We start from the raw sequence: 69,855 nt of genomic DNA, 5'->3' as shown, positions 1-69,855 counted from the left end.
TCTCGAGTTGCGGCAGGTGCTCTCGACTTACGATGGGAACTCAGGGACCCGCTCTGGTGGCCTCAGGAAAGGCCAGTCCCCATGCGAGTTCCTCGGGGGCCTCTCGGGATTCCTCTCCCGTCGATGCCGGGGCCTAAGCCCTTGTGTGGAGTCCGGGCCGGAACCTGAGGATTCCTCTCCAGTGCTGACATGGATCTTGGGGTACTTCTGGAGTCTCCCCAAGGAAGTCAGTCCTCGTCTCGAATGCGGGCATGCACATGCGCTTTCCTCCAGAGCGTTAGCAGCAGTGTCACGCAGTCCGCCGCGTGGATCAAAGGATCTATGGTTTTCCCTCGAGTCTTTCCCACGAGGCTTTCCCCCGAGGCTTTCCCACAGGGCTGTCCCACGTGCACACGTGGTGGGGGTCGATCCTCGGCTTGAACGTCAAGGCAGTGCAGGGAAAACAGGTTCCTCTGGAATGGGCTGATACATCTGGGGGACTCTCGGAATGGTGTCACGACCCTGGAGTTCCTCTCGCCTTTCCTGTGGAGAGCGCCTCCTCTTGAGATGCGACGGGAACGCCGGGAATTCTTTCCCTACGAAACAGGGAAAGGATCCCTCATCTCGAGCTAGGAGGCGGAAACGGGGCTCCCCTGGATGTGTGCGGGACACCACGTGCTTCCTCTCGAGTGGAGACGGGTATGTCGGGGAACTTCTTGAGTTGCAGCAAGGGTGTGAAGGACCCTTTGGAAGTTCCAGTGGTTAGATGTGATTGGACTCGAGAAGCCTCAGCGGAAATGGGCCTCATCACGCCTGGAGGGCAAAACCTCCTGGATTTTCTCGAGTTGCGGCAGGTGCTCTCGACTTACGACGGGGACCTCAGGGACCCGCTCTGGTGGCCTCAGGAAAGGCCAGTCCCCATGCGAGTTCCTCGGGGGCCTCTCGGGATTCTTCTCCCGATGATGCCGGGGCCTAAGACCTTGTGTGGAGTCGGGGCCGGAACCTGAGGATTCCTCTCCAGTGCTGACATGGATCTTGGGGTACTTCTGGAGTCTCCCCAGGGGAGTCAGTCCTCGTCTCGAATGCGGGCATGCACTTGCGCTTTCCTCCAGCGCGGTAGCAGCAGTGTCACGCAGTCCGCCCCGTGGATCAAAGGATCTATGGTTTTCCCTCTAGTCTTTCCCACGTGGCTTTCCCACGAGGCTTTCCCACAGGGCTGTCCCACGTGCACACGTGGTGGGAGTCGATCCTCGGCTTGAACGTCAAGGCAGTGAAGGGAAAACAGGTTCCTCTGGAATGGACTGACACATCTGGGGGACTCTTGGAATGGTGTCTCGACCCTGGAGTTCCTCTCGCCTTTCCTGTGGAGAGCGCCTCCTCTTGAGATGCGACGGGAACGCCGGGAATTCTTTCCCTACGAAACAGGGAAAGGATCCCTCATCTCGAGCTAGGAGGCGGAAACGGGGCTCCCCTGGATGTGTGCGGGACACCACGTGCTTCCTCTCGAGTGGAGACGGGTATGTCGGGGAACTTCTTGAGTTGCAGCAAGGGTGTGAAAGACCCTTTGGAAGTTCCAGTGGTTAGATGTGATTGGCCTCGAGAAGCCTCAGCGGAAATGGGCCTCATCTCGCCTGGAGGGCAAAACCTCCTGGATTTTCTCGAGTTGCGGCAGGTGCTCTCGACTTACGACGGGGACCTCAGGGACCCGCTCTGGTGGGCTCAGGAAAGGCCAGTCCCCATGCGAGTTCCTCGGGGGCGTCTCGGGATTCCTCTCCCGTCGATGCCGGGGCCTAAGACCTTGTGTGGAGTCGGGGCCGGAACCTGAGGATTCCTCTCCAGTGCTGACATGGATCTTGGGGTACTTCTGGAGTCTCCCCAGGGGAGTCAGTCCTCGTCTCGAATGCGGGCATGCACTTGCGCTTTCCTCCAGAGCGGTAGCAGCAGTGTCACGCAGTCCGCCGCGTGGATCAAAGGATCTATGGTTTTCCCTCGAGTCTTTCCCACGAGGCTTTCCCCCGAGGCTTTCCCACAGGGCTGTCCCACGTGCACACGTGGTGGGAGTCGATCCTCGGCTTGAACGTCAAGGCAGTGCAGGGAAAACAGGTTCCTCTGGAATGGACTGACACATCTGGGTGACTCTTGGAATGGTGGCACGACCCTGGAGTTCCTCTCGCCTTTCCTGTGGAGAGCGCCTCCTCTTGAGATGCGACTGAAACGCCGGGAATTCTTTCCCTACGAAACAGGGAAGGATCCCTCATCTCGAGCAAGGAGGCGGAAACGGGGCTCCCCTGGATGTGTGCGGGACCCCACGTGCTTCCTCTCGAGTGGAGACGGGTATGTCGGGGAACTTCTTGAGTTGCAGCAATGGTGTGAAGGACCCTTTGGAAGTTCCAGTGGTTAGATGTGATTGGCCTCGAGAAGCCTCAGCGGAAATGGGCCTCATCTCGCCTGGAGGGCAAAACCTCCTGGATTTTCTCGAGTTGCGGCAGGTGCTCTCGACTTACGACGGGGACCTCAGGGACCCGCTCTGGTGGCCTCAGGAAAGGCCAGTCCCCATGCGAGTTCCTCGGGGGCCTCTCGGGATTCCTCTCCCGTCGATGCCGGGGCCTAAGACCTTGTGTGGATTCCGGGCCGGAACATGAGGATTCCTCTCCAGTGCTGACATGGATCTTGGGGTACTTCTGGAGTCTCCCCAGGGGAGTCAGTCCTCGTCTCGAATGCGGGCATGCACTTGCGCTTTCCTCCAGAGCGGTAGCAGCAGTGTCACGCAGTCCGCCGCGTGGATCAAAGGATCTATGGTTTTCCCTCGAGTCTTTCCCACGAGGCTTTCCCACGAGGCTTTCCCACAGGGCTGTCCCTCGTGCACACGTTGTGTGAGTCGATCCTCGGCTTGAACGTCAAGGCAGTGCAGGGAAAACAGGTTCCTCTGGAATGGACTGACACATCTGGGGGACTCTTGGAATGGTGTCTCGACCCTGGAGTTCCTCTCGCCTTTCCTGAGGAGAGCGCCTCCTCTTGAGATGCGACGGGAACGCCGGGAATTCTTTCCCTACCAAACAGGGAAAGGATCCCTCATCTCGAGCTAGGAGGCGGAAACGGGGCTCCCCTGGATGTGTGCGGGACACCACGTGCTTCCTCTCGAGTGGAGACGGGTATGTCGGGGAACTTCTTGAGTTGCAGCAAGGGTGTGAAAGACCCTTTGGAAGTTCCAGTGGTTAGATGTGATTGGCCTCGAGAAGCCTCAGCGGAAATGGGCCTCATCTCGCCTGGAGGGCAAAACCTCCTGGATTTTCTCGAGTTGCGGCAGGTGCTCTCGACTTACGACGGGGACCTCAGGGACCCGCTCTGGTGGGCTCAGGAAAGGCCAGTCCCCATGCGAGTTCCTCGGGGGCGTCTCGGGATTCCTCTCCCGTCGATGCCGGGGCCTAAGACCTTGTGTGGAGTCGGGGCCGGAACCTGAGGATTCCTCTCCAGTGCTGACATGGATCTTGGAGTACTTCTGGAGTCTCCCCAGGGGAGTCAGTCCTCGTCTCGAATGCGGGCATGCACTTGCGCTTTCCCCCAGAGCGGTAGCAGCAGTGTCACGCAGTCCGCCGCGTGGATCAAAGGATCTATGGTTTTCCCTCGAGTCTTTCCCACGAGGCTTTCCCACGAGGCTTTCCCACAGGGCTGTCCCACGTGCACACGTGGTGGGAGTCGATCCTCGGCTTGAACGTCAAGGCAGTGCAGGGAAAACAGGTTCCTCTGGAATGGACTGACACATCTGGGGGACTCTTGGAATGGTGTCACGACCCTGGAGTTCCTCTCGCCTTTCCTGTGGAGAGCGCCTCCTCTTGAGATGCGACTGAAACGCCGGGAATTCTTTCCCTACGAAACAGGGAAGGATCCCTCATCTCGAGCTAGGAGGCGGAAACGGGGCTCCCCTGGATTTGTGAGGGACCCCACTTGCTTCCTCTCGAGTGGAGACGGGTATGTCGGGGAACTTCTTGAGTTGCAGCAATGGTGTGAAGGACCCTTTGGAAGTTCCAGTGGTTAGATGTGATTGGCCTCGAGAAGCCTCAGCGGAAATGGGCCTCATCTCGCCTGGAGGGCAAAACCTCCTGGATTTTCTCGAGTTGCGGCAGGTGCTCTCGACTTACGACGGGGACCTCAGGGACCCGCTCTGGTGGCCTCAGGAAAGGCCAGTCCCCATGCGAGTTCCTCGGGGGCCTCTCGGGATTCCTCTCCCGTCGATGCCGGGGCCTAAGACCTTGTGTGGAGTCGGGGCCGGAACCTGAGGATTCCTCTCCAGTGCTGACATGGATCTTGGGGTACTTCTGGAGTCTCCCCAGGGGAGTCAGTCCTCGTCTCGAATGTGGGCATGCACTTGCGCTCTCCTCCAGAGCGGTAGCAGCAGTGTCACGCAGTCCGCCGCGTGGATCAAAGGATCTATGGTTTTCCCTCGAGTCTTTCCCACGAGGCTTTCCCACGAGGCTTTCCCACAGGGCTGTCCCACGTGCACACCTGGTGGCAGTCTTTCCTCGGCTTGAACGTCAAGGCAGTGCAGGGAAAACAGGTTCCTCTGGAATGGGCTGACACATCTGGGGGACTCTTGGAATGGTGGCACGACCCTGGAGTTCCTCTCGCCTTTCTGTGGAGAGCGCCTCCTCTTGAGATGCGACGGGAACGCCGGGAATTCTTTCCCTACGAAACAGGGAAAGGATCCCTCATCTCGAGCTAGGAGGCGAAACGGGGCTCCCCTGGATGTGTGCGGGACACCACGTGCTTCCTCTCTAGTGGAGACGGGTATGTCGGGGAACTTCTTGAGTTGCAGCAAGGGTGTGAAGGACCCTTTGGAAGTTCCAGTGGTTAGATGTGATTGGTCTCGAGAAGCCTCAGCGAAAATGGGCCTCATCTCGCCTGGAGGGCAAAACCTCCTGGATTTTCTCGAGTTGCGGCAGGTGCTCTCGATTTTCGACGGGGACCTCAGGGACCCGCTCTGGTGGCCACAGGAAAGGCCAGTCCCCATGCGAGTTCCTCGGGGGCGTCTCGGGATTCCTCTCCCGTCGATGCCGGGGCCTAAGACCTTGTGTGGATTCCGGGCCGGAACCTGAGGATTCCTCTCCAGTGCTGACATGGATCTTGGCGTACTTCTGGAGTCTCCCCAGGGGAGTCAGTCCTCGTCTTTGAATGCGGGCATGCACTTGCGCTTTCCTCCAGAGCGGTAGCAGCAGTGTCACGCAGTCCGCCGCGTGGATCAAAGGATCTATGGTTTTCCCTCGAGTCTTTCCCACGAGGCTTTCCCACGTGGTTTTCCCACAGGGCTGTCCCTCGTGCACACGTTGTGCGAGTCGATCCTCGGCTTGAACGTCAAGGCAGTGCAGGGAAAACAGGTTCCTCTGGAATGGACTGACACATCTGGGGGACTCTTGGAATGGTGGCACGACCCTGGAGTTCCTCTCGCCTTTCCTGTGGAGAGAGCCTCCTCTTGAGATGCGACGGGAACGCCGGGAATTCTTTCCCTACGAAACAGGGAAAGGATCCCTCATCTCGAGCTAGGAGGCGGAAACGGGGCTCCCCTGGATGTGTGCGGGACCCACGTGCTTCCTCTCGAATGGAGACGGGTATGTCGGGGAACTTCTTGAGTTGCAGCAAGGGTGTGAAGGACCCTTTGGAAGTTCCAGTGGTTAGATGTGATTGGCCTCGAGAAGCCTCAGCGGAAATGGGCCTCATCTCGCCTGGAGGGCAAAACCTCCTGGATTTTCTCGAGTTGCGGCAGGTGCTCTCGACTTACGACGGGGACCTCAGGGACCCGCTCTGGTGGCCTCAGGAAAGGCCAGTCCCCATGCGAGTTCCTCGGGGGCCTCTCGGGATTCCTCTCCCGTCGATGCCGGGGCCTAAGAACTTGTGTGGAGTCGGGGCCGGAACCTGAGGATTCCTCTCCAGTGCTGACATGGATCTTGGGGTACTTCTGGAGTCTCCCCAGGGGAGTCAGTCCTCGTCTCGAATGCGGGCATGCACTTGCGCTTTCCTCCAGAGCGGTAGCAGCAGTGTCACGCAGTCCGCCGCGTGGATCAAAGGATCTATGGTTTTCCCTCGAGTCTTTCCCACGAGGCTTTCCCACGAGGCTTTCCCACAGGGCTGTCCCACGTGCACACGTGGTGGGAGTCGATCCTCGGCTTGAACGTCAAGGCAGTGCAGGGAAAACAGGTTCCTCTGGAATGGACTGACACATCTGGGGGACTCTTGGAATGGTGTCACGACCCTGGAGTTCCTCTCGCCTTTCCTGTGGAGAGCGCCTCCTCTTGAGATGCGACTGGAACGCCGGGAATTCTTTCCCTACGAAACAGGGAAAGGATCCCTCATCTCGAGCTAGGAGGCGGAAACGGGGCTCCCCTGGATGTGTGAGGGACCCCACGTGCTTCCTCTCGAGTGGAGACGGGTATGTCGGGGAACTTCTTGAGTTGCAGCAATGGTGTGAAGGACCCTTTGGAAGTTCCAGTGGTTAGATGTGATTGGCCTCGAGAAGCCTCAGCGGAAATGGGCCTCATCTCGCCTGGAGGGCAAAACCTCCTGGATTTTCTCGAGTTGCGGCAGGTGCTCTCGACTTACGACGGGGACCTCAGGGACCCGCTCTGGTGGCCTCAGGAAAGGCCAGTCCCTATGCGAGTTCCTCGGGGGCCTCTCGGGATTCTTCTCCCATCGATGCCGGGGCCTAAGACCTTGTGTGGAGTCGGGGCCAGAACCTGAGGATTCCTCTCCAGTGCTGACATGGATCTTGGGGTACTTCTGGAGTCTCCCCAGGGGAGTCAGTCCTCCTCTCGAATGTGGGCATGCACTTGCGCTTTCCTCCAGAGCGGTAGCAGCAGTGTCACGCAGTCCGCCGCGTGGATCAAAGGATCTATGGTTTTCCCTCGAGTCTTTCCCACGAGGCTTTCCCACGAGGCTTTCCCACAGGGCTGTCCCACGTGCACACGTGGTGGGAGTCGATCCACGGCTTGAACGTCAAGGCAGTGCAGGGAAAACAGGTTCCTTTGGAATGGGCTGACACATCTGGGGGACTCTTGGAATGGTGGCACGACCCTGGAGTTCCTCTCGCCTTTCCTGTGGAGAGCGCCTCCTCTTGAGATGCGACGGGCACGCCGGGAATTCTTTCCCTACGAAACAGGGAAAGGATCCCTCATCTCGAGCTAGGAGGCGAAACGGGGCTCCCCTGGATGTGTGCGGGACACCACGTGCTTCCTCTCGAGTGGAGACGGGTATGTCGGGGAACTTCTTGAGTTGCAGCAAGGGTGTGAAGGACCCTTTGGAAGTTCCAGTGGTTAGATGTGATTGGACTCGAGAAGCCTCAGCGGAAATGGGCCTCATCTCGCCTGGAGGGCAAAACCTCCTGGATTTTCTCGAGTTGCGGCAGGTGCTCTCGACTTACGACGGGGACCTCAGGGACCCGCTCTGGTGGCCTCAGGAAAGGCCAGTCCCCATGCGAGTTCCTCGGGGGCCTCTCTGGATTCCTCTCCCGTCGATGCCGGGGCCTAAGACCTTGTGTGGAGTCGGGGCCGGAACCTGAGTATTCCTCTCCAGTGCTGACATGGATCTTGGGGTACTTCTGGAGTCTCCCCAGGGGAGTCAGTCCTCGTCTCGAATGCGAGCATGCACTTGCGCTTTCCTCCAGAGCGGTAGCAGCAGTGTCACGCAGTCCGCCGCGTGGATCAAAGGATCTATGGTTTTCCCTCGAGTCTTTCCCACGAGGCTTTCCCACGAGGCTTTCCCACAGGGCTGTCCCAAGTGCACACGTGGTGGGAGTCGATCCTCGGCTTGAACGTCAAGGCAGTGCAGGGAAACAGGTTCCTCTGGAATGGACTGACACATCTGGGGGACTCTTGGAATGGTGTCTCGACCCTGGAGTTCCTCTCGCCTTTCCTGTGGAGAGCGCCTCCTCTTGAGATGCGACGGGAACGCCGGGAATTCTTTGCCTACGAAACAGGGAAAGGATCCCTCATCTCGACTAGGAGGCGGAAACGGGGCTCCCCTGATGTGTGCTGGACCCCACGTGCTTCCTCTCGAGTGGAGACGGGTATGTCGGGGAACTTCTTGAGTTGCAGCAATGGTGTGAAGGACCCTTTGGAAGTTCCAGTGGTTAGATGTGATTGGTCTCGAGAAGCCTCAGCGGAAATGGGCCTCATCTCGCCTGCAGGGCAAAACCTCCTGGATTTTCTCGAGTTGCGGCAGGTGCTCTCGATTTTCGACGGGGACCTCAGGGACCCGCTCTGGTGGCCTCAGGAAAGGCCAGTCCCCATGCGAGTTCCTCGGGGGCCTCTCGGGATTCCTCTCCCGTCGATGCCGGGGCCTAAGCCCTTGTGTGGAGTCCGGGCCGGAACCTGAGGATTCCTCTCCAGTGCTGACATGGATCTTGGGGTACTTCTGGAGTCTCCCCAAGGAAGTCAGTCCTCGTCTCGAATGCGGGCATGCACATGCGCTTTCCTCCAGAGCGTTAGCAGCAGTGTCACGCAGTCCGCCGCGTGGATCAAAGGATCTATGGTTTTCCCTCGAGTCTTTCCCACGAGGCTTTCCCCCGAGGCTTTCCCACAGGGCTGTCCCACGTGCACACGTGGTGGGGGTCGATCCTCGGCTTGAACGTCAAGGCAGTGCAGGGAAAACAGGTTCCTCTGGAATGGGCTGATACATCTGGGGGACTCTCGGAATGGTGTCACGACCCTGGAGTTCCTCTCGCCTTTCCTGTGGAGAGCGCCTCCTCTTGAGATGCGACGGGAACGCCGGGAATTCTTTCCCTACGAAACAGGGAAAGGATCCCTCATCTCGAGCTAGGAGGCGGAAACGGGGCTCCCCTGGATGTGTGCGGGACACCACGTGCTTCCTCTCGAGTGGAGACGGGTATGTCGGGGAACTTCTTGAGTTGCAGCAAGGGTGTGAAGGACCCTTTGGAAGTTCCAGTGGTTAGATGTGATTGGACTCGAGAAGCCTCAGCGGAAATGGGCCTCATCACGCCTGGAGGGCAAAACCTCCTGGATTTTCTCGAGTTGCGGCAGGTGCTCTCGACTTACGACGGGGACCTCAGGGACCCGCTCTGGTGGCCTCAGGAAAGGCCAGTCCCCATGCGAGTTCCTCGGGGGCCTCTCGGGATTCTTCTCCCGTTGATGCCGGGGCCTAAGACCTTGTGTGGAGTCGGGGCCGGAACCTGAGGATTCCTCTCCAGTGCTGACATGGATCTTGGGGTACTTCTGGAGTCTCCCCAGGGGAGTCAGTCCTCGTCTCGAATGCGGGCATGCACTTGCGCTTTCCTCCAGCGCGGTAGCAGCAGTGTCACGCAGTCCGCCCCGTGGATCAAAGGATCTATGGTTTTCCCTCTAGTCTTTCCCACGTGGCTTTCCCACGAGGCTTTCCCACAGGGCTGTCCCACGTGCACACGTGGTGGGAGTCGATCCTCGGCTTGAACGTCAAGGCAGTGAAGGGAAAACAGGTTCCTCTGGAATGGACTGACACATCTGGGGGACTCTTGGAATGGTGTCTCGACCCTGGAGTTCCTCTCGCCTTTCCTGTGGAGAGCGCCTCCTCTTGAGATGCGACGGGAACGCCGGGAATTCTTTCCCTACGAAACAGGGAAAGGATCCCTCATCTCGAGCTAGGAGGCGGAAACGGGGCTCCCCTGGATGTGTGCGGGACACCACGTGCTTCCTCTCGAGTGGAGACGGGTATGTCGGGGAACTTCTTGAGTTGCAGCAAGGGTGTGAAAGACCCTTTGGAAGTTCCAGTGGTTAGATGTGATTGGCCTCGAGAAGCCTCAGCGGAAATGGGCCTCATCTCGCCTGGAGGGCAAAACCTCCTGGATTTTCTCGAGTTGCGGCAGGTGCTCTCGACTTACGACGGGGACCTCAGGGACCCGCTCTGGTGGGCTCAGGAAAGGCCAGTCCCCATGCGAGTTCCTCGGGGGCGTCTCGGGATTCCTCTCCCGTCGATGCCGGGGCCTAAGACCTTGTGTGGAGTCGGGGCCGGAACCTGAGGATTCCTCTCCAGTGCTGACATGGATCTTGGGGTACTTCTGGAGTCTCCCCAGGGGAGTCAGTCCTCGTCTCGAATGCGGGCATGCACTTGCGCTTTCCTCCAGAGCGGTAGCAGCAGTGTCACGCAGTCCGCCGCGTGGATCAAAGGATCTATGGTTTTCCCTCGAGTCTTTCCCACGAGGCTTTCCCCCGAGGCTTTCCCACAGGGCTGTCCCACGTGCACACGTGGTGGGAGTCGATCCTCGGCTTGAACGTCAAGGCAGTGCAGGGAAAACAGGTTCCTCTGGAATGGACTGACACATCTGGGTGACTCTTGGAATGGTGGCACGACCCTGGAGTTCCTCTCGCCTTTCCTGTGGAGAGCGCCTCCTCTTGAGATGCGACTGAAACGCCGGGAATTCTTTCCCTACGAAACAGGGAAGGATCCCTCATCTCGAGCAAGGAGGCGGAAACGGGGCTCCCCTGGATGTGTGCGGGACCCCACGTGCTTCCTCTCGAGTGGAGACGGGTATGTCGGGGAACTTCTTGAGTTGCAGCAATGGTGTGAAGGACCCTTTGGAAGTTCCAGTGGTTAGATGTGATTGGCCTCGAGAAGCCTCAGCGGAAATGGGCCTCATCTCGCCTGGAGGGCAAAACCTCCTGGATTTTCTCGAGTTGCGGCAGGTGCTCTCGACTTACGACGGGGACCTCAGGGACCCGCTCTGGTGGCCTCAGGAAAGGCCAGTCCCCATGCGAGTTCCTCGGGGGCCTCTCGGGATTCCTCTCCCGTCGATGCCGGGGCCTAAGACCTTGTGTGGATTCCGGGCCGGAACATGAGGATTCCTCTCCAGTGCTGACATGGATCTTGGGGTACTTCTGGAGTCTCCCCAGGGGAGTCAGTCCTCGTCTCGAATGCGGGCATGCACTTGCGCTTTCCTCCAGAGCGGTAGCAGCAGTGTCACGCAGTCCGCCGCGTGGATCAAAGGATCTATGGTTTTCCCTCGAGTCTTTCCCACGAGGCTTTCCCACGAGGCTTTCCCACAGGGCTGTCCCTCGTGCACACGTTGTGTGAGTCGATCCTCGGCTTGAACGTCAAGGCAGTGCAGGGAAAACAGGTTCCTCTGGAATGGACTGACACATCTGGGGGACTCTTGGAATGGTGTCTCGACCCTGGAGTTCCTCTCGCCTTTCCTGAGGAGAGCGCCTCCTCTTGAGATGCGACGGGAACGCCGGGAATTCTTTCCCTACCAAACAGGGAAAGGATCCCTCATCTCGAGCTAGGAGGCGGAAACGGGGCTCCCCTGGATGTGTGCGGGACACCACGTGCTTCCTCTCGAGTGGAGACGGGTATGTCGGGGAACTTCTTGAGTTGCAGCAAGGGTGTGAAAGACCCTTTGGAAGTTCCAGTGGTTAGATGTGATTGGCCTCGAGAAGCCTCAGCGGAAATGGGCCTCATCTCGCCTGGAGGGCAAAACCTCCTGGATTTTCTCGAGTTGCGGCAGGTGCTCTCGACTTACGACGGGGACCTCAGGGACCCGCTCTGGTGGGCTCAGGAAAGGCCAGTCCCCATGCGAGTTCCTCGGGGGCGTCTCGGGATTCCTCTCCCGTCGATGCCGGGGCCTAAGACCTTGTGTGGAGTCGGGGCCGGAACCTGAGGATTCCTCTCCAGTGCTGACATGGATCTTGGAGTACTTCTGGAGTCTCCCCAGGGGAGTCAGTCCTCGTCTCGAATGCGGGCATGCACTTGCGCTTTCCTCCAGAGCGGTAGCAGCAGTGTCACGCAGTCCGCCGCGTGGATCAAAGGATCTATGGTTTTCCCTCGAGTCTTTCCCACGAGGCTTTCCCACGAGGCTTTCCCACAGGGCTGTCCCACGTGCACACGTGGTGGGAGTCGATCCTCGGCTTGAACGTCAAGGCAGTGCAGGGAAAACAGGTTCCTCTGGAATGGACTGACACATCTGGGGGACTCTTGGAATGGTGTCACGACCCTGGAGTTCCTCTCGCCTTTCCTGTGGAGAGCGCCTCCTCTTGAGATGCGACTGAAACGCCGGGAATTCTTTCCCTACGAAACAGGGAAGGATCCCTCATCTCGAGCTAGGAGGCGGAAACGGGGCTCCCCTGGATTTGTGAGGGACCCCACTTGCTTCCTCTCGAGTGGAGACGGGTATGTCGGGGAACTTCTTGAGTTGCAGCAATGGTGTGAAGGACCCTTTGGAAGTTCCAGTGGTTAGATGTGATTGGCCTCGAGAAGCCTCAGCGGAAATGGGCCTCATCTCGCCTGGAGGGCAAAACCTCCTGGATTTTCTCGAGTTGCGGCAGGTGCTCTCGACTTACGACGGGGACCTCAGGGACCCGCTCTGGTGGCCTCAGGAAAGGCCAGTCCCCATGCGAGTTCCTCGGGGGCCTCTCGGGATTCCTCTCCCGTCGATGCCGGGGCCTAAGACCTTGTGTGGAGTCGGGGCCGGAACCTGAGGATTCCTCTCCAGTGCTGACATGGATCTTGGGGTACTTCTGGAGTCTCCCCAGGGGAGTCAGTCCTCGTCTCGAATGTGGGCATGCACTTGCGCTCTCCTCCAGAGCGGTAGCAGCAGTGTCACGCAGTCCGCCGCGTGGATCAAAGGATCTATGGTTTTCCCTCGAGTCTTTCCCACGAGGCTTTCCCACGAGGCTTTCCCACAGGGCTGTCCCACGTGCACACCTGGTGGCAGTCTTTCCTCGGCTTGAACGTCAAGGCAGTGCAGGGAAAACAGGTTCCTCTGGAATGGGCTGACACATCTGGGGGACTCTTGGAATGGTGGCACGACCCTGGAGTTCCTCTCGCCTTTCTGTGGAGAGCGCCTCCTCTTGAGATGCGACGGGAACGCCGGGAATTCTTTCCCTACGAAACAGGGAAAGGATCCCTCATCTCGAGCTAGGAGGCGAAACGGGGCTCCCCTGGATGTGTGCGGGACACCACGTGCTTCCTCTCTAGTGGAGACGGGTATGTCGGGGAACTTCTTGAGTTGCAGCAAGGGTGTGAAGGACCCTTTGGAAGTTCCAGTGGTTAGATGTGATTGGCCTCGAGAAGCCTCAGCGGAAATGGGCCTCATCTCGCCTGGAGGGCAAAACCTCCTGGATTTTCTCGAGTTGCGGCAGGTGCTCTCGACTTACGACGGGGACCTCAGGGACCCGCTCTGGTGGCCTCAGGAAAGGCCAGTCCCCATGCGAGTTCCTCGGGGGCCTCTCGGGATTCCTCTCCCGTCGATGCCGGGGCCTAAGAACTTGTGTGGAGTCGGGGCCGGAACCTGAGGATTCCTCTCCAGTGCTGACATGGATCTTGGGGTACTTCTGGAGTCTCCCCAGGGGAGTCAGTCCTCGTCTCGAATGCGGGCATGCACTTGCGCTTTCCTCCAGAGCGGTAGCAGCAGTGTCACGCAGTCCGCCGCGTGGATCAAAGGATCTATGGTTTTCCCTCGAGTCTTTCCCACGAGGCTTTCCCACGAGGCTTTCCCACAGGGCTGTCCCACGTGCACACGTGGTGGGAGTCGATCCTCGGCTTGAACGTCAAGGCAGTGCAGGGAAAACAGGTTCCTCTGGAATGGACTGACACATCTGGGGGACTCTTGGAATGGTGTCACGACCCTGGAGTTCCTCTCGCCTTTCCTGTGGAGAGCGCCTCCTCTTGAGATGCGACGGGAACGCCGGGAATTCTTTCCCTACGAAACAGGGAAAGGATCCCTCATCTCGAGCTAGGAGGCGGAAACGGGGCTCCCCTGGATGTGTGAGGGACCCCACTTGCTTCCTCTCGAGTGGAGACGGGTATGTCGGGGAACTTCTTGAGTTGCAGCAATGGTGTGAAGGACCCTTTGGAAATTCCAGTGGTTAGATGTGATTGGCCTCGAGAAGCCTCAGCGGAAATGGGCCTCATCTCGCCTGGAGGGCAAAACCTCCTGGATTTTCTCGAGTTGCGGCAGGTGCTCTCGACTTACGACGGGGACCTCAGGGACCCGCTCTGGTGGCCTCAGGAAAGGCCAGTCCCTATGCGAGTTCCTCGGGGGCCTCTCGGGATTCCTCTCCCATCGATGCCGGGGCCTAAGACCTTGTGTGGAGTCGGGGCCGGAACCTGAGGATTCCTCTCCAGTGCTGACATGGATCTTGGGGTACTTCTGGAGTCTCCCCAGGGGAGTCAGTCCTCGTCTCGAATGTGGGCATGCACTTGCGCTTTCCTCCAGAGCGGTAGCAGCAGTGTCACGCAGTCCGCCGCGTGGATCAAAGGATCTATGGTTTTCCCTCGAGTCTTTCCCACGAGGCTTTCCCACGAGGCTTTCCCACAGGGCTGTCCCACGTGCACACGTGGTGGGAGTCGATCCTCGGCTTGAACGTCAAGGCAGTGCAGGGAAAACAGGTTCCTCTGGAATGGGCTGACACATCTGGGGGACTCTTGGAATGGTGGCACGACCCTGCAGTTCCTCTCGCCTTTCCTGTGGAGAGCGCCTCCTCTTGAGATGCGACGGGAACGCCGGGAATTCTTTCCCTACGAAACAGGGAAAGGATCCCTCATCTCGAGCTAGGAGGCGAAACGGGGCTCCCCTGGATGTGTGCGGGACACCACGTGCTTCCTCTCGAGTGGAGACGGGTATGTCGGGGAACTTCTTGTGTTGCAGCAAGGGTGTGAAGGACCCTTTGGAAGTTCCAGTGGTTAGATGTGATTGGACTCGAGAAGCCTCAGCGGAAATGGGCCTCATCTCGCCTGGAGGGCAAAACCTCCTGGATTTTCTCGAGTTGCGGCAGGTGCTCTCGACTTACGACGGGGACTTCAGGGACCCGCTCTGGTGGCCACAGGAAAGGCCAGTCCACATGCGAGTTCCTCGGGGGCGTCTCTGGATTCCTCTCCCGTCGATGCCGGGGCCTAAGACCTTGTGTGGAGTCGGGGCCGGAACCTGAGTATTCCTCTCCAGTGCTGACATGGATCTTGGGGTACTTCTGGAGTCTCCCCTGGGGAGTCAGTCCTCGTCTCGAATGCGAGCATGCACTTGCGCTTTCCTCCAGAGCGGTAGCAGCAGTGTCACGCAGTCCGCCGCGTGGATCAAAGGATCTATGGTTTTCCCTCGAGTCTTTCCCACGAGGCTTTCCCACGAGGCTTTCCCACAGGGCTGTCCCAAGTGCACACGTGGTGGGAGTCGATCCTCGGCTTGAACGTCAAGGCAGTGCAGGGAAAACAGGTTCCTCTGGAATGGACTGACACATCTGGGGGACTCTTGGAATGGTGTCTCGACCCTGGAGTTCCTCTCGCCTTTCCTGTGGAGAGCGCCTCCTCTTGAGATGCGACTGGAACGCCGGGAATTCTTTCCCTACGAAACAGGGAAAGGATCCCTCATCTCGAGCTAGGAGGCGGAAACGGGGCTCCCCTGGATGTGTGCGGGACCCCACGTGCTTCTTCTCGAGTGGAGACGGGTATGTCGGGGAACTTCTTGAGTTGCAGCAATGGTGTGAAGGACCCTTTGGAAGTTCCAGTGGTTAGATGTGATTGGCCTCGAGAAGCCTCAGCGGAAATGGGCCTCATCTCGCCTGGAGGGCAAAACCTCCTGGATTTTCTCGAGTTGCGGCAGGTGCTCTCGACTTACGACGGGGACCTCAGGGACCCGCTCTGGTGGCCTCAGGAAAGGCCAGTCCCCATGCGAGTTCCTCGGGGGCCTCTCGGGATTCCTCTCCCGTCGATGCCGGGGCCTAAGACCTTGTGTGGATTCCGGGCCGGAACCTGAGGATTCCTCTCCAGTGCTGACATGGATCTTGGGGTACTTCTGGAGTCTCCCCAGGGGAGTCAGTCCTCGTCTCGAATGCGGGCATGCACTTGCGCTTTCCTCCAGAGCGGTAGCAGCAGTGTCACGCAGTCCGCCGCGTGGATCAAAGGATCTATGGTTTTCCCTCGAGTCTTTCCCACGAGGCTTTCCCACGAGGCTTTCCCACAGGGCTGTCCCTCGTGCACACGTTGTGCGAGTCGATCCTCGGCTTGAACGTCAAGGCAGTGCAGGGAAAACAGGTTCCTCTGGAATGGACTGACACATCTGGGGGACTCTTGGAATGGTGTCTCGACCCTGGAGTTCCTCTCGCCTTTCCTGAGGAGAGCGCCTCCTCTTGAGATGCGACGGGAACGCCGGGAATTCTTTCCCTACGAAACAGGGAAAGGATCCCTCATCTCGAGCTAGGAGGCGGAAACGGGGCTCCCCTGGATGTGTGCGGGACACCACGTGCTTCCTCTCGAGTGGAGACGGGTATGTCGGGGAACTTCTTGAGTTGCAGCAAGGGTGTGAAAGACCCTTTGGAAGTTCCAGTGGTTAGATGTGATTGGCCTCGAGAAGCCTCAGCGGAAATGGGCCTCATCTCGCCTGGAGGGCAAAACCTCCTGGATTTTCTCGAGTTGCGGCAGGTGCTCTCGACTTACGACGGGGACCTCAGGGACCCGCTCTGGTGGCCTCAGGAAAGGCCAGTCCCCATGCGAGTTCCTCGGGGGCCTCTCGGGATTCCTCTCCCGTCGATGCCGTGGCCTAAGACCTTGTGTGGATTCCGGGCCGGAACCTGAGGATTCCTCTCCAGTGCTGACATGGATCTTGGGGTACTTCTGGAGTCTCCCCAGGGGAGTCAGTCCTCGTCTCGAATGCGGGCATGCACTTGCGCTTTCCTCCAGAGCGGTAGCAGCAGTGTCACGCAGTCCGCCGCGTGGATCAAAGGATCTATGGTTTTCCCTCGAGTCTTTCCCACGAGGCTTTCCCACGAGGCTTTCCCACAGGGCTGTCCCTCGTGCAGACGTTGTGCGAGTCGATCCTCGGCTTGAACGTCAAGGCAGTGCAGGGAAAACAGGTTCCTCTGGAATGGACTGACACATCTGGGGGACTCTTGGAATGGTGTCTCGACCCTGGAGTTCCTCTCGCCTTTCCTGAGGAGACCGCCTCCTCTTGAGATGCGACGGGAACGCCGGGAATTCTTTCCCTACGAAACAGGGAAGGATCCCTCATCTCGAGCTAGGAGGCGGAAACGGGGCTCCCCTGGATTTGTGAGGGACCCCACTTGCTTCCTCTCGAGTGGAGACGGGTATGTCGGGGAACTTCTTGAGTTGCAGCAAGGGTGTGAAGGACCCTTTGGAAGTTCCAGTGGTTAGATGTGATTGGCCTCGAGAAGCCTCAGCGGAAATGGGCCTCATCTCGCCTGGAGGGCAAAACCTCCTGGATTTTCTCGAGTTGCGGCAGGTGCTCTCGACTTACGACGGGGACCTCAGGGACCCGCTCTGGTGGCCTCAGGAAAGGCCAGTCCCCATGCGAGTTCTTCGGGGGCCTCTCGGGATTCCTCTCCCGTCGATGCCGGGGCCTAAGACCTTGTGTGGAGTCGGGGCTGGAACCTGAGTATTCCTCTCCAGTGCTGACATGGATCTTGGGGTACTTCTGGAGTCTCCCCAGGGGAGTCAGTCCTCGTCTCGAATGTGGGCATGCACTTGCGCTTTCCTCCAGAGCGGTAGCAGCAGTGTCATGCAGTCCGCCGCGTGGATCAAAGGATCTATGGTTTTCCCTCGAGTCTTTCCCACGAGGCTTTCCCACGAGGCTTTCCCACAGGGCTGTCCCAAGTGCACACGTGGTGGGAGTCGATCCTCGGCTTGAACGTCAAGGCAGTGCAGGGAAACAGGTTCCTCTGGAATGGACTGACACATCTGGGGGACTCTTGGAATGGTGTCTCGACCCTGGAGTTCCTCTCGCCTTTCCTGTGGAGAGCGCCTCCTCTTGAGATGCGACGGGAACGCCGGGAATTCTTTGCCTACGAAACAGGGAAAGGATCCCTCATCTCGACTAGGAGGCGGAAACGGGGCTCCCCTGATGTGTGCTGGACCCCACGTGCTTCCTCTCGAGTGGAGACGGGTATGTCGGGGAACTTCTTGAGTTGCAGCAATGGTGTGAAGGACCCTTTGGAAGTTCCAGTGGTTAGATGTGATTGGTCTCGAGAAGCCTCAGCGAAAATGGGCCTCATCTCGCCTGGAGGGCAAAACCTCCTGGATTTTCTCGAGTTGCGGCAGGTGCTCTCGATTTTCGACGGGGACCTCAGGGACCCGCTCTGGTGGCCACAGGAAAGGCCAGTCCCCATGCGAGTTCCTCGGGGGCCTCTCGGGATTCCTCTCCCGTCGATGCCGGGGCCTAAGACCTTGTGTGGATTCCGGGCCGGAACCTGAGGATTCCTCTCCAGTGCTGACATGGATCTTGGCGTACTTCTGGAGTCTCCCCAGGGGAGTCAGTCCTCGTCTTTGAATGCGGGCATGCACTTGCGCTTTCCTCCAGAGCGGTAGCAGCAGTGTCACGCAGTCCGCCGCGTGGATCAAAGGATCTATGGTTTTCCCTCGAGTCTTTCCCACGAGGCTTTCCCACGTGGTTTTCCCACAGGGCTGTCCCTCGTGCACACGTTGTGCGAGTCGATCCTCGGCTTGAACGTCAAGGCAGTGCAGGGAAAACAGGTTCCTCTGGAATGGACTGACACATCTGGGGGACTCTTGGAATGGTGGCACGACCCTGGAGTTCCTCTCGCCTTTCCTGTGGAGAGAGCCTCCTCTTGAGATGCGACGGGAACGCCGGGAATTCTTTCCCTACGAAACAGGGAAAGGATCCCTCATCTCGAGCTAGGAGGCGGAAACGGGGCTCCCCTGGATGTGTGCGGGACCCACGTGCTTCCTCTCGAATGGAGACGGGTATGTCGGGGAACTTCTTGAGTTGCAGCAAGGGTGTGAAGGACCCTTTGGAAGTTCCAGTGGTTAGATGTGATTGGCCTCGAGAAGCCTCAGCGGAAATGGGCCTCATCTCGCCTGGAGGGCAAAACCTCCTGGATTTTCTCGAGTTGCGGCAGGTGCTCTCGACTTACGACGGGGACCTCAGGGACCCGCTCTGGTGGCCTCAGGAAAGGCCAGTCCCCATGCGAGTTCCTCGGGGGCCTCTCGGGATTCCTCTCCCGTCGATGCCGGGGCCTAAGAACTTGTGTGGAGTCGGGGCCGGAACCTGAGGATTCCTCTCCAGTGCTGACATGGATCTTGGGGTACTTCTGGAGTCTCCCCAGGGGAGTCAGTCCTCGTCTCGAATGCGGGCATGCACTTGCGCTTTCCTCCAGAGCGGTAGCAGCAGTGTCACGCAGTCCGCCGCGTGGATCAAAGGATCTATGGTTTTCCCTCGAGTCTTTCCCACGAGGCTTTCCCACGAGGCTTTCCCACAGGGCTGTCCCACGTGCACACGTGGTGGGAGTCGATCCTCGGCTTGAACGTCAAGGCAGTGCAGGGAAAACAGGTTCCTCTGGAATGGACTGACACATCTGGGGGACTCTTGGAATGGTGTCACGACCCTGGAGTTCCTCTCGCCTTTCCTGTGGAGAGCGCCTCCTCTTGAGATGCGACTGGAACGCCGGGAATTCTTTCCCTACGAAACAGGGAAAGGATCCCTCATCTCGAGCTAGGAGGCGGAAACGGGGCTCCCCTGGATGTGTGAGGGACCCCACGTGCTTCCTCTCGAGTGGAGACGGGTATGTCGGGGAACTTCTTGAGTTGCAGCAATGGTGTGAAGGACCCTTTGGAAGTTCCAGTGGTTAGATGTGATTGGCCTCGAGAAGCCTCAGCGGAAATGGGCCTCATCTCGCCTGGAGGGCAAAACCTCCTGGATTTTCTCGAGTTGCGGCAGGTGCTCTCGACTTACGACGGGGACCTCAGGGACCCGCTCTGGTGGCCTCAGGAAAGGCCAGTCCCTATGCGAGTTCCTCGGGGGCCTCTCGGGATTCTTCTCCCATCGATGCCGGGGCCTAAGACCTTGTGTGGAGTCGGGGCCAGAACCTGAGGATTCCTCTCCAGTGCTGACATGGATCTTGGGGTACTTCTGGAGTCTCCCCAGGGGAGTCAGTCCTCCTCTCGAATGTGGGCATGCACTTGCGCTTTCCTCCAGAGCGGTAGCAGCAGTGTCACGCAGTCCGCCGCGTGGATCAAAGGATCTATGGTTTTCCCTCGAGTCTTTCCCACGAGGCTTTCCCACGAGGCTTTCCCACAGGGCTGTCCCACGTGCACACGTGGTGGGAGTCGATCCACGGCTTGAACGTCAAGGCAGTGCAGGGAAAACAGGTTCCTTTGGAATGGGCTGACACATCTGGGGGACTCTTGGAATGGTGGCACGACCCTGGAGTTCCTCTCGCCTTTCCTGTGGAGAGCGCCTCCTCTTGAGATGCGACGGGCACGCCGGGAATTCTTTCCCTACGAAACAGGGAAAGGATCCCTCATCTCGAGCTAGGAGGCGAAACGGGGCTCCCCTGGATGTGTGCGGGACACCACGTGCTTCCTCTCGAGTGGAGACGGGTATGTCGGGGAACTTCTTGAGTTGCAGCAAGGGTGTGAAGGACCCTTTGGAAGTTCCAGTGGTTAGATGTGATTGGACTCGAGAAGCCTCAGCGGAAATGGGCCTCATCTCGCCTGGAGGGCAAAACCTCCTGGATTTTCTCGAGTTGCGGCAGGTGCTCTCGACTTACGACGGGGACCTCAGGGACCCGCTCTGGTGGCCTCAGGAAAGGCCAGTCCCCATGCGAGTTCCTCGGGGGCCTCTCTGGATTCCTCTCCCGTCGATGCCGGGGCCTAAGACCTTGTGTGGAGTCGGGGCCGGAACCTGAGTATTCCTCTCCAGTGCTGACATGGATCTTGGGGTACTTCTGGAGTCTCCCCAGGGGAGTCAGTCCTCGTCTCGAATGCGAGCATGCACTTGCGCTTTCCTCCAGAGCGGTAGCAGCAGTGTCACGCAGTCCGCCGCGTGGATCAAAGGATCTATGGTTTTCCCTCGAGTCTTTCCCACGAGGCTTTCCCACGAGGCTTTCCCACAGGGCTGTCCCAAGTGCACACGTGGTGGGAGTCGATCCTCGGCTTGAACGTCAAGGCAGTGCAGGGAAACAGGTTCCTCTGGAATGGACTGACACATCTGGGGGACTCTTGGAATGGTGTCTCGACCCTGGAGTTCCTCTCGCCTTTCCTGTGGAGAGCGCCTCCTCTTGAGATGCGACGGGAACGCCGGGAATTCTTTGCCTACGAAACAGGGAAAGGATCCCTCATCTCGACTAGGAGGCGGAAACGGGGCTCCCCTGATGTGTGCTGGACCCCACGTGCTTCCTCTCGAGTGGAGACGGGTATGTCGGGGAACTTCTTGAGTTGCAGCAATGGTGTGAAGGACCCTTTGGAAGTTCCAGTGGTTAGATGTGATTGGTCTCGAGAAGCCTCAGCGGAAATGGGCCTCATCTCGCCTGGAGGGCAAAACCTCCTGGATTTTCTCGAGTTGCGGCAGGTGCTCTCGATTTTCGACGGGGACCTCAGGGACCCGCTCTGGTGGCCTCAGGAAAGGCCAGTCCCCATGCGAGTTCCTCGGGGGCCTCTCGGGATTCCTCTCCCGTCGATGCCGGGGCCTAAGACCTTGTGTGGAGTCGGGGCCGGAACCTGAGGATTCCTCTCCAGTGCTGACATGGATCTTGGCGTACTTCTGGAGTCTCCCCAGGGGAGTCAGTCCTCGTCTCGAATGCGGGCATGCACTTGCGCTTTCCTCCAGAGCGGTAGCAGCAGTGTCACGCAGTCCGCCGCGTGGATCAAAGGATCTATGGTTTTCCCTCGAGTCTTTCCCACGAGGCTTTCCCACGTGGCTTTCCCACAGGGCTGTCCCTCGTGCACACGTTGTGCGAGTCGATCCTCGGCTTGAACGTCAAGGCAGTGCAGGGAAAACAGGTTCCTCTGGAATGGACTGACACATCTGGGGGACTCTTGGAATGGTGTCTCGACCCTGGAGTTCCTCTCGCCTTTCCTGAGGAGAGCGCCTCCTCTTGAGATGCGACGGGAACGCCGGGAATTCTTTCCCTACGAAACAGGGAAAGGATCCCTCATCTCGAGCTAGGAGGCGGAAACGGGGCTCCCCTGGATGTGTGAGGGACCCCACTTGCTTCCTCTCGAGTGGAGACGGGTATGTCGGGGAACTTCTTGAGTTGCAGCAATGGTGTGAAGGACCCTTTGGAAGTTCCAGTTGTTAGATGTGATTGGCCTCGAGAAGCCTCAGCGGAAATGGGCCTCATCTCGCCTGGAGGGCAAAACCTCCTGGATTTTCTCGAGTTGCGGCAGGTGCTCTCGACTTACGACGGGGACCTCAGGGACCCGCTCTGGTGGCCTCAGGAAAGGCCAGTCCCTATGCGAGTTCCTCGGGGGCCTCTCGGGATTCTTCTCCCATCGATGCCGGGGCCTAAGACCTTGTGTGGAGTCGGGGCCGGAACCTGAGGATTCCTCTCCAGTGCTGACATGGATCTTGGGGTACTTCTGGAGTCTCCCCAGGGGAGTCAGTCCTCGTCTCGAATGTGGGCATGCACTTGCGCTTTCCTCCAGAGCGTTAGCAGCAGTGTCACGCAGTCCGCCGCGTGGATCAAAGGATCTATGGTTTTCCCTCGAGTCTTTCCCACGAGGCTTTCCCACGAGGCTTTCCCACAGGGCTGTCCCACGTGCACACGTGGTGGGAGTCGATCCACGGCTTGAACGTCAAGGCAGTGCAGGGAAAACAGGTTCCTTTGGAATGGGCTGACACATCTGGGGGACTCTTGGAATGGTGGCACGACCCTGGAGTTCCTCTCGCCTTTCCTGTGGAGAGCGCCTCCTCTTGAGATGCGACGGGAACGCCGGGAATTCTTTCCCTACGAAACAGGGAAAGGATCCCTCATCTCGAGCTAGGAGGCGAAACGGGGCTCCCCTGGATGTGTGCGGGACACCACGTGCTTCCTCTCGAGTGGAGACGGGTATGTCGGGGAACTTCTTGAGTTGCAGCAAGGGTGTGAAGGACCCTTTGGAAGTTCCAGTGGTTAGATGTGATTGGACTCGAGAAGCCTCAGCGGAAATGGGCCTCATCTCGCCTGGAGGGCAAAACCTCCTGGATTTTCTCGAGTTGCGGCAGGTGCTCTCGACTTACGACGGGGACCTCAGGGACCCGCTCTGGTGGCCTCAGGAAAGGCCAGTCCCCATGCGAGTTCCTCGGGGGCCTCTCTGGATTCCTCTCCCGTCGATGCCGGGGCCTAAGACCTTGTGTGGAGTCGGGGCCGGAACCTGAGTATTCCTCTCCAGTGCTGACATGGATCTTGGGGTACTTCTGGAGTCTCCCCAGGGGAGTCAGTCCTCGTCTCGAATGCGAGCATGCACTTGCGCTTTCCTCCAGAGCGGTAGCAGCAGTGTCACGCAGTCCGCCGCGTGGATCAAAGGATCTATGGTTTTCCCTCGAGTCTTTCCCACGAGGCTTTCCCACGAGGCTTTCCCACAGGGCTGTCCCAAGTGCACACGTGGTGGGAGTCGATCCTCGGCTTGAACGTCAAGGCAGTGCAGGGAAAACAGGTTCCTCTGGAATGGACTGACACATCTGGGGGACTCTTGGAATGGTGTCTCGACCCTGGAGTTCCTCTCGCCTTTCCTGTGGAGAGCGCCTCCTCTTGAGATGCGACGGGAACGCCGGGAATTCTTTCCCTACGAAACAGGGAAAGGATCCCTCATCTCGAGCTAGGAGGCGGAAACGGGGCTCCCCTGGATGTGTGCGGGACCCCACGTGCTTCCTCTCGAGTGGAGACGGGTATGTCGGGGAACTTCTTGAGTTGCAGCAATGGTGTGAAGGACCCTTTGGAAGTTCCAGTGGTTAGATGTGATTGGCCTCGAGAAACCTCAGCGGAAATGGGCCTCATCTGGCCTGGAGGGCAAAACCTCCTGGATTTTCTCGAGTTGCGGCAGGTGCTCTCGACTTACGACGGGGACCTCAGGGACCCGCTCTGGTGGCCTCAGGAAAGGCCAGTCCCCATGCGAGTTCCTCGCGGGCCTCTCGGGATTCCTCTCCCGTCGATGCCGGGGCCTAAGACCTTGTGTGGAGTCGGGGCCGGAACCTGAGGATTCCTCTCCAGTGCTGACATGGATCTTGGGGTACTTCTGGAGTCTCCCCAGGGGAGTCAGTCCTCGTCTCGAATGCGGGCATGCACTTGCGCTTTCCTCCAGAGCGGTAGCAGCAGTGTCACGCAGTCCGCCGCGTGGATCAAAGGATCTATGGTTTTCCCTCGAGTCTTTCCCACGAGGCTTTCCCACGAGGCTTTCCCACAGGGCTGTCCCACGTGCACACGTGGTGGGAGTCGATCCTCGGCTTGAACGTCAAGGCAGTGCAGGGAAAACAGGTTCCTCTGGAATGGACAGACACATCTGGGGGACTCTTGGAATAGTGGCACGACCCTGGAGTTCCTCTCGCCTTTCCTGTGGAGAGAGCCTCCTCTTGAGATGCGACGGGAATGCCGGGAATTCTTTCCCTACGAAACAGGGAAAGGATCCCTCATCTCGAGCTAGGAGGCGGAAACGGGGCTCCCCTGGATGTGTGCGGGACACCACGTGCATCCTCTCGAGTGGAGACGGGTATGTCGGGGAACTTCTTGAGTTGCAGCAAGGGTGTGAAGGACCCTTTGGAAGTTCCAGTGGTTAGACGCGATTGGCCTCGAGAAGCCTCAGCGGAAATGGGCCTCATCTCGCCTGGAGGGCAAAACCTCCTGGATTTTCTCGAGTTGCGGCAGGTGCTCTCGACTTACGACGGGAACCTCAGGGACCCGCTCTGGTGGCCTCAGGAAAGGCCAGTCCCCATGCGAGTTCCTCGGGGGCCTCTCGGGATTCCTCTCCCGGCGATCCCGGGGCCTAAGACCTTGTGAGGAGTCGGGGCCGGAACCTGAGGATTCCTCTCCAGTGCTGACATGGATCTTGGGGTACTTCTGGAGTCTCCCCAGGGGAGTCAGTCCTCGTCTCGAATGCGGGCATGCACTTGCGCTTTCCTCCAGAGCGGTAGCAGTAGTGTCACGCAGTCCGCCGCGTGGATCAAAGGATCTATGGTTTTCCCTCGAGTCTTTCCCACGAGGCTTTCCCACGAGGCTTTCCCACAGGGCTGTCCCACGTGCACACGTGGTGGGAGTCGATCCTCGACTTGAACGTCAAGGCAGTGCAGGGAAAACAGGTTCCTCTGGAATGGACTGACACATCTGGGGGACTCTTGGAATGGTGGCACGACCCTGGAGTTCCTCTTGCCTTTCCTGTGGAGAGCGCCTCCTCTTGAGATGCGACGGGAACGCCGTGAATTCTTTCCCTACGAAACAGGGAAAGGATCCCTCATCTCGAGCTAGGAGGCGGAAACGGGGCTCCCCTGGATGTGTGCGAGACCCCACGTGCTTCCTCTCGAGTGGAGACGGGTATGTCGGGGAACTTCTTGAGTTGCAGCAATGGTGTGAAGGACCCTTTGGAAGTTCCAGTGGTTAGTTGTGATTGGCCTCGAGAAGCCTCAGGGGAAATGGGCCTCATCTCGCCTGGAGGGCAAAACCTCCTGGATTTTCTCGAGTTGCGGCAGGTGCTCTCGACTTACGACGGGGACCTCAGGGACCCGCCCTGGTGGCCTCAGGAAAGGCCAGTCCCCATGCGAGTTCCTCGGGGGCCTCTCGGGATTCCTCTCCCGTCGATGCCGGGGCCTAAGACCTTGTGTGGAGTCGGGGCCGTAACCTGAGGATTCCTCTCCAGTGCTGACATGGATCTTGGGGTACTTCTGGAGTCTCCCCAGGGGAGTCAGTCCTCGTCTCGAGTGCGGGCATGCACTTGCGCTTTCCTCCAGAGCGGTAGCAGCAGTGTCACGCAGTCCGCCGCGTGGATCAAAGGATCTATGGTTTTCCCTCGAGTCTTTCCCACGAGGCTTTCCCACGAGGCTTTCACACAGGGCTGTCCCACAGGGCTGTCCCACGTGCACACGTGGTGGGAGTCGATCCTCGGCTTGAACGTCAAGGCAGTGCAGGGAAAACAGGTTCCTCTGGAATGGACTGACACATCTGGGGGACACTTGGAATGGTGGCATGACCCTGGAGTTCCTCTCGCCTTTCCTGTGGAGAGAGCCTCCTCTTGAAATGCGACGGGAACGCCGGGAATTCTTTCCCTACGAAACAGGGAAAGGATCCCTCATCTCGAGCTAGGAGGCGGAAACGGGGCTCCCCTGGATGTGTGCGGGACCCCACGTGCTTCCTCTCGAGTGCAGACGGGTATGTCTGGGAAGTTCTTGAGTTGCAGCAAGAGTGTGAAGGACCCTTTGGAAGTTCCAGTGGTTAGATGTGATTGGCCTCGAGAAGCCTCAGCGGAAATGGGCCTCATCTCGCCTGGAGGGCAAAACCTCCAGGATTTTCTCGAGTTGCGGCAGGTGCTCTCGATTTACGACGGTGACCTCAGGGACCCGCTCTGGTGGCCTCAGGAAAGGCCAGTCCAAATGCGAGTTCCTCGGGGGCCTCTCGGGATTCCTCTCCCGTCGATGCCGGGGCCTAAGACCTTGTGTGGAGTCGGGGCCGGAACCTGAGGATTCCTCTCCAGGGCTGACATGGATCTTGGGGTACTTCTGGAGTCTCCCCAGGGGAGTCAGTCCTCGTCTCGAATGCGGGCATGCACTTGCGCTTTCCTCCAGAGCGGTAGCAGCAGTGTCACCCAGTCCGCCGCGTGGATCAAAGGATCTATGGTTTTCCCTCGAGTCTTTCCCACGAGGCTTTCCCACAGGGCTGTCCCACGTGCACACGTGGTGGGAGTCGATCCTCGGCTTGAACGTCAAGGCAGTTCAGGGAAAACAGGTTCCTCTGGAATGGACTGACACATCTGGGGGACTCTTGGAATGGTGTCACGACCCTGGAGTTCCTCTCGCCTTTCCTGTGGAGAGCGCCTCCTCTTGAGATGTGACTGGAACGCCGGGAATTCTTTCCCTACGAAAAAGGGAAGGATCCCTCATCTCGAGCTAGGAGGCGGAAACGGGGCTCCCCTGGATGTGTGAGGGACCCCACGTGCTTCCTCTCGAGTGGAGACGGGTATGTCGGGGAACTTCTTGAGTTGCAGCAATGGTGTGAAGGACCCTTTGGAAGTTCCAGTGGTTAGATGTGATTGGCCTCGAGAAGCCTCAGCGGAAATGGGCCTCATCTCGCCTGGAGGGCAAAACCTCCTGGATTTTCTCGAGTTGCGGCAGGTGCTCTCGACTTACGACGGGGACCTCATGGAACCGCTCTGGTGGCCTCAGGAAAGGCCAGTCCCCATGCGAGTTCCTCAGGGGCCTCTCGGGATTCCTCTCCCGTCGATGCCGGGGCCTAAGACCTTGTGTGGAGTCGGGGCCGGAACCTGAGGATTCCTCTCCAGTGCTGACATGGATCTTGGGGTACTTCTGGAGTCTCCCCAGGGGAGTCAGTCCTCGTCTCGAATGCGGGCATGCACTTGCGCTTTCCTCCAGAGCGGTAGCACCAGTGTCACGCAGTCCGCCGCGTGGATCAAAGGATCATTGGTTTTCCCTCGAGTCTTTCCCACGAGTCTTTCCCAGGAGGCTTTCCCACAGGGCTGTCCCACGTGCACACGTGGTGGGACTCGATCCTCGGCTTGAACGTCAAGGCAGTGCAGGGAAAACAGGTTCCTCTGGAATGGACTGACACATCTGGGGGACTCTTTGAATGGTGGCACGACCCTGGAGTTCCTCTCGCCTTTCCTGTGGAGAGCGCCTCCTCTTGAGATGCGACGGAACGCCGGGAATTCTTTCCCTACGAAACAGGGAAAGGATCCCTCATCTCGAGCTAGGAGTCGGAAACGGGGCTCCCCTGGATGTGTGCGGGACACCACGTGCTTCCTCTCGAGTGGAGACGGGTATGTCGGGGAATTTCTTGAGTTGCAGCAAGGGTGTGAAGGACCCTTTGGAAGTTCCAGTGGTTAGATGTGCTTGGCCTCGAGAAGCCTCAGCGGAAATGGGCCTCATCTCGCCTGGAAGGCAAAACCTCCTGGATTTTCTCGAGTTGCGGCAGGTGCTCTCGACAGGGACCCGCTCTGGTGGCCTTAGGAAAGGCCAGTCCCCATGCGAGTTCCTCGGGGGCCTCTCGGGATTCCTGTCCCGTCGATGCCGGGGCCTAAGACCTTGTGTGGAGTCGGGGCCGGAACCTGAGGATTCCTCTCCAGTGCTGACATGGATCTTGGGGTACTTCTGGAGTCTCCCCAGGGGAGTCAGTCCTCGTCTCGAATGCGGGCATGCATTTGCGCTTTCCTCCAGAGCGGTAGCAGCAGTGTCACGCAGTCCGCCGCGTGGATCAAAGGATCTATGGTTTTCCCTCGAGTCTTTCCCACGAGGCTTTCCCATGAGGCTTTCTCACAGGGCTGTCCCACGTGCACACGTGGTGGGAGTCGATATTCGGCTTGAACGTCAAGGCAGTGCAGTTAAAACAGGTTGCTCTGGAATGGACTGACACATCTGGGGGACTCTTGGAATGGTGGCATGACCCTGGAGTTCCTCTCGCCTTTCCTGTGGAGAGCGCCTCCTCTTGAGATGCGACGGGAACGCCGGGAATTCTTTCCCTACGAAACAGGGAAAGGATCCCTCATCTCGAGCTAGGAGGCGGAAACGGGGCTCCCCTGGATGTGTGCGGGACACCACGTGCTTCCTCTCGAGTGCAGACGGGTATGTCGGGGAACTTCTTGAGTTGCAGCAAGGGTGTGAAGGACCCTTTGGAAGTTCCAGTGGTTAGATGTGATTGGCCTCAAGAAGCCTCAGCGGAAATGGGCCTCATCTCGCCTGGAGGGCAAAACCTCCTGGATTTTCTCGAGTTGCGGCAGGTGCTCTCGACTTACGACGGGGACCTCAGGGACCCGCTCTGGTGGCCTCAGGACAGGCCAGTCCCCATGCGAGTTCCTCAGGGGCCTCTCGGGATTCCTCTCCCGTCGATGCCGGGGCCTAAGACCTTGTGTGGAGTCGGGGCCGGAACCTGAGGATTCCTCTCCAGTGCTGACATGGATCTTGGGGTACTTCTGGAGTCTCCCCAGGGGAGTCAGTCCTCGTCTCAAATGCGGGCATGCACTTGCGCTTTCCTCCAGAGCGGTAGCAGCAGTGTCTCGCAGTCCGCCGCGTGGATCAAAGGATCTATGGTTTTCCCTCGAGTCTTTCCCACGAGGCTTTCCCACGAGGCTTTCCCACAGGGCTGTCCCACGTGCACACGTGGTGGGAGTCGATCCTCGGCTTGAACGTCAAGGCAGTGCAGGGAAAACAGGTTCCTCTGGAATGGACTGACACAACTGGGGGACTCTTGGAATGGTGGCACGACCCTGGAGTTCCTCTCGCCTTTCCTGTGGAGAGCGCCTCCTCTTGAGATGCGACGGGAACGCCTGGAATTCTTTCCCTACGAAACAGGGAAAGGATCCCTCATCTCGAGCTAGGAGGTGGAAACGGGGCTCCCCTGGATGTGTGCGGGACACCACGTGCTTCCTATCGAGTGGAGACGGGTATGTCGGGGAACTTCTTGAGTTGCAGTAATGGTGTGAAGGACCCTTTGGAAGTTCCAGTGGTTAGATGTGATTGGCCTCGAGAAGCCTCAGCGGAAATGGGCCTCATCTCGCCTGGAGGGCAAAACCTCCTGGATTTTCTCCAGTTGCGGCAGGTGCTCTCGACTTACGACGGGGACCTCAGGGACTCGCTCTGGTGGCCTCAGGAAAGGCCAGTCCTCATGCGAGTTCCTCGGGGGCGTCTCGGGATTCCTCTCCCGTCGATGCCGGGGCCTAAGACCTTGTGTGGAGTCGGGGTCGGAACCTGAGGATTCCTCTCCAGTGCTGACATGGATCTTGGGGTACTTCTGGAGTCTCCCCAGGGGAGTCAGTCCTCGTCTCGAATGCGGGCATGCATTTGCGCTTTCCTCCAGAGCGGTAGCAGCAGTGTCACGCAGTCCGCCGCGTGGATCAAAGGATCTATGGTTTTCCCTCGAGTCTTTCCCACGAGGCTTTCCCACGAGGCTTTCCCACAGGGCTGTCCCACGTGCACACGTGGTGGGAGTCGATCCTCGGCTTGAACGTCAAGGCAGTGCAGGGAAAACAGGTTCCTCTGGAATGGACTGACACATCTGGGGGACTCTTGGAATGGTGGCATGACCCTGGAGTTCCTCTCGCCTTTCCTGTGGAGAGCGCCTCCTCTTGAGTTGCGACGGGAACGCCGGGAATTCTTTCCCTACGAAACAGGGAAAGGATCCCTCATCTCGAGCTGGAAGGCGGAATCGGGGCTCCCCTGGATGTGTGCGGGACACCACGTGCTTCCTCTCGAGTGGAGACGGGTATCTCGGGGAACTTCTAGAGTTGCAGCAAGGGTGTGAAGGACCCTTTGGAAGTTCCAGTGGTTAGATGTGATTGGCCTCGAGAAGCCTCAGCGGAAATCTGCCTCATCTCGCCTGGAGGGCAAAACCTCCTGGATTTTCTCGAGTTGCGGCAGGTGCTCTCGACTTACGACGGGGACCTCAGGGACCCGCTCTGGTGGCCTCAGGAAAGGCCAGTCCCCATGCGAGTTCCTCGGGGGCCTCTCGGGATTCCTCTCCCGTCGATGCCGGGGCCTAAGACCTTGTGTGGAGTCGGGGCCGGAACCTGAGGATTCCTCTCCAGTGCTGACATGGACCTTGGGGTACTTCTGGAGTCTCCCCAGGGGAGTCAGTCCTCGTCTCGAATGCGGGCGTGCACTTGCGCTTTCCTCCAGAGCGGTAGCAGCAGTGTCACGCAGTCCGCCGCGTGGATCAAAGGATCTATGGTTTTCCCTCGAGTCTTTCCCACGAGGCTTTCCCACGAGGCTTTGCCACAGGGCTGTCCCACGTGCACACGTGGTGGGACTCGATCCTCGGCTTGAACGTCAAGGCAGTGCAGGGAAAACAGGTTCCTCTGGAATGGACTGACACATCTGGGGGACTCTTGGAATGGTGGCACGACCCTGGAGTTCCTCTCGCCTTTCCTGTGGAGAGCGCCTCCTCTTGAGATGCGACGGGAACGCCGGGAATTCTTTCCCTACGAAACAGGGAAAGGATCCCTCATCTCGAGATAGGAGGCGGAAACGGGGCTCCCCTGGATGTGTGCGGGACACCACTTGCTTCCTCTCGAGTGCAGACGGGTATGTCGGGGAACTTCTTGAGTTGCAGCAAGGGTGTGAAGGACCCTTTGGAAGTTCCAGTGGTTAGAAGTGATTGGCCTCGAGAAGCCTCAGCGGAAATGGGCCTCATCTCGCCTGGAGGGCAAAACCTCCTGGATTTTCTCGAGTTGCGGCAGGTGCTCTCGACTTACGACGGGGACCTCAGGGACCCGCTCTGGTGGCCTCAGGAAAGGCCAGTCCCCATGCGAGTTCCTCGGGGGCCTCTCGGGATTCCTCTCCCGTCGATGCCGGGGCCTAAGACCTTGTGTGGAGTCGGGGCCGGAACCTGAGGATTCCTCTCCAGTGCTGACATGGATCTTGGGGTACTTCTGGAGTCTCCACAGGGGAGTCAGTCCTCGTCTCGAATACGGGCATGCACTTGCGCTTTCCTCCAGAGCGGTAGCAGCAGTGTCACGCAGTCCGCCGCGTGGATCAAAGGACCTATGGTTTTCCCTCGAGTCTTTCCCACGAGGCTTTCCCACGAGGCTTTCCAACAGGGCTGTCCCACGTGCACACGTGGTGGGAGTCGATCCTCGGCTTGAACGTCAAGGCAGTGCAGGGAAAACAGGTTCCTCTGGAATGGACTGACACATCTGGGGGACACTTGGAATGGTGTCACGACCCTGGAGTTCCTCTCGCCTTTCCCGTGGAGAGTGCCTCCTCTTGAGATGCGACGGGAACGCCGGGAATTCTTTCCCTACGAAACAGGGAAAGGATCCCTCATCTCGAGCTAGGAGGCGGAAACGGGGCTCCCCTGGATGTGTGCGGGAACCCACGTGCTTCCTCTCGAGTGGAGACGGGTATGTCGGGGAACTTCTTGAGTTGCAGCAAGGGTGTGAAGGACCCTTTGGAAATTCCAGTGGTTAGACGTGATTGGCCTCGAGAAGCCTCAGCGGAAATGGGCCTCATCTCGCCTGGAGGGCAAAACCTCCTGGATTTTCTCGAGTTGCGGCAGGTGCTCTCGACTTATGACGGGGACCTCAGGGACCCGCTCTGGTGGCCTCAGGAAAGGCCAGTCCCCATGCGAGTTCCTCGGGGGCCTCTCGGGATTCCTCTCCCGTCGATGCCGGGGCCTAAGACCTTGTGTGGAGTCGGGGCCGGAACCTGAGGATTCCTCTCCAGTGCTGACATGGATCTTGGGGTACTTCTGGAGTCTCCCCAGGGGAGTCAGTCCTCGTCTCCAATGCGGGCATGCACTTGCGCTTTCCTCCAGAGCGGTAGCAGCAGTGTCACGCAGTCCGCCGCGTGGATCAAAGGACCTATGGTTTTCCCTCGAGTCTTTCCCACGAGGCTTTCCCACGAGGCTTTCCAACAGGGCTGTCCCACGTGCACACGTGGTGGGAGTCGATCCTCGGCTTGAACGTCAAGGCAGTGCAGGGAAAACAGGTTCCTCTGGAATGGACTGACACATCTGGGGGACTCTTGGAATGGTGGCATGACCCTGGAGTTCCTCTCGCCTTTCCTGTGGAGAGCGCCTCCTCTTGAGTTGCGACGGGAACGCCGGGAATTCTTTCCCTACGAAACAGGGAAAGGATCCCTCATCTCGAGCTGGAAGGCGGAATCGGGGCTCCCCTGGATGTGTGCGGGACACCACGTGCTTCCTCTCGAGTGGAGACGGGTATCTCGGGGAACTTCTAGAGTTGCAGCAAGGGTGTGAAGGACCCTTTGGAAGTTCCAGTGGTTAGATGTGATTGGCCTCGAGAAGCCTCAGCGGAAATCTGCCTCATCTCGCCTGGAGGGCAAAACCTCCTGGATTTTCTCGAGTTGCGGCAGGTGCTCTCGACTTACGACGGGGACCTCAGGGACCCGCTCTGGTGGCCTCAGGAAAGGCCAGTCCCCATGCGAGTTCCTCGGGGGCCTCTCGGGATTCCTCTCCCGTCGATGCCGGGGCCTAAGACCTTGTGTGGAGTCGGGGCCGGAACCTGAGGATTCCTCTCCAGTGCTGACATGGATCTTGGGGTACTTCTGGAGTCTCCCCAGGGGAGTCAGTCCTCGTCTCGAATGCGGGCATGCACTTGCGCTTTCCTCCAGAGCGGTAGCACCAGTGTCACGCAGTCCGCCGCGTGGATCAAAGGATCATTGGTTTTCCCTCGAGTCTTTCCCACGAGTCTTTCCCAGGAGGCTTTCCCACAGGGCTGTCCCACGTGCACACGTGGTGGGACTCGATCCTCGGCTTGAACGTCAAGGCAGTGCAGGGAAAACAGGTTCCTCTGGAATGGACTGACACATCTGGGGGACTCTTTGAATGGTGGCACGACCCTGGAGTTCCTCTCGCCTTTCCTGTGGAGAGCGCCTCCTCTTGAGATGCGACGGAACGCCGGGAATTCTTTCCCTACGAAACAGGGAAAGGATCCCTCATCTCGAGCTAGGAGTCGGAAACGGGGCTCCCCTGGATGTGTGCGGGACACCACGTGCTTCCTCTCGAGTGGAGACGGGTATGTCGGGGAATTTCTTGAGTTGCAGCAAGGGTGTGAAGGACCCTTTGGAAGTTCCAGTGGTTAGATGTGCTTGGCCTCGAGAAGCCTCAGCGGAAATGGGCCTCATCTCGCCTGGAAGGCAAAACCTCCTGGATTTTCTCGAGTTGCGGCAGGTGCTCTCGACAGGGACCCGCTCTGGTGGCCTTAGGAAAGGCCAGTCCCCATGCGAGTTCCTCGGGGGCCTCTCGGGATTCCTGTCCCGTCGATGCCGGGGCCTAAGACCTTGTGTGGAGTCGGGGCCGGAACCTGAGGATTCCTCTCCAGTGCTGACATGGATCTTGGGGTACTTCTGGAGTCTCCCCAGGGGAGTCAGTCCTCGTCTCGAATGCGGGCATGCATTTGCGCTTTCCTCCAGAGCGGTAGCAGCAGTGTCACGCAGTCCGCCGCGTGGATCAAAGGATCTATGGTTTTCCCTCGAGTCTTTCCCACGAGGCTTTCCCATGAGGCTTTCCCACAGGGCTGTCCCACGTGCACACGTGGTGGGAGTCGATATTCGGCTTGAACGTCAAGGCAGTGCAGTTAAAACAGGTTGCTCTGGAATGGACTGACACATCTGGGGGACTCTTGGAATGGTGGCATGACCCTGGAGTTCCTCTCGCCTTTCCTGTGGAGAGCGCCTCCTCTTGAGATGCGACGGGAACGCCGGGAATTCTTTCCCTACGAAACAGGGAAAGGATCCCTCATCTCGAGCTAGGAGGCGGAAACGGGGCTCCCCTGGATGTGTGCGGGAACCCACGTGCTTCCTCTCGAGTGCAGACGGGTATGTCGGGGAACTTCTTGAGTTGCAGCAAGGGTGTGAAGGACCCTTTGGAAGTTCCAGTGGTTAGATGTGATTGGCCTCAAGAAGCCTCAGCGGAAATGGGCCTCATCTCGCCTGGAGGGCAAAACCTCCTGGATTTTCTCGAGTTGCGGCAGGTGCTCTCGACTTACGACGGGGACCTCAGGGACCCGCTCTGGTGGCCTCAGGACAGGCCAGTCCCCATGCGAGTTCCTCAGGGGCCTCTCGGGATTCCTCTCCCGTCGATGCCGGGGCCTAAGACCTTGTGTGGAGTCGGGGCCGGAACCTGAGGATTCCTCTCCAGTGCTGACATGGATCTTGGGGTACTTCTGGAGTCTCCCCAGGGGAGTCAGTCCTCGTCTCAAATGCGGGCATGCACTTGCGCTTTCCTCCAGAGCGGTAGCAGCAGTGTCACGCAGTCCGCCGCGTGGATCAAAGGATCTATGGTTTTCCCTCGAGTCTTTCCCACGAGGCTTTCCCACGAGGCTTTCCCACAGGGCTGTCCCACGTGCACACGTGGTGGGAGTCGATCCTCGGCTTGAACGTCAAGGCAGTGCAGGGAAAACAGGTTCCTCTGGAATGGACTGACACAACTGGGGGACTCTTGGAATGGTGGCACGACCCTGGAGTTCCTCTCGCCTTTCCTGTGGAGAGCGCCTCCTCTTGAGATGCGACGGGAACGCCTGGAATTCTTTCCCTACGAAACAGGGAAAGGATCCCTCATCTCGAGCTAGGAGGTGGAAACGGGGCTCCCCTGGATGTGTGCGGGACACCACGTGCTTCCTATCGAGTGGAGACGGGTATGTCGGGGAACTTCTTGAGTTGCAGTAATGGTGTGAAGGACCCTTTGGAAGTTCCAGTGGTTAGATGTGATTGGCCTCGAGAAGCCTCAGCGGAAATGGGCCTCATCTCGCCTGGAGGGCAAAACCTCCTGGATTTTCTCCAGTTGCGGCAGGTGCTCTCGACTTACGACGGGGACCTCAGGGACTCGCTCTGGTGGCCTCAGGAAAGGCCAGTCCTCATGCGAGTTCCTCGGGGGCGTCTCGGGATTCCTCTCCCGTCGATGCCGGGGCCTAAGACCTTGTGTGGAGTCGGGGTCGGAACCTGAGGATTCCTCTCCAGTGCTGACATGGATCTTGGGGTACTTCTGGAGTCTCCCCAGGGGAGTCAGTCCTCGTCTCGAATGCGGGCATGCATTTGCGCTTTCCTCCAGAGCGGTAGCAGCAGTGTCACGCAGTCCGCCGCGTGGATCAAAGGATCTATGGTTTTCCCTCGAGTCTTTCCCACGAGGCTTTCCCACGAGGCTTTCCCACAGGGCTGTCCCACGTGCACACGTGGTGGGAGTCGATCCTCGGCTTGAACGTCAAGGCAGTGCAGGGAAAACAGGTTCCTCTGGAATGGACTGACACATCTGGGGGACTCTTGGAATGGTGGCATGACCCTGGAGTTCCTCTCGCCTTTCCTGTGGAGAGCGCCTCCTCTTGAGTTGCGACGGGAACGCCGGGAATTCTTTCCCTACGAAACAGGGAAAGGATCCCTCATCTCGAGCTGGAAGGCGGAATCGGGGCTCCCCTGGATGTGTGCGGGACACCACGTGCTTCCTCTCGAGTGGAGACGGGTATCTCGGGGAACTTCTAGAGTTGCAGCAAGGGTGTGAAGGACCCTTTGGAAGTTCCAGTGGTTAGATGTGATTGGCCTCGAGAAGCCTCAGCGGAAATCTGCCTCATCTCGCCTGGAGGGCAAAACCTCCTGGATTTTCTCGAGTTGCGGCAGGTGCTCTCGACTTACGACGGGGACCTCAGGGACCCGCTCTGGTGGCCTCAGGAAAGGCCAGTCCCCATGCGAGTTCCTCGGGGGCCTCTCGGGATTCCTCTCCCGTCGATGCCGGGGCCTAAGACCTTGTGTGGAGTCGGGGCCGGAACCTGAGGATTCCTCTCCAGTGCTGACATGGACCTTGGGGTACTTCTGGAGTCTCCCCAGGGGAGTCAGTCCTCGTCTCGAATGCGGGCGTGCACTTGCGCTTTCCTCCAGAGCGGTAGCAGCAGTGTCACGCAGTCCGCCGCGTGGATCAAAGGATCTATGGTTTTCCCTCGAGTCTTTCCCACGAGGCTTTCCCACGAGGCTTTGCCACAGGGCTGTCCCACGTGCACACGTGGTGGGACTCGATCCTCGGCTTGAACGTCAAGGCAGTGCAGGGAAAACAGGTTCCTCTGGAATGGACTGACACATCTGGGGGACTCTTGGAATGGTGGCACGACCCTGGAGTTCCTCTCGCCTTTCCTGTGGAGAGCGCCTCCTCTTGAGATGCGACGGGAACGCCGGGAATTCTTTCCCTACGAAACAGGGAAAGGATCCCTCATCTCGAGATAGGAGGCGGAAACGGGGCTCCCCTGGATGTGTGCGGGACACCACTTGCTTCCTCTCGAGTGCAGACGGGTATGTCGGGGAACTTCTTGAGTTGCAGCAAGGGTGTGAAGGACCCTTTGGAAGTTCCAGTGGTTAGAAGTGATTGGCCTCGAGAAGCCTCAGCGGAAATGGGCCTCATCTCGCCTGGAGGGCAAAACCTCCTGGATTTTCTCGAGTTTCGGCAGGTGCTCTCGACTTACGACGGGGACCTCAGGGACCCGCTCTGGTGGCCTCAGGAAAGGCCAGTCCCCATGCGAGTTCCTCGGGGGCCTCTCGGGATTCCTCTCCCGTCGATGCCGGGGCTTAAGACCTTGTGTGGAGTCGGGGCCGGAACCTGAGGATTCCTCTCCAGTGCTGACATGGATCTTGGGGTACTTCTGGAGTCTCCACAGGGGAGTCAGTCCTCGTCTCGAATACGGGCATGCACTTGCGCTTTCCTCCAGAGCGGTAGCAGCAGTGTCACGCAGTCCGCCGCGTGGATCAAAGGACCTATGGTTTTCCCTCGAGTCTTTCCCACGAGGCTTTCCCACGAGGCTTTCCAACAGGGCTGTCCCACGTGCACACGTGGTGGGAGTCGATCCTCGGCTTGAACGTCAAGGCAGTGCAGGGAAAACAGGTTCCTCTGGAATGGACTGACACATCTGGGGGACACTTGGAATGGTGTCACGACCCTGGAGTTCCTCTCGCCTTTCCCGTGGAGAGTGCCTCCTCTTGAGATGCGACGGGAACGCCGGGAATTCTTTCCCTACGAAACAGGGAAAGGATCCCTCATCTCGAGCTAGGAGGCGGAAACGGGGCTCCCCTGGATGTGTGCGGGAACCCACGTGCTTCCTCTCGAGTGGAGACGGGTATGTCGGGGAACTTCTTGAGTTGCAGCAAGGGTGTGAAGGACCCTTTGGAAATTCCAGTGGTTAGACGTGATTGGCCTCGAGAAGCCTCAGCGGAAATGGGCCTCATCTCGCCTGGAGGGCAAAACCTCCTGGATTTTCTCGAGTTGCGGCAGGTGCTCTCGACTTACGACGGGGACCTCAGGGACCCGCTCTGGTGGCCTCAGGAAAGGCCAGTCCCCATGCGAGTTCCTCGGGGGCCTCTCGGGATTCCTCTCCCGTCGATGCCGGGGCCTAAGACCTTGTGTGGAGTCGGGGCCGGAACCTGAGGATTCCTCTCCAGTGCTGACATGGATCTTGGGGTACTTCTGGAGTCTCCCCAGGGGAGTCAGTCCTCGTCTCCAATGCGGGCATGCACTTGCGCTTTCCTCCAGAGCGGTAGCAGCAGTGTCACGCAGTCCGCCGCGTGGATCAAAGGACCTATGGTTTTCCCTCGAGTCTTTCCCACGAGGCTTTCCCACGAGGCTTTCCAACAGGGCTGTCCCACGTGCACACGTGGTGGGAGTCGATCCTCGGCTTGAACGTCAAGGCAGTGCAGGGAAAACAGGTTCCTCTGGAATGGACTGACACATCTGGGGGACTCTTGGAATGGTGGCATGACCCTGGAGTTCCTCTCGCCTTTCCTGTGGAGAGCGCCTCCTCTTGAGTTGCGACGGGAACGCCGGGAATTCTTTCCCTACGAAACAGGGAAAGGATCCCTCATCTCGAGCTGGAAGGCGGAATCGGGGCTCCCCTGGATGTGTGCGGGACACCACGTGCTTCCTCTCGAGTGGAGACGGGTATCTCGGGGAACTTCTAGAGTTGCAGCAAGGGTGTGAAGGACCCTTTGGAAGTTCCAGTGGTTAGATGTGATTGGCCTCGAGAAGCCTCAGCGGAAATCTGCCTCATCTCGCCTGGAGGGCAAAACCTCCTGGATTTTCTCGAGTTGCGGCAGGTGCTCTCGACTTACGACGGGGACCTCAGGGACCCGCTCTGGTGGCCTCAGGAAAGGCCAGTCCCCATGCGAGTTCCTCGGGGGCCTCTCGGGATTCCTCTCCCGTCGATGCCGGGGCCTAAGACCTTGTGTGGAGTCGGGGCCGGAACCTGAGGATTCCTCTCCAGTGCTGACATGGACCTTGGGGTACTTCTGGAGTCTCCCCAGGGGAGTCAGTCCTCGTCTCGAATGCGGGCGTGCACTTGCGCTTTCCTCCAGAGCGGTAGCAGCAGTGTCACGCAGTCCGCCGCGTGGATCAAAGGATCTATGGTTTTCCCTCGAGTCTTTCCCACGAGGCTTTCCCACGAGGCTTTGCCACAGGGCTGTCCCACGTGCACACGTGGTGGGACTCGATCCTCGGCTTGAACGTCAAGGCAGTGCAGGGAAAACAGGTTCCTCTGGAATGGACTGACACATCTGGGGGACTCTTGGAATGGTGGCACGACCCTGGAGTTCCTCTCGCCTTTCCTGTGGAGAGCGCCTCCTCTTGAGATGCGACGGGAACGCCGGGAATTCTTTCCCTACGAAACAGGGAAAGGATCCCTCATCTCGAGATAGGAGGCGGAAACGGGGCTCCCCTGGATGTGTGCGGGACACCACTTGCTTCCTCTCGAGTGCAGACGGGTATGTCGGGGAACTTCTTGAGTTGCAGCAAGGGTGTGAAGGACCCTTTGGAAGTTCCAGTGGTTAGAAGTGATTGGCCTCGAGAAGCCTCAGCGGAAATGGGCCTCATCTCGCCTGGAGGGCAAAACCTCCTGGATTTTCTCGAGTTGCGGCAGGTGCTCTCGACTTACGACGGGGACCTCAGGGACCCGCTCTGGTGGCCTCAGGAAAGGCCAGTCCCCATGCGAGTTCCTCGGGGGCCTCTCGGGATTCCTCTCCCGTCGATGCCGGGGCCTAAGACCTTGTGTGGAGTCGGGGCCGGAACCTGAGGATTCCTCTCCAGTGCTGACATGGATCTTGGGGTACTTCTGGAGTCTCCACAGGGGAGTCAGTCCTCGTCTCGAATACGGGCATGCACTTGCGCTTTCCTCCAGAGCGGTAGCAGCAGTGTCACGCAGTCCGCCGCGTGGATCAAAGGACCTATGGTTTTCCCTCGAGTCTTTCCCACGAGGCTTTCCCACGAGGCTTTCCAACAGGGCTGTCCCACGTGCACACGTGGTGGGAGTCGATCCTCGGCTTGAACGTCAAGGCAGTGCAGGGAAAACAGGTTCCTCTGGAATGGACTGACACATCTGGGGGACACTTGGAATGGTGTCACGACCCTGGAGTTCCTCTCGCCTTTCCCGTGGAGAGTGCCTCCTCTTGAGATGCGACGGGAACGCCGGGAATTCTTTCCCTACGAAACAGGGAAAGGATCCCTCATCTCGAGCTAGGAGGCGGAAACGGGGCTCCCCTGGATGTGTGCGGGAACCCACGTGCTTCCTCTCGAGTGGAGACGGGTATGTCGGGGAACTTCTTGAGTTGCAGCAAGGGTGTGAAGGACCCTTTGGAAATTCCAGTGGTTAGACGTGATTGGCCTCGAGAAGCCTCAGCGGAAATGGGCCTCATCTCGCCTGGAGGGCAAAACCTCCTGGATTTTCTCGAGTTGCGGCAGGTGCTCTCGACTTACGACGGGGACCTCAGGGACCCGCTCTGGTGGCCTCAGGAAAGGCCAGTCCCCATGCGAGTTCCTCGGGGGCCTCTCGGGATTCCTCTCCCGTCGATGCCGGGGCCTAAGACCTTGTGTGGAGTCGGGGCCGGAACCTGAGGATTCCTCTCCAGTGCTGACATGGATCTTGGGGTACTTCTGGAGTCTCCCCAGGGGAGTCAGTCCTCGTCTCCAATGCGGGCATGCACTTGCGCTTTCCTCCAGAGCGGTAGCAGCAGTGTCACGCAGTCCGCCGCGTGGATCAAAGTATCTATGGTTTTCCCTCGAGTCTTTCCCACGAGGCTTTCCCACGAGGCTTTCCCACAGGGCTGTCCCACGTGCACACGTGGTGGGAGTCGATCCTCGGCTTGAACGTCAAGGCAGTGCAGGGAAAACAGGTTCCTCTGGAATGGACTGACACATCTGGGGGACTCTTGGAATTGTGTCACGACCCTGGAGTTCCTCTCGCCTTTCCTGTGGGGAGCGCCTCCTCTTGAGATGCGACGGGAACGCCGGGAATTCTTTCCCTACGAAACAGGGAAAGGATCCCTCATATCGAGCTAGGAGGCGGAAACGGGGCTCCCCTGGATGTGTGCGGGACAACACCTGCTTCCTCTCGAGTGCAGACGGCTATGTCGGGGAAGTTCTTGAGTTGCAGCGAGGGTGTGAAGGACCCTTTGGAAGTTCCAGTGGTTAGACGTGATTCGCCTCGAGAAGCCTCAGCGGAAATGGGCCTCATCTCGCCTGGAGGGCAAAACCTCCTGGATTTTCTAGAGTTGCGGCAGGTGCTCTCAACTTACGACGGGGACCTCAGGGACCCGCTCTGGTGGCCTCAGGAAAGGCCAGTCCCCATTCGAGTTCCTCGGGGGCCTCTGGGGATTCCTCTCCCGTCGATGCCAGGGCCTAAGTCCTTGTGTGGAGTCGGGGCCGGAACCTGAGGATTCCTCTCCAGTGCTGACATGGATCTTGGGGTACTTCTGGAGTCTCCCCAGGGGAGTCAGTCCTCCTCTCGAATGCGGGCATGCACTTGCGCTTTCCTCCAGAGCGGTAGCTGCAGTGTCACGCAGTCCGCCGCATGGATCAAAGGATCTATGGTTTTCCCTCGAGTCTTTCCCACGAGGCTTTCCCACGAGGCTTTCCCACAGGGCTGTCCCACGTGCACACGTGGTGGGAGTCGATCCTCGGCTTGAACGTCAAGGCAGTGCAGGGAAAACACGTTCCTCTGGAATGGACTGACACATCTGGGGGACTCTTGGAATGGTGGCATGACCCTGGAGTTCCTCTCTCCTTTCCTGTGGAGAGCGCTTCCTCTTGAGATGCGACGGGAACGCCGGGAATTCTTTCCCTACGAAACAGGGAAAGGATCCCTCATCTCGAGCTAGGAGGAGGAAACGGGGCTCCCCTGGATGTGTGCGGGACCCCACGTGCTTCCTCTCGAGTGCAGACGGGTATGTCGGGGAACTTCTTGAGTTGCAGCAAGCGTGTGAAGGACTCTTTGGAAGTTCCAGTGTTTAGACGTGATTAGCCTCGAGAAGCCTCAGCGGAAATGAGCCTCATCTCGCCTGGAGGGCAAAACCTCCTGGATTTTCTCGAGTTGCGGCAAGTGATCTCGACTTACGACGGGGACCTCAGGGACCCGCTCTGGTGGCCTCAGGAAAAGCCAGTCCCCATGCGAGTTCCTCGGGGGCCTCTCGGGATCCCTCTCCCGTCGATGCCGGGGCCTAAGTCCTTGTGTGGAGTCGGGGCCGGAACCTGAGGATTCCTCTCCAGTGCTGACATGGATCTTGGGGTACTTCTGGAGTCTCCCCAGGGGAGTCAGTCTACGTCTCGAATGCGGGCATGCACTTGCGCTTTCCTCCAGAGCTGTAGCAGCAGTGTCACGCAGTCCGCCTCGTGGATCAAAGGATCTATGGTTTTCCCTCGAGTCTTTCCCACGAGGCTTTCCCACGAGGCTTTCCCACAGGGATGGCCCACGTGCACACGTGGTGGGAGTCGATCCTTGGCTTGAACGTCAAGGCAGTGCAGGGAAAACAGGTTCCTCTGGAATGGACTGACACATCTGGGGGACTCTTGGAATGGTGGCACGACCCTGGAGTTCCTCTCCCCTTTCCTGTGGAGAGCGCCTCCTCTTGAGATGCGACGGGAACGCCGGGAATTCTTTCCCTACGAAACAGAGAAAGGATCCCTCATCTCAAGCTAGGAGGCGGAAACGGGGCTCCCCTGGATGTGTGCGGGACACCACGTGCTTCCTCTCGAGTGCAGACGGGTATGTCGGGGAACTTCTTGAGTTGCAGCAAGGGTGTGAAGGACCCTTTGGAAGTTCCAGTGTTTAGACGTGATTAGCCTCGAGAAGCCTCAGCGGAAATGAGCCTCATCTCGCCTGGAGGGCAAAACCTCCTGGATTTTCTCGAGTTGCGGCAAGTGATCTCGACTTACGACGGGGACCTCAGGGACCCGCTCTGGTGGCCTCAGGAAAAGCCAGTCCCCATGCGAGTTCCTCGGGGGCCTCTGGGGATTCCTCTCCCGTCGATGCCGGGGCCTAAGTCCTTGTGTGGAGTCGGGGCCGGAACCTGAGGATTCCTCTCCAGTGCTGACATGGATCTTGGGGTACTTCTGGAGTCTCCCCAGGGGAGTCAGTCTTCGTCTCGAATGCGGGCATGCACTTGCTCTTTCCTCCAGAGCGGTAGCAGCAGTGTCACGCAGTCCGCCTCGTGGATCAAAGGATCTATGGTTTTCCCTCGAGTCTTTCCCACGAGGCTTTCCCACGAGGCTTTCCCACAGGGCTGTCCCACGTGCACACGTGGTGGGAGTCGATCCTCGGCTTGAACGTCAAGGCAGTGCAGGGAAAACAGGTTCCTCTGGAATGGACTGACACATCTGCGGGACTCTTGGAATGGTGGCACGACCCTGTAGTTCCTCTCGCCTTTCCTGTGGAGAGCGCCTCCTCTTGAGATGCGACGGGAACGCCGGGAATTCTTTCCCTACGAAACAGGGAAAGGATCCCTCATCTCGAGCTAGGTGTCGGAAATGGACCTCCCCTGGATGTGGGCGGGACACCCCGTGCTTCCTCTCGAGTGGAGACGGGTATGTCGGGGAACTTCTTGAGTTGCAGCAAGGGTGTGAAGGACCCTTTGGAAGTTCCAGTGGTTAGATGTGATTAGCCTCGAGAAGCCTCAGCGGAAATGGGCCTCATCTCGCCTGGAGGGCAAAACCTCCTGGATTTTCTCGAGTTGCGGCATGTGCTCTCGACTTACGACGGGGACCTCAGGGACCCGCTCTGGTGGCCTCAGGAAAGGCCAGTCCCCATGCGAGTTCCTCGGGGGCCGCTCGGGATTCCTCTCCCATCGATGCCGGGGCCTAAGACCTTGTGTGGAGTCGGGGCCAGAACTTGAGGATTCCTCTCCAGTGCTGACATGGATCTTGGGGTACTTCTGGAGTCTCCCCAGGGGAGTCAGTCCTCGTCTCGAATGCGGGCATGCACTTGCGCTTTCCTCCATAGCGGTAGCAGCAGTGTTACGCAGTCTGCCACGTGGATCAAAGGATCACTGGTTTTCCCTCGAGTCTTTCCCACGAGGCTTTCCACGAGGCTTTCCCACAGGGCTGTCCCACGTGCACACGTGGTGGGAGTGGATCCTCGGCTTGAACGTCAAGGCAGTGCAGGGAAAACAGGTTCCTCTAGAATGGACTGACTCATCTGGGGCACTCTTGGAATGGTGGCACGACCCTGGAGTTCCTTTCGCCTTTCCTGTGGAGAGCGCCTCCTCTTGAGATGCGATGGGATCGCCGGGAATTCTTTCCCTACGAAACAGGGAAAGGATCCCTCATCTCGAGCTAGGAGGCGGAAATGGGGCTCCCCTGGATGTGTGCGGGACCCCACGTGCTTCCTCTCGAGTGGAGACGGGTATGTCGGGGAACTTCTTGAGTTGCAGCAAGGGTGTGAAGGACCCTTTGGAAGTTCCAGTGGTTAGATGTGATTGGCCTCGAGAAGCCTCAGCGGAAATGGGCCTCATCTCGCCTGGAGGGCAAAACCTCCTGGATTTTCTCGAGTTGCGGCAGGTGCTCTCGACTTACGACGGGGACCTCAGGGACCCGCTCTGGTGGCCTCAGGAAAGGCCAGTCCCCATGCGAGTTCCTTGGGGGCCTCTCGGGATTCCTCTCCTGTCGATGCCGGGGCCTAAGACCTTGTGTGGAGTCGGGGCCCGATCCTGAGGATTCCTCTCCAGTGCTGACATGGATCTTGGGGTACTTCTTGAGTCTCCCCAGGGGAGTCAGTCCTCGTCTCGAATGCGGGCATGCACTTTCGCTTTCCTCCAGAGCGGTAGCAGCAGTGTCACGCAGTCCGCCGCGTGGATCAAAGGATCTATGGTTTTCCCTCGAGTCTTTCCCACGAGGCTTTCCCACGAGGCTTTCCCACAGGGCTGTCCCACGTGCACACGTGGTGGGAGTCGATCCTCGGCTTGAACGTCAAGGCAGTGCAGGGAAAACAGGTTCCTCTGTAATGGACTGACACATCTGGGGGTCTCTTGGAATGGTGCCACGACCCTGGAGTTCCTCTCGCCTTTCCTGTGGAGAGCGCCACCTCTTGAAATGCGACGGGAACGCCGGGAATTCTTTCCCTACGAAACAGGGAAAGGATCCCTCATCTCGAGCTAGGAGGCTGAAACGGGGCTCCCCTGGATGTGTGCGGGACCCCACGTGCTTCCTCTGGAGTGGAGACGGGTATGTCGGGGAACTTCTTGAGTTGCAGCAAGGGTGTGAAGGACCCTTTGGAAGTTCCAGTGGTTAGATGTGATTAGCCTCGAGAAGCCTCAGCGGAAATGGGCCTCATCTCGCCTGGAGGGCAAAACCTTCTGGATTTTCTCGAGTTGCGGCAGGTGCTCTCGACTTACGACGGGGACGTCAGGGACCCGCTCTGGTGGCCTCAGGAAAGGCCAGTCCCCATGCGAGTTCCTCGGGGGCCTCTCGGGATTCCTCTCCCGTCGATGCCGGGGCCTAAGACCTTGTGTGGAGTCGGGGCCGGAACCTGAGGATTCCTCTCCAGTGCTGACATGGATCTTGGGGTAAGTCTGGAGTCTCCCCAGGGGAATCAGTCCTCGTCTCGAATGCGGGCATGCACTTGCGCTTTCCTCCATAGTGGTAGCAGCAGTGTTACGCAGTCCGCCGCGTGGATAAAAGGATCTATGGTTTTCCCTCGAGTCTTTCCCACGAGGCTTTCCACGAGGCTTTCCCACAGGGCTGTCCCACGTGCACACGTGGTGGGAGTGGATCCTCGGCTTGAACGTCAAGGCAGTGCAGGGAAAACAGGTTCCTCTAGAATGGACTGACTCATCTGGGGCACTCTTGGAATGGTGGCACGACCCTGGAGTTCCTTTCGCCTTTCCTGTGGAGAGCGCCTCCTCTTGAGATGCGACGGGATCGCCGGGAATTCTTTCCCTACGAAACAGGGAAAGGATCCCTCATCTCGAGCTAGGAGGCGGAAATGGGGCTCCCCTGGATGTGTGCGGGACCCCACGTGCTTCCTCTCGAGTGGAGACGGGTATGTCGGGGAACTTCTTGAGTTGCAGCAAGGGTGTGAAGGACCCTTTGGAAGTTCCAGTGGTTAGATGTGATTGGCCTCGAGAAGCCTCAGCGGAAATGGGCCTCATCTCGCCTGGAGGGCAAAACCTCCTGGATTTTCTCGAGTTGCGGCAGGTGCTCTCGACTTACGACGGGGACCTCAGGGACCCGCTCTGGTGGCCTCAGGAAAGGCCAGTCCCTATGCGAGTTCCTTGGGGGCCTCTCGGGATTACTCTCCTGTCGATGCCGGGGCCTAAGACCTTGTGTGGAGTCGGGGCCCGATCCTGAGGATTCCTCTCCAGTGATGACATGGATCTTGGGGTACTTCTGGAGTCTCCCCAGGGAAGTCAGTCCTCGTCTCGAATGCGGGCATGCACTTTCGCTTTCCTCCAGAGCGGTAGCAGCAGTGTCACGCAGTCCGCCGCGTGGATAAAGGATCTATGGTTTTCCCTCGAGTCTTTCCCACGAGGCTTTCCCACGAGGCTTTCAAACAGGGCTGTCCCACGTGCACACGTGGTGGGAGTCGATCCTCTGCTTGAACGTCAAGGCAGTGCAGGGAAAACAGGTTCCTCTGTAATGGACTGACACATCTGGGGGTCTCTTGGAATGGTGCCACGACCCTGGAGTTCCTCTCGCCTTTCCTGTGGAGAGCTCCACCTCTTGAAATGCGACGGGAACGCCGGGAATTCTTTCCCTACGAAACAGAGAAAGGATCCCTCATCTCGAGCTAGGAGGCGGAAACGGGGCTCCCCTGGATGTGTGCGGGACCCTCGTGCTTCCTCTCGATGGAGACGGGTATGTCGCGGAACTGCTTCAGTTGCAGCAAGGGTGTGAAGGACCCTTTGGAAGTTCCAGTGGTTAGACGTGATTAGCCTCGAGAAGCCTCAGCGGAAATGGGCCTCATCTCCCTGGAGGGCAAAACCTCCTGGATTTTCTCGAGTTGCGGCAGGTGCTCTCGACTTACGACGGGGACGTCAGGGACCCGCTCTGGTGGCCTCAGGAAAGGCCAGTCCCCATGCGAGTTCCTCGGGGGCCTCTCGGGATTCCTCTCCCTTCGATGCCGGGGCCTAAGACCTTGTGTGGAGTCGGGGCCGGAACCTGAGGACTCCTCTCCAGTGCTGACATGGATCTTGGGGTACTTCTGGAGTCTCCCCAGGGGAATCAGTCCTCGTCTCGAATGCGGGCATGCACTTGCGCTTTCCTCCAGAGCGGTAGCAGCAGTGTCACGCAGTCCGCCGCGTGGATCAAAGGATCTATGGTTTTCCCTCAAGTCTTTCCCACGAGGCTTTCCCACGAGGCTTTCCCACAGGGCTTTCCCACGTGCACTCGTGGTGGGAGTGGATCCTCGGCTTGAACGTCAAGGCAGTGCAGGGAAAAAAGTTTCCTCTAGAATGGACTGACATATCTGGGGCACTCTTGGAATGGTGGCAAGACCCTGGAGTTCCTTTCGCCTTTCCTGTGGAGAGCGCCACCTCTTGAGATGCGACGGGAACGCCGGGAATTCTTTCCCTACGAAACAGGGAAAGGATCCCTCATCTCGAGCTAGGAGGCGGAAACGGGGCTCCCCTGGATGTGTGCGGGACCCCACGTGCTTCCCCTCGAGTGGAGACGGGTATGTCGGGGAACTTCTTGAGTTGCAGCAAGGGTGTGAAGGACCCTTTGGAAGTTCCAGTGGTTAGATGTGATTGGCCTCGAGAAGCCTCAGCGGAAATGGGCCTCATCTCGCCTGGAGGGCAAAACCTCCTGGATTTTCACGAGTTGCGGCAGGTGCTCTCGACTTACGACGGGGACCACAGGGACCCGCTCCGGTGGCCTCAGGAAAGGCCAGTCCCCATGCGAGTTCCTCGGTGGCGTCTCGGGATTCCTCTCCCGTCGATGCCGGGGCCTAAGACCTTGTGTGGAGCCGGGGCCGGAACCTGAGGATTCCTCTCCAGTGCTGACATGGATCTGGGGGTACTTCTGGAGTCTCCCCAGGGGAGTCAGTCCTCGTCTCGAATGCGGGCATGCACTTGCGCTTTCCTCCAGAGCGGTAGCAGAAGTGTCACGCAGTCCGCCGCGTGGATCAAAGGATCTATGGTTTTCCCTCGAGTCTTTCCCACGAGGCTTTCCCACGAGGCTTTCCCACAGGGCTGTCCCACGTGCACACGGGTGGGAGTCGATCCTTGGCTTGAACGTCAAGGCAGTGCTGGGAAAACAGGTTCCTCTGGAATGGACTGACACATCTGGTGGACTCTTGGAATGCTGTCTCGACCCTGGAGTTCCTCTCGCCTTTCCTGTGGAGAGCGCCTCCTCTTGAGATGCGACGGGAACGCCGGGAATTCTTTCCCTACGAAACAGGGAAAGGATCCCTCATCTCGAGCTAGGAGGCGGAAACGGGGCTCCCCTGGATGTGTGCGGGACCGCACGTGCTTCCTCTCGAGTGGAGACGGGCATGTCGGGGAACTTCTTGAGTTGCAGCAAGGGTGTGAAGGACCCTTTGGAAGTTCCAGTGGTTAGATGTGATTGGCCTCGAGATGCCTCAGCGGAAATGGGCCTCATCTCGCCTGGAGGGCAAAACCTCCTGGATTTTCTCGAGTTGCAGCAGGTGCTCTCGACTTACGACGGTGACCTCAGGGAACCGGTCTGGTGGCCTCAGGAAAGGACAGTCCCCATGCGAGTTCCTCGGGGGCCTCTCGGGATTCCTCTCCCGTCGATGCCGGGGCCTAAGAACTTGTGTGGAGTCAGGGCCGGAACCTGAGGATTCCTCTCCAGTGCTGACATGGATCTTGGGGTACTTCTGGAGTCTCCCCAGGGGAGTCAGTCCTCGTCTCGAATGCATGCATGCACTTGCGCTTTCCTCCAGAGCGGTAGCAGCAGTGTCACGCAGTCCGCCGCGTGGATCAAAGGATCTCTGGTTTTCCCTCGAGTCTTTCCCACGAGGCTTTCCCACGAGGCTTTCCCACAGGGCTGTCCCACGTGCACACGTCGTGGGAGTCGATCCTCGGCTTGAACGTCAAGGCAGTGCAGGGAAAACAGGTTCCTCTGGAATGGACTGACACATCTGGGGGACTCTTGGAATGGTGGCATGACCCTGGAGTTCCTCTCGCCTTTCCTGTGGAGAGCGCCTCCTCTTGAGTTGCGACGGGAACGCCGGGAATTCTTTCCCTATGAAACAGGGAAAGGATCCCTCATCTCGAGCTAGGAGGCGGAAACGGGGCTCCCCTGGATGTGTGCGGGACCCCACGTGCTTCCCCTCGAGTGGAGACGGGTATGTCGGGGAACTTCTTGAGTTGCAGCAAGGGTGTGAAGGACCCTTTGGAAGTTCCAGTGGTTAGATGTGATTGGCCTCGAGAAGCCTCAGCGGAAATGGGCTTCATCTCGCCTGGAGGGCAAAACCTCCTGGATTTTCTCGAGTTGCGGCAGGTGCTCTCGACTTACGACGGGGACCTCAGGGACCCGCTCTGGTGGCCTCAGGAAAGGCCAGTCCCCATGCGAGTTCCTCGGGGGGGTCTCGGGATTCCTCTCCCGTCGATGCCGGGGCCTAAGACCTTGTGTGGAGTCGGGGCCGGAACCTGAGGATTCCTCTCCAGTGCTGACATGGATCTTGGGGTACTTCTGGAGTCTCCCCAGGGGAGTCAGTCCTCGTCTCGAATGCGGGCATGCACTTGCGCTTTCCTCCAGAGCGGTAGCAGCAGTGTCACGCAGTCCGCCGCGTGGATCAAAGGATCTATGGTTTTCCCTCGAGTCTTTCCCACGAGGCTTTCCCAAGAGGCTTTCCCACAGGGCTGTCCCACGTGCACACGTGGTGGGAGTCGATCCTCGGCTTGAACGTCAAGGCAGTGCAGGGAAAACAGGTTAATCTGGAATGGACTGACACATATGGGGCCTCTTGGAATGGTGGCACGATTCTGGAGTTCCTCTCGCCTTTCCTGTGGAGAGCGCCTCCTCTTGAGATGCGACGGGAACGCCCGGTATTCTTTCCCTACGAAACAGGTAAAGGATCCCTCATCTCGAGCTAGGAGGCGGAAACGGGGCTCCCCTGGATGTGTGCGGGACACCACGTGCTTCCTCTCGAGTGGAGAAGGGTATGTCGGGGAACTTCTTGAGTTGCAGCAAGGGTGTGAAGGACCCTTTGGAAGTTCCAGTGGTTAGATGTGATTGGCCTCGAGAAGCCTCAGCGGAAATGGGCCTCATCTCGCCTGGAGGGCAAAACCTCCTGGATTTTCTCGAGTCGCGGCAGGTGCTCTCGACTTACGACGGGGACCTCAGGGACCCGCTCTGGTGGCCTCAGGAAAGGCCGTTCCCCATGCGAGTTCCTCGGGGGCGTCTCGGGATTCCTCTCCCGTCGATGCCGGGGCCTAAGACCTTGTGTGGAGTCGTGGCCGGAACCTGAGGATTCCTCTCCAGTGCTGACATGGATCTTGGGGTACTTCTGGAGTCTCCCCAGGGGAGTCAGTCCTCGTCTCGAATGCGGGCATGCACTTGCGCTTTCCTCCAGAGCGGTAGCAGCAGTGTCACGCAGTCCGCCGCGTGGATCAAAGGATCTATGGTTTTCCCTCGAGTCTTTCCCACGAGGCTTTCCCACGAGGCTTTCCCACAGGGCTGTCCCACGTGCACACGGGTGGGAGTCGATCCTTGGCTTGAACGTCAAGGCAGTGCAGGGAAAACAGGTTCCTCTGGAATGGACTGACACATCTGGTGGACTCTTGGAATGCTGTCTCGACCCTGGAGTTCCTCTCGCCTTTCCTGTGGAGAGCGCCTCCTCTTGAGATGCGACGGGAACGCCGGGAATTCTTTCCCTACGAAACAGGGAAAAGATCCCTCATCTCGAGCTAGGAGGCGGAAACGGGGCTCCCCTGGATGTGTGCGGGACCGCACGTGCTTCCTCTCGAGTGGAGACGGGTATGTCGGGGAACTTCTTGAGTTGCAGCAAGGGTGTGAAGGACCCTTTGGAAGTTCCAGTGGTTAGATGTGATTGGCCTCGAGATGCCTCAGCGGAAATGGGACTCATCTCGCCTGGAGGGCAAAACCTCCTGGATTTTCTCGAGTTGCGGCAGGTGCTCTCGACTTACGACGGTGACCTCAGGGAACCGCTCTGGTGGCCTCAGGAAAGGCCAGTCCCCATGCGAGTTCCTCGGGGGCCTCTCGGGATTCCTCTCCCGTCGATGCCGGGGCCTAAGAACTTGTGTGGAGTCAGGGCCGGAACCTGAGGATTCCTCTCCAGTGCTGACATGGATCTTGGGGTACTTCTGGAGTCTCCCCAGGGGAGTCAGTCCTCGTCTCGAATGCATGCATGCACTTGCGCTTTCCTCCAGAGCGGTAGCAGCAGTGTCACTCAGTCCGCCGCGTGGATCAAAGGATCTATGGTTTTCCCTCGAGTCTTTCCCACGAGGCTTTCCCACGAGGCTTTCCCACAGGGCTGTCCCAAGTGCACACGTGGTGGGAGTCGATCCTCGGCTTGAACGTCAAGGCAGTGCAGGGAAAACAGGTTCCTCTGGAATGGACTGACACATCTGGGGGACTCTTGGAATGGTGGCATGACCCTGGAGTTCCTCTCGCCTTTCCTGTGGAGAGCGCCTCCTCTTGAGATGCGACGGGAACGCCGGGAATTCTTTCCCTACGAAACAGGGAAAGGATCCCTCATCTCGAGCTAGGAGGCGGAAGCGGGGCTCCCCTGGATGTGTTCAGGACACCACGTGCTTCCTCTCGAGTGCAGACGGGTATGTCGGGGAACTTCTTGAGTTGCAGCAAGGGTGTGAAGGACCCTTTGGAAGTTCCAGTGGATAGATGTGATTGGCCTCGAGAAGCCTCAGCGGAAATGGGCCTCATCTCGCCTGGAGGGCAAAACCTCCTGGATTTTCTCGAGTTGCGGCAGGTGCTCTCGACTTACGACGGGGACCTCAGGGAACCGCTCTGGTGGCCTCAGGATAGGCCAGTCCCCATGCGAGTTCCTCGGGGGCGTCTCGGGATTCCTCTCCCGTCGATGCCGGGGCCTAAGACCTTGTGTGGAGTCGGGGCCAGAACCTGAGGATTTCTCTCCAGTGCTGACATGGATCTTGGGGTACTTCTGGAGTCTCCCCAGGGGAGTCAGTCCTCGTCTCGAATGCGGGCATGCACTTGCGCTTTCCTCCAGAGCGGTAGCAGCAGTGTCACGCAGTCCGCCGCGTGGATCAAAGGATCTATGGTTTTCCCTCGAATCTTTCCCACGAGGCTTTCCCACGAGGCTTTCCCACAGGGCTGTCCCACGTGCACACGTGGTGGGAGTCGATCCTCAGCTTGAACGTCAAGGCAGTGCAGGGAAAACAGGTTCCTCTGGAATGGACTGACACATCTGGCGGACTCTTGGAATGGTGGCACGACCCTGGAGTTCCTCTCGCCTTTCCTGTGGAGAGCGCCTCCTCTTGAGATGCGACGGGAACGCCGGGAATTCTTTCCCTACGAAACAGGGAAAGGATCCCTCATCTCGAGCTAGGAGGCGGAAACGGGGCTCCCCTGGATGTGTGCGGGAACCCACGAGCTTCCTCTCGAGTGCAGACGGGTATCTCGGGGAACTTCTTGAGTTGCAGCAATGGTGTGAAGGACCCTTTGGAAGTTCCAGTGGTTAGATGTGATTGGCCTCGAGAAGCCTCAGCGGAAATGGGCCTCATCCCGCCTGGAGGGCAAAACCTCCTGGATTTTCTCGAGTTGCGGCAGGTGCTCTCGACTTACGACGGGGACCTCAGGGAACCGCTCTGGTGGCCTCAGGAAAGGCCAGTCCCCATGCGAGTTCCTCGGGGGCGTCTCGGGATTCCTCTCCCATCGATGCCGGGGCCTAAGACATTGTGTGGAGTCGGGGCAGGAACCTGAGGATTCCTCTCCAGTGCTGACATGGATCTTGGGGTACTTCTGGAGTCTCCCCAGGGGAGTCAGTCCTCGTCTCGAATACGGGCATGCATTGCGCTTTCCTCCAGAGCGTTAGCAGCAGTGTCACGCAGTCCGCCGCGTGGATCAAAGGATGTTTGGTTTTCCCTCGAGTCTTTCCCACGAGGCTTTCCCACGAGGCTTTCCCACAGGGCTGTCCCACGTGCACACGTGGTGGGAGTCGATCCTCGGCTTGAACGTCAAGGCAGTGCAGGGAAAACAGGTTCCTCTGGAATGGACTGACACATCTGCGGGACTCTTGGAATGGTGGCATGACCCTGGAGTTCCTCTCGCCTTTCCTGTGGAGAGCGCCTCCTCTTGAGATGCAACGGGAACGCCGGGAATTCTTTCCCTACGAAACAGAGAAAGGATCCCCCATCTCAAGCTAGGAGGCGGAAACGGGGCTCCCCTGGATGTGTGCGGGACCCCACGTGCTTCCTCTCGAGTGCAGACGGGTATGTCGGGGAACTTCTTGAGTTGCAGCAAGGGTGTGAAGGACCCTTTGGAAGTTCCAGTGTTTAGACGTGATTAGCCTCGAGAAGCCTCAGCGGAAATGAGCCTCATCTCGCCTGGAGGGCAAAACCTCCTGGATTTTCTCGAGTTGCGGCAAGTGATCTCGACTTACGACGGGGACCTCAGGGACCCGCTCTGGTGGCCTCAGAAAAAGCCAGTCCCCATGCGAGTTCCTCGGGGGCCTCTGGGGATTCCTCTCCCGTCGATGCCGGGGCCTAAGTCCTTGTGTGGAGTCGGGGCCGGAACCTGAGGATTCCTCTCCAGTGCTGACATGGATCTTGGGGTACTTCTGGAGTCTCCCCAGGGGAGTCAGTCTTCGTCTCGAATGCGGGCATGCACTTGCTCTTTCCTCCAGAGCGGTAGCAGCAGTGTCACGCAGACCGCCTCGTGGATCAAAGGATCTATGGTTTTCCCTCGAGTCTTTCCCACGAGGCTTTCCCACGAGGCTTTCCCACAGGGATGTCCCACGTGCACACGTGGTGGGAGTCGATCCTTGGCTTGAACGTCAAGTCAGTGGAGGGAAAACAGGTTCCTCTGGAATGGACTGACACATCTGGGGGACTCTTGGAATGGTGGCACGACCCTGTAGTTCCTCTCGCCTTTCCTGTGGAGAGCGCCTCCTCTTGAGATGCGACGGGAACGCCGGGAATTCTTTCCCTACGAAACAGGGAAAGGATCCCTCATCTCGAGCTAGGTGTCGGAAATGGACCTCCCCTGGATGTGGGCGGGACACCCCGTGCTTCCTCTCGAGTGGAGACGGGTATGTCGGGGAACTTCTTGAGTTGCAGCAAGGGTGTGAAGGACCCTTTGGAAGTTCCAGTGGTTAGACGTGATTAGCCTCGAGAAGCCTCAGCGGAAATGGGCCTCATCTCGCCTGGAGGGCAAAACCTCCTGGATTTTCTCGAGTTGCGGCATGTGCTCTCGACTTACGACGGGGACCTCAGGGACCCGCTCTGGTGGCCTCAGGAAAGGCCAGTCCCCATGCGAGTTCCTCGGGGGCCGCTCGGGATTCCTCTCCCATCGATGCCGGGGCCTAAGACCTTGTGTGGAGTCGGGGCCAGAACTTGAGGATTCCTCTCCAGTGCTGACATGGATCTTGGGGTACTTCTGGAGTCTCCCCAGGGGAGTCAGTCCTCGTCTCGAATGCGGGCATGCACTTGCGCTTTCCTCCAGAGCGGTAGCAGCAGTGTCACGCAGTCCGCCGCGTGGATCAAAGGATCTATGGTTTTCCCTCGAATCTTTCCCACGAGGCTTTCCCACGAGGCTTTCCCACAGGGCTGTCCCACGTGCACACGTGGTGGGAGTCGATCCTCAGCTTGAACGTCAAGGCAGTGCAGGGAAAACAGGTTCCTCTGGAATGGACTGACACATCTGGCGGACTCTTGGAATGGTGGCACGACCCTGGAGTTCCTCTCGCCTTTCCTGTGGAGAGCGCCTCCTCTTGAGATGCGACGGGAACGCCGGGAATTCTTTCCCTACGAAACAGGGAAAGGATCCCTCATCTCGAGCTAGGAGGCGGAAACGGGGCTCCCCTGGATGTGTGCGGGAACCCACGAGCTTCCTCTCGAGTGCAGACGGGTATCTCGGGGAACTTCTTGAGTTGCAGCAATGGTGTGAAGGACCCTTTGGAAGTTCCAGTGGTTAGATGTGATTGGCCTCGAGAAGCCTCAGCGGAAATGGGCCTCATCCCGCCTGGAGGGCAAAACCTCCTGGATTTTCTCGAGTTGCGGCAGGTGCTCTCGACTTACGACGGGGACCTCAGGGAACCGCTCTGGTGGCCTCAGGAAAGGCCAGTCCCCATGCGAGTTCCTCGGGGGCGTCTCGGGATTCCTCTCCCATCGATGCCGGGGCCTAAGACATTGTGTGGAGTCGGGGCAGGAACCTGAGGATTCCTCTCCAGTGCTGACATGGATCGTGGGGTACTTCTGGAGTCTCCCCAGGGGAGTCAGTCCTCGTCTCGAATACGGGCATGCATTGCGCTTTCCTCCAGAGCGTTAGCAGCAGTGTCACGCAGTCCGCCGCGTGGATCAAAGGATGTTTGGTTTTCCCTCGAGTCTTTCCCACGAGGCTTTCCCACGAGGCTTTCCCACAGGGCTGTCCCACGTGCACACGTGGTGGGAGTCGATCCTCGGCTTGAACGTCAAGGCAGTGCAGGGAAAACAGGTTCCTCTGGAATGGACTGACACATCTGCGGGACTCTTGGAATGGTGGCATGACCCTGGAGTTCCTCTCGCCTTTCCTGTGGAGAGCGCCTCCTCTTGAGATGCAACGGGAACGCCGGGAATTCTTTCCCTACGAAACAGAGAAAGGATCCCTCATCTCAAGCTAGGAGGCGGAAACGGGGCTCCCCTGGATGTGTGCGGGACCCCACGTGCTTCCTCTCGAGTGCAGACGGGTATGTCGGGGAACTTCTTGAGTTGCAGCAAGGGTGTGAAGGACCCTTTGGAAGTTCCAGTGTTTAGACGTGATTAGCCTCGAGAAGCCTCAGCGGAAATGAGCCTCATCTCGCCTGGAGGGCAAAACCTCCTGGATTTTCTCGAGTTGCGGCAAGTGATCTCGACTTACGACGGGGACCTCAGGGACCCGCTCTGGTGGCCTCAGGAAAAGCCAGTCCCCATGCGAGTTCCTCGGGGGCCTCTGGGGATTCCTCTCCCGTCGATGCCGGGGCCTAAGTCCTTGTGTGGAGTCGGGGCCGGAACCTGAGGATTCCTCTCCAGTGCTGACATGGATCTTGGGGTACTTCTGGAGTCTCCCCAGGGGAGTCAGTCTTCGTCTCGAATGCGGGCATGCACTTGCTCTTTCCTCCAGAGCGGTAGCAGCAGTGTCACGCAGACCGCCTCGTGGATCAAAGGATCTATGGTTTTCCCTCGAGTCTTTCCCACGAGGCTTTCCCACGAGGCTTTCCCACAGGGATGTCCCACGTGCACACGTGGTGGGAGTCGATCCTTGGCTTGAACGTCAAGTCAGTGGAGGGAAAACAGGTTCCTCTGGAATGGACTGACACATCTGGGGGACTCTTGGAATGGTGGCACGACCCTGTAGTTCCTCTCGCCTTTCCTGTGGAGAGCGCCTCCTCTTGAGATGCGACGGGAACGCCGGGAATTCTTTCCCTACGAAACAGGGAAAGGATCCCTCATCTCGAGCTAGGTGTCGGAAATGGACCTCCCCTGGATGTGGGCGGGACACCCCGTGCTTCCTCTCGAGTGGAGACGGGTATGTCGGGGAACTTCTTGAGTTGCAGCAAGGGTGTGAAGGACCCTTTGAAAGTTCCAGTGGTTAGACGTGATTAGCCTCGAGAAGCCTCAGCGGAAATGGGCCTCATCTCGCCTGGAGGGCAAAACCTCCTGGATTTTCTCGAGTTGCGGCATGTGCTCTCGACTTACGACGGGGACCTCAGGGACCCGCTCTGGTGGCCTCAGGAAAGGCCAGTCCCCATGCGAGTTCCTCGGGGGCCGCTCGGGATTCCTCTCCCATCGATGCCGGGGCCTAAGACCTTGTGTGGAGTCGGGGCCAGAACTTGAGGATTCCTCTCCAGTGCTGACATGGATCTTGGGGTACTTCTGGAGTCTCCCCAGGGGAGTCAGTCCTCGTCTCGAATGCGGGCATGCACTTGCGCTTTCCTCCATAGCGGTAGCAGCAGTGTTACGCAGTCTGCCACGTGGATCAAAGGATCACTGGTTTTCCCTCGAGTCTTTCCCACGAGGCTTTCCACGAGGCTTTCCCACAGGGCTGTCCCACGTGCACACGTGGTGGGAGTGGATCCTCGGCTTGAACGTCAAGGCAGTGCAGGGAAAACAGGTTCCTCTAGAATGGACTGACTCATCTTGGGCACTCTTGGAATGGTGGCACGACCCTGGAGTTCCTTTCGCCTTTCCTGTGGAGAGCGCCTCCTCTTGAGATGCGATGGGATCGCCGGGAATTCTTTCCCTACGAAACAGGGAAAGGATCCCTCATCTCGAGCTAGGAGGCGGAAATGGGGCTCCCCTGGATGTGTGCGGGACCCCACGTGCTTCCTCTCGAGTGGAGACGGGTATGTCGGGGAACTTCTTGAGTTGCAGCAAGGGTGTGAAGGACCCTTTGGAAGTTCCAGTGGTTAGATGTGATTGGCCTCGAGAACCCTCTGCGGAAATGGGCCTCATCTCGCCTGGAGGGCAAAACCTCCTGGATTTTCTCGAGTTGCGGCAGGTGCTCTCGACTTACGACGGGGACCTCAGGGACCCGCTCTGGTGGCCTCAGGAAAGGCCAGTCCCCATGCGAGTTCCTTGGGGGCCTCTCGGGATTCCTCTACTGTCGATGCCGGGACCTAAGACCTTGTGTGGAGTCGGGGCCCGATCCTGAGGATTCCTCTCCAGTGCTGACATGGATCTTGGGGTACTTCTTGAGTCTCCCCAGGGGAGTCAGTCCTCGTCTCGAATGCGGGCATGCACTTTCACTTTCCTCCAGAGCGGTAGCAGCAGTGTCACGCAGTCCGCCGCGTGGATCAAAGGATCTATGGTTTTCCCTCGAGTCTTTCCCACGAGGCTTTCCCACGAGGCTTTCCCACAGGGCTGTCCCACGTGCACACGTGGTGGGAGTCGATCCTCGGCTTGAACGTCAAGGCAGTGCAGGGAAAACAGGTTCCTCTGTAATGGACTGACACATCTGGGGGTCTCTTGGAATGGTGCCACGACCCTGGAGTTCCTCTCGCCTTTCCTGTGGAGAGCGCCACCTCTTGAAATGCGACGGGAACGCCGGGAATTCTTTCCCTACGAAACAGGGAAAGGATCCCTCATCTCGAGCTAGGAGGCGGAAACGGGGCTCCCCTGGATGTGTGCGGGACACAACGTGCTTCCTCTCGAGTGGAGAAGGGTATGTCGGGGAACTTCTTGAGTTGCAGCAAGGGTGTGAAGGACCCTTTGGAAGTTCCAGTGGTTAGATGTGATTGGCCTCGAGAAGCCTCAGCGGAAATGGGCCTCATCTCGCCTGGAGGGCAAAACCTCCTGGATTTTCTCGAGTCGCGGCAGGTGCTCTCGACTTACGACGGGGACCTCAGGGACCCGCTCTGGTGGCCTCAGGAAAGGCCATTCCCCATGCGAGTTCCTCGGGGGCGTCTCGGGATTCCTCTCCCGTCGATGCCGGGGCCTAAGACCTTGTGTGGAGTCGGGGCCGGAACCTGAGGATTCCTCTCCAGTGCTGACATGGATCTTGGGGTACTTCTGGAGTCTCCCCAGGGGAGTCAGTCCTCGTCTCGAATGCGGGCATGCACTTGCGCTTTCCTCCAGAGCGGTAGCAGCAGTGTCACGCAGTCCGCCGCGTGGATCAAAGGATCTATGGTTTTCCCTCGAGTCTTTCCCACGAGGCTTTCCCACGAGGCTTTCCCACAGGGCTGTCCCACGTGCACACGGGTGGGAGTCGATCCTTGGCTTGAACGTCAAGGCAGTGCAGGGAAAACAGGTTCCTCTGGAATGGACTGACACATCTGGTGGACTCTTGGAATGCTGTCTCGACCCTGGAGTTCCTCTCGCCTTTCCTGTGGAGAGCGCCTCCTCTTGAGATGCGACGGGAACGCCGGGAATTCTTTCCCTACGAAACAGGGAAAGGATCCCTCATCTCGAGCTAGGAGGCGGAAACGGGGCTCCCCTGGATGTGTGCGGGACCGCACGTGCTTCCTCTCGAGTGGAGACGGGTATGTCGGGGAACTTCTTGAGTTGCAGCAAGGGTGTGAAGGACCCTTTGGAAGTTCCAGTGGTTAGATGTGATTGGCCTCGAGATGCCTCAGCGGAAATGGGACTCATCTCGCCTGGAGGGCAAAACCTCCTGGATTTTCTCGAGTTGCGGCAGGTGCTCTCGACTTACGACGGTGACCTCAGGGAACCGCTCTGGTGGCCTCAGGAAAGGCCAGTCCCCATGCGAGTTCCTCGGGGGCCTCTCGGGATTCCTCTCCCGTCGATGCCGGGGCCTAAGAACTTGTGTGGAGTCAGGGCCGGAACCTGAGGATTCCTCTCCAGTGCTGACATGGATCTTGGGGTACTTCTGGAGTCTCCCCAGGGGAGTCAGTCCTCGTCTCGAATGCATGCATGCACTTGCGCTTTCCTCCAGAGCGGTAGCAGCAGTGTCACTCAGTCCGCCGCGTGGATCAAAGGATCTATGGTTTTCCCTCGAGTCTTTCCCACGAGGCTTTCCCACGAGGCTTTCCCACAGGGCTGTCCCAAGTGCACACGTGGTGGGAGTCGATCCTCGGCTTGAACGTCAAGGCAGTGCAGGGAAAACAGGTTCCTCTGGAATGGACTGACACATCTGGGGGACTCTTGGAATGGTGGCATGACCCTGGAGTTCCTCTCGCCTTTCCTGTGGAGAGCGCCTCCTCTTGAGATGCGACGGGAACGCCGGGAATTTTTTCCCTACGAAACAGGGAAAGGATCCCTCATCTCGAGCTAGGAGGCGGAAGCGGGGCTCCCCTGGATGTGTTCAGGACACCACGTGCTTCCTCTCGAGTGCAGACGGGTATGTCGGGGAACTTCTTGAGTTGCAGCAAGGGTGTGAAAGACCCTTTGGAAGTTCCAGTGGATAGATGTGATTGGCCTCGAGAAGCCTCAGCGGAAATGGGCCTCATCTCGCCTGGAGGGCAAAACCTCCTGGATTTTCTCGAGTTGCGGCAGGTGCTCTCGACTTACGACGGGGACCTCAGGGAACCGCTCTGGTGGCCTCAGGATAGGCCAGTCCCCATGCGAGTTCCTCGGGGGCGTCTCGGGATTCCTCTCCCGTCGATGCCGGGGCCTAAGACCTTGTGTGGAGTCGGGGCAGGAACCTGAGGATTCCTCTCCAGTGCTGACATGGATCTTGGGGTACTTCTGGAGTCTCCCCAGGGGAGTCAGTCCTCGTCTCGAATACGGGCATGCACTTGCGCTTTCCTCCAGAGCGGTAGCAGCAGTGTCACGCAGTCCGCCGCGTGGATCAAAGGATGTTTGGTTTTCCCTCGAGTCTTTCCCACGAGGCTTTCCCACGAGGCTTTCCCACAGGGCTGTCCCACGTGCACACGTGGTGGGAGTCGATCCTCGGCTTGAACGTCAAGGCAGTGCAGGGAAAACAGGTTCCTCTGGAATGGACTGACACATCTGCGGGACTCTTGGAATGGTGGCATGACCCTGGAGTTCCTCTCGCCTTTCCTGTGGAGAGCGCCTCCTCTTGAGATGCAACGGGAACGCCGGGAATTCTTTCCCTACGAAACAGAGAAAGGATCCCTCATCTCAAGCTAGGAGGCGGAAACGGGGCTCCCCTGGATGTGTGCGGGACCCCACGTGCTTCCTCTCGAGTGCAGACGGGGATGTCGGGGAACATCTTGAGTTGCAGCAAGGGTGTGAAGGACCCTTTGGAAGTTCCAGTGTTTAGACGTGATTAGCCTCGAGAAGCCTCAGCGGAAATGAGCCTCATCTCGCCTGGAGGGCAAAACCTCCTGGATTTTCTCGAGTTGCGGCAAGTGATCTCGACTTACGACGGGGACCTCAGGGACCCGCTCTGGTGGCCTCAGGAAAAGCCAGTCCCCATGCGAGTTCCTCGGGGGCCTCTGGGGATTCCTCTCCCGTCGATGCCGGGGCCTAAGTCCTTGTGTGGAGTCGGGGCCGGAACCTGAGGATTCCTCTCCAGTGCTGACATGGATCTTGGGGTACTTCTGGAGTCTCCCCAGGGGAGTCAGTCTTCGTCTCGAATGCGGGCATGCACTTGCTCTTTCCTCCAGAGCGGTAGCAGCAGTGTCACGCAGACCGCCTCGTGGATCAAAGGATCTATGGTTTTCCCTCGAGTCTTTCCCACGAGGCTTTCCCACGAGGCTTTCCCACAGGGATGTCCCACGTGCACACGTGGTGGGAGTCGATCCTTGGCTTGAACGTCAAGTCAGTGGAGGGAAAACAGGTTCCTCTGGAATGGACTGACACATCTGGGGGACTCTTGGAATGGTGGCACGACCCTGTAGTTCCTCTCGCCTTTCCTGTGGAGAGCGCCTCCTCTTGAGATGCGACGGGAACGCCGGGAATTCTTTCCCTACGAAACAGGGAAAGGATCCCTCATCTCGAGCTAGGTGTCGGAAATGGACCTCCCCTGGATGTGGGCGGGACACCCCGTGCTTCCTCTCGAGTGGAGACGGGTATGTCGGGGAACTTCTTGAGTTGCAGCAAGGGTGTGAAGGACCCTTTGGAAGTTCCAGTGGTTAGACGTGATTAGCCTCGAGAAGCCTCAGCGGAAATGGGCCTCATCTCGCCTGGAGGGCAAAACCTCCTGGATTTTCTCGAGTTGCGGCATGTGCTCTCGACTTACGACGGGGACCTCAGGGACCCGCTCTGGTGGCCTCAGGAAAGGCCAGTCCCCATGCGAGTTCCTCGGGGGCCGCTCGGGATTCCTCTCCCATCGATGCCGGGGCCTAAGACCTTGTGTGGAGTCGGGGCCAGAACTTGAGGATTCCTCTCCAGTGCTGACATGGATCTTGGGGTACTTCTGGAGTCTCCCCAGGGGAGTCAGTCCTTGTCTCGAATGCGGGCATGCACTTGCGCTTTCCTCCAGAGCGGTAGCAGCAGTGTCACGCAGTCCGCCGCGTGGATCAAAGGATCTATGGTTTTCCCTCGAATCTTTCCCACGAGGCTTTCCCACGAAGCTTTCCCACAGGGCTGTCCCACGTGCACACGTGGTGGGAGTCGATCCTCAGCTTGAACGTCAAGGCAGTGCAGGGAAAACAGGTTCCTCTGGAATGGACTGACACATCTGGCGGACTCTTGGAATGGTGGCACGACCCTGGAGTTCCTCTCGCCTTTCCTGTGGAGAGCGCCTCCTCTTGAGATGCGACGGGAACGCCGGGAATTCTTTCCCTACGAAACAGGGAAAGGATCCCTCATCTCGAGCTAGGAGGCGGAAACGGGGCTCCCCTGGATGTGTGCGGGAACCCACGAGCTTCCTCTCGAGTGCAGACGGGTATCTCGGGGAACTTCTTGAGTTGCAGCAATGGTGTGAAGGACCCTTTGGAAGTTCCAGTGGTTAGATGTGATTGGCCTCGAGAAGCCTCAGCGGAAATGGGCCTCATCCCGCCTGGAGGGCAAAACCTCCTGGATTTTCTCGAGTTGCGGCAGGTGCTCTCGACTTACGACGGGGACCTCAGGGAACCGCTCTGGTGGCCTCAGGAAAGGCCAGTCCCCATGCGAGTTCCTCGGGGGCGTCTCGGGATTCCTCTCCCATCGATGCCGGGGCCTAAGACATTGTGTGGAGTCGGGGCAGGAACCTGAGGATTCCTCTCCAGTGCTGACATGGATCTTGGGGTACTTCTGGAGTCTCCCCAGGGGAGTCAGTCCTCGTCTCGAATACGGGCATGCATTGCGCTTTCCTCCAGAGCGTTAGCAGCAGTGTCACGCAGTCCGCCGCGTGGATCAAAGGATGTTTGGTTTTCCCTCGAGTCTTTCCCACGAGGCTTTCCCACGAGGCTTTCCCACAGGGCTGTCCCACGTGCACACGTGGTGGGAGTCGATCCTCGGCTTGAACGTCAAGGCAGTGCAGGGAAAACAGGTTCCTCTGGAATGGACTGACACATCTGCGGGACTCTTGGAATGGTGGCATGACCCTGGAGTTCCTCTCGCCTTTCCTGTGGAGAGCGCCTCCTCTTGAGATGCAACGGGAACGCCGGGAATTCTTTCCCTACGAAACAGAGAAAGGATCCCTCATCTCAAGCTAGGAGGCGGAAACGGGGCTCCCCTGGATGTGTGCGGGACCCCACGTGCTTCCTCTCGAGTGCAGACGGGTATGTCGGGGAACTTCTTGAGTTGCAGCAAGGGTGTGAAGGACCCTTTGGAAGTTCCAGTGTTTAGACGTGATTAGCCTCGAGAAGCCTCAGCGGAAATGAGCCTCATCTCGCCTGGAGGGCAAAACCTCCTGGATTTTCTCGAGTTGCGGCAAGTGATCTCGACTTACGACGGGGACCTCAGGGACCCGCTCTGGTGGCCTCAGGAAAAGCCAGTCCCCATGCGAGTTCCTCGGGGGCCTCTGGGGATTCCTCTCCCGTCGATGCCGGGGCCTAAGTCCTTGTGTGGAGTCGGGGCCGGAACCTGAGGATTCCTCTCCAGTGCTGACATGGATCTTGGGGTACTTCTGGAGTCTCCCCAGGGGAGTCAGTCTTCGTCTCGAATGCGGGCATGCACTTGCTCTTTCCTCCAGAGCGGTAGCAGCAGTGTCACGCAGACCGCCTCGTGGATCAAAGGATCTATGGTTTTCCCTCGAGTCTTTCCCACGAGGCTTTCCCACGAGGCTTTCCCACAGGGATGTCCCACGTGCACACGTGGTGGGAGTCGATCCTTGGCTTGAACGTCAAGTCAGTGGAGGGAAAACAGGTTCCTCTGGAATGGACTGACACATCTGGGGGACTCTTGGAATGGTGGCACGACCCTGTAGTTCCTCTCGCCTTTCCTGTGGAGAGCGCCTCCTCTTGAGATGCGACGGGAACGCCGGGAATTCTTTCCCTACGAAACAGGGAAAGGATCCCTCATCTCGAGCTAGGTGTCGGAAATGGACCTCCCCTGGATGTGGGCGGGACACCCCGTGCTTCCTCTCGAGTGGAGACGGGTATGTCGGGGAACTTCTTGAGTTGCAGCAAGGGTGTGAAGGACCCTTTGGAAGTTCCAGTGGTTAGACGTGATTAGCCTCGAGAAGCCTCAGCGGAAATGGGCCTCATCTCGCCTGGAGGGCAAAACCTCCTGGATTTTCTCGAGTTGCGGCATGTGCTCTCGACTTACGACGGGGACCTCAGGGACCCGCTCTGGTGGCCTCAGGAAAGGCCAGTCCCCATGCGAGTTCCTCGGGGGCCGCTCGGGATTCCTCTCCCATCGATGCCGGGGCCTAAGACCTTGTGTGGAGTCGGGGCCAGAACTTGAGGATTCCTCTCCAGTGCTGACATGGATCTTGGGGTACTTCTGGAGTCTCCCCAGGGGAGTCAGTCCTCGTCTCGAATGCGGGCATGCACTTGCGCTTTCCTCCATAGCGGTAGCAGCAGTGTTACGCAGTCTGCCACGTGGATCAAAGGATCACTGGTTTTCCCTCGAGTCTTTCCCACGAGGCTTTCCCACGAGGCTTTCCCACAGGGCTGTCCCACGTGCACACGTGGTGGGAGTGGATCCTCGGCTTGAACGTCAAGGCAGTGCAGGGAAAACAGGTTCCTCTAGAATGGACTGACTCATCTGGGGCACTCTTGGAATGGTGGCACGACCCTGGAGTTCCTTTCGCCTTTCCTGTGGAGAGCGCCTCCTCTTGAGATGCGATGGGATCGCCGGGAATTCTTTCCCTACGAAACAGGGAAAGGATCCCTCATCTCGAGCTAGGAGGCGGAAATGGGGCTCCCCTGGATGTGTGCGGGACCCCACGTGCTTCCTCTCGAGTGGAGACGGGTATGTCGGGGAACTTCTTGAGTTGCAGCAAGGGTGTGAAGGACCCTTTGGAAGTTCCAGTGGTTAGATGTGATTGGCCTCGAGAACCCTCTGCGGAAATGGGCCTCATCTCGCCTGGAGGGCAAAACCTCCTGGATTTTCTCGAGTTGCGGCAGGTGCTCTCGACTTACGACGGGGACCTCAGGGACCCGCTCTGGTGGCCTCAGGAAAGGCCAGTCCCCATGCGAGTTCCTTGGGGGCCTCTCGGGATTCCTCTACTGTCGATGCCGGGACCTAAGACCTTGTGTGGAGTCGGGGCCCGATCCTGAGGATTCCTCTCCAGTGCTGACGTGGATCTTGGGGTACTTCTTGAGTCTCCCCAGGGGAGTCAGTCCTCGTCTCGAATGCGGGCATGCACTTTCACTTTCCTCCAGAGCGGTAGCAGCAGTGTCACGCAGTCCGCCGCGTGGATCAAAGGATCTATGGTTTTCCCTCGAGTCTTTCCCACGAGGCTTTCCCACGAGGCTTTCCCACAGGGCTGTCCCACGTGCACACGTGGTGGGAGTCGATCCTCGGCTTGAACGTCAAGGCAGTGCAGGGAAAACAGGTTCCTCTGTAATGGACTGACACATCTGGGGGTCTCTTGGAATGGTGCCACGACCCTGGAGTTCCTCTCGCCTTTCCTGTGGAGAGCGCCACCTCTTGAAATGCGACGGGAACGCCGGGAATTCTTTCCCTACGAAACAGGGAAAGGATCCCTCATCTCGAGCTAGGAGGCTGAAACGGGGCTCCCCTGGATGTGTGCGGGACCCCACGTGCTTCCTCTGGAGTGGAGACGGGTATGTCGGGGAACTTCTTGAGTTGTAGCAAGGGTGTGAAGGACCCTTTGGAAGTTCCAGTGGTTAGATGTGATTAGCCTCGAGAAGCCTCAGCGGAAATGGGCCTCATCTCGCCTGGAGGGCAAAACCTTCTGGATTTTCTCGAGTTGCGGCAGGTGCTCTCGACTTACGACGGGGACCTAAGGGACCCGCTCTGGTGTCCTCAGGAAAGGCCAGTCCCCATGCGAGTTCCTCGGGGGCCTCTCGGGATTCCTCTCCCGTCGATGCCGGGGCCTAAGACCTTGTGTGGAGTCGGGGCCGGAACCTGAGGATTCCTCTCCAGTGCTGACATGGATCTTGGGGTAAGTCTGGAGTCTCCCCAGGGGAATCAGTCCTCGTCTCGAATGCGGGCATGCACTTGCGCTTTCCTCCATAGTGGTAGCAGCAGTGTTACGCAGTCCGCCGCGTGGATAAAAGGATCTATGGTTTTCCCTCGAGTCTTTCCCACGAGGCTTTCCACGAGGCTTTCCCACAGGGCTGTCCCACGTGCACACGTGGTGGGAGTGGATCCTCGGCTTGAACGTCAAGGCAGTGCAGGGAAAACAGGTTCCTCTAGAATGGACTGACTCATCTGGGGCACTCTTGGAATGGTGGCACGACCCTGGAGTTCCTTTCGCCTTTCCTGTGGAGAGCGCCTCCTCTTGAGATGCGACGGGATCGCCGGGAATTCTTTCCCTACGAAACAGGGAAAGGATCCCTCATCTCGAGCTAGGAGGCGGAAATGGGGCTCCCCTGGATGTGTGCGGGACCCCACGTGCTTCCTCTCGAGTGGAGACGGGTATGTCGGGGAACTTCTTGAGTTGCAGCAAGGGTGTGAAGGACCCTTTGGAAGTTCCAGTGGTTAGATGTGATTGGCCTCGAGAAGCCTCAGCGGAAATGGGCCTCATCTCGCCTGGAGGGCAAAACCTCCTGGATTTTCTCGAGTTGCGGCAGGTGCTCTCGACTTACGACGGGGACCTCAGGGACCCGCTCTGGTGGCCTCAGGAAAGGCCAGTCCCCATGCGAGTTCCTTGGGGGCCTCTCGGGATTACTCTCCTGTCGATGCCGGGGCCTAAGACCTTGTGTGGAGTCGGGGCCCGATCCTGAGGATTCCTCTCCAGTGATGACATGGATCTTGGGGTACTTCTGGAGTCTCCCCAGGGAAGTCAGTCCTCGTCTCGAATGCGGGCATGCACTTTCGCTTTCCTCCAGAGCGGTAGCAGCAGTGTCACGCAGTCCGCCGCGTGGATAAAGGATCTATGGTTTTCCCTCGAGTCTTTCCCACGAGGCTTTCCCACGAGGCTTTCAAACAGGGCTGTCCCACGTGCACACGTGGTGGGAGTCGATCCTCTGCTTGAACGTCAAGGCAGTGCAGGGAAAACAGGTTCCTCTGTAATGGACTGACACATCTGGGGGTCTCTTGGAATGGTGGCACGACCCTGGAGTTCCTCTCGCCTTTCCTGTGGAGAGCTCCACCTCTTGAAATGCGACGGGAACGCCGGGAATTCTTTCCCTACGAAACAGGGAAAGGATCCCTCATCTCGAGCTAGGAGGCGGAAACGGGGCTCCCCTGGATGTGTGCGGGACCCTCGTGCTTCCTCTCGAGTGGAGACGGGTATGTCGCGGAACTGCTTCAGTTGCAGCAAGGGTGTGAAGGACCCTTTGGAAGTTCCAGTGGTTAGACGTGATTAGCCTCGAGAAGCCTCAGCGGAAATGGGCCTCATCTCGCCTGGAGGGCAAAACCTCCTGGATTTTCTCGAGTTGCGGCAGGTGCTCTCGACTTACGACGGGGACGTCAGGGACCCGCTCTGGTGGCCTCAGGAAAGGCCAGTCCCCATGCGAGTTCCTCGGGGGCCTCTCGGGATTCCTCTCCCTTCGATGCCGGGGCCTAAGACCTTGTGTGGAGTCGGGGCCGGAACCTGAGGACTCCTCTCCAGTGCTGACATGGATCTTGGGGTACTTCTGGAGTCTCCCCAGGGGAATCAGTCCTCGTCTCGAATGCGGGCATGCACTTGCGCTTTCCTCCAGAGCGGTAGCAGCAGTGTCACGCAGTCCGCCGCGTGGATCAAAGGATCTATGGTTTTCCCTCAAGTCTTTCCCACGAGGCTTTCCCACGAGGCTTTCCCACAGGGCTTTCCCACGTGCACTCGTGGTGGGAGTGGATCCTCGGCTTGAACGTCAAGGCAGTGCAGGGAAAAAAGTTTCCTCTAGAATGGACTGACATATCTGGGGCACTCTTGGAATGGTGGCAAGACCCTGGAGTTCCTTTCGCCTTTCCTGTGGAGAGCGCCACCTCTTGAGATGCGACGGGAACGCCGGGAATTCTTTCCCTACGAAACAGGGAAAGGATCCCTCATCTCGAGCTAGGAGGCGGAAACGGGGCTCCCCTGGATGTGTGCGGGACCCCACGTGCTTCCCCTCGAGTGGAGACGGGTATGTCGGGGAACTTCTTGAGTTGCAGCAAGGGTGTGAAGGACCCTTTGGAAGTTCCAGTGGTTAGATGTGATTGGCCTCGAGAAGCCTCAGCGGAAATGGGCCTCATCTCGCCTGGAGGGCAAAACCTCCTGGATTTTCACGAGTTGCGGCAGGTGCTCTCGACTTACGACGGGGACCACAGGGACCCGCTCCGGTGGCCTCAGGAAAGGCCAGTCCCCATGCGAGTTCCTCGGTGGCGTCTCGGGATTCCTCTCCCGTCGATGCCGGGGCCTAAGACCTTGTGTGGAGTCGGGGCCGGAACCTGAGGATTCCTCTCCAGTGCTGACATGGATCTGGGGGTACTTCTGGAGTCTCCCCAGGGGAGTCAGTCCTCGTCTCGAATGCGGGCATGCACTTGCGCTTTCCTCCAGAGCGGTAGCAGAAGTGTCACGCAGTCCGCCGCGTGGATCAAAGGATCTATGGTTTTCCCTCGAGTCTTTCCCACGAGGCTTTCCCACGAGGCTTTCCCACAGGGCTGTCCCACGTGCACACGGGTGGGAGTCGATCCTTGGCTTGAACGTCAAGGCAGTGCTGGGAAAACAGGTTCCTCTGGAATGGACTGACACATCTGGTGGACTCTTGGAATGCTGTCTCGACCCTGGAGTTCCTCTCGACTTTCCTGTGGAGAGCGCCTCCTCTTGAGATGCGACGGGAACGCCGGGAATTCTTTCCCTACGAAACAGGGAAAGGATCCCTCATCTCGAGCTAGGAGGCGGAAACGGGGCTCCCCTGGATGTGTGCGGGACCGCACGTGCTTCCTCTCGAGTGGAGACGGGCATGTCGGGGAACTTCTTGAGTTGCAGCAAGGGTGTGAAGGACCCTTTGGAAGTTCCAGTGGTTAGATGTGATTGGCCTCGAGATGCCTCAGCGGAAATGGGCCTCATCTCGCCTGGAGGGCAAAACCTCCTGGATTTTCTCGAGTTGCAGCAGGTGCTCTCGACGTACGACGGTGACCTCAGGGAACCGGTCTGGTGGCCTCAGGAAAGGACAGTCCCCATGCGAGTTCCTCGGGGGCCTCTCGGGATTCCTCTCCCGTCGATGCCGGGGCCTAAGAACTTGTGTGGAGTCAGGGCCGGAACCTGAGGATTCCTCTCCAGTGCTGACATGGATCTTGGGGTACTTCTGGAGTCTCCCCAGGGGAGTCAGTCCTCGTCTCGAATGCATGCATGCACTTGCGCTTTCCTCCAGAGCGGTAGCAGCAGTGTCACGCAGTCCGCCGCGTGGATCAAAGGATCTCTGGTTTTCCCTCGAGTCTTTCCCACGAGGCTTTCCCACGAGGCTTTCCCACAGGGCTGTCCCACGTGCACACGTCGTGGGAGTCGATCCTCGGCTTGAACGTCAAGGCAGTGCAGGGAAAACAGGTTCCTCTGGAATGGACTGACACATCTGGGGGACTCTTGGAATGGTGGCATGACCCTGGAGTTCCTCTCGCCTTTCCTGTGGAGAGCGCCTCCTCTTGAGTTGCGACGGGAACGCCGGGAATTCTTTCCCTATGAAACAGGGAAAGGATCCCTCATCTCGAGCTAGGAGGCGGAAACGGGGCTCCCCTGGATGTGTGCGGGACCCCACGTGCTTCCCCTCGAGTGGAGACGGGTATGTCGGGGAACTTCTTGAGTTGCAGCAAGGGTGTGAAGGACCCTTTGGAAGTTCCAGTGGTTAGATGTGATTGGCCTCGAGAAGCCTCAGCGGAAATGGGCTTCATCTCGCCTGGAGGGCAAAACCTCCTGGATTTTCTCGAGTTGCGGCAGGTGCTCTCGACTTACGACGGGGACCTCAGGGACCCGCTCTGGTGGCCTCAGGAAAGGCCAGTCCCCATGCGAGTTCCTCGGGGGGGTCTCGGGATTCCTCTCCCGTCGATGCCGGGGCCTAAGACCTTGTGTGGAGTCGGGGCCGGAACCTGAGGATTCCTCTCCAGTGCTGACATGGATCTTGGGGTACTTCTGGAGTCTCCCCAGGGGAGTCAGTCCTCGTCTCGAATGCGGGCATGCACTTGCGCTTTCCTCCAGAGCGGTAGCAGCAGTGTCACGCAGTCCGCCGCGTGGATCAAAGGATCTATGGTTTTCCCTCGAGTCTTTCCCACGAGGCTTTCCCAAGAGGCTTTCCCACAGGGCTGTCCCACGTGCACACGTGGTG

This window comes from Ovis canadensis, chromosome 25, assembly GCF_042477335.2.
Source record: "Ovis canadensis isolate MfBH-ARS-UI-01 breed Bighorn chromosome 25, ARS-UI_OviCan_v2, whole genome shotgun sequence".
Classification (NCBI taxonomy): domain Eukaryota; kingdom Metazoa; phylum Chordata; class Mammalia; order Artiodactyla; family Bovidae; genus Ovis; species Ovis canadensis.
This window is presented reverse-complemented; position numbering follows the sequence as displayed.